At 42.4% G+C, this 72,089-nt stretch overlaps 1 protein-coding gene across 1 annotated transcript; it reads right to left on the bottom strand.

Annotated features, from left to right (window-relative positions):
* Window positions 1–24,261: 24,261 nt before the first annotated feature.
* APOB (apolipoprotein B) lies at window positions 24,262–59,842 on the bottom strand. The gene is made up of 29 exons (XM_066596772.1): window positions 59,723–59,842; window positions 57,805–57,843; window positions 56,095–56,210; window positions 55,842–55,987; window positions 54,203–54,365; window positions 53,556–53,702; window positions 53,339–53,463; window positions 52,160–52,242; window positions 51,790–52,006; window positions 50,084–50,311; window positions 48,548–48,665; window positions 47,583–47,729; window positions 47,075–47,286; window positions 45,855–46,095; window positions 44,394–44,570; window positions 44,116–44,307; window positions 42,383–42,550; window positions 41,769–41,980; window positions 40,842–41,024; window positions 40,236–40,357; window positions 39,845–40,055; window positions 38,941–39,116; window positions 38,396–38,595; window positions 37,794–37,933; window positions 36,730–37,097; window positions 27,779–35,185; window positions 27,529–27,643; window positions 27,230–27,413; window positions 24,262–26,313 (listed from the first exon to the last, which is right to left on the bottom strand). The coding sequence occupies exons 1-29, from the start codon at window positions 59,778–59,780 to the stop codon at window positions 24,523–24,525; spliced, it is 13,686 nt and encodes a 4,561-aa protein (XP_066452869.1). The 5' UTR covers window positions 59,781–59,842; the 3' UTR covers window positions 24,262–24,522.
* Between the last annotated feature and the right edge of the window lie 12,247 nt (window positions 59,843–72,089).

The following is a 72,089-nucleotide window of genomic DNA, read 5'->3' as shown; positions in this document are numbered from 1 at the left end:
AGGGGCATTCTTCAGTACCATGGACTGTTCTTTCTCAGCTTTGGAGGGTGCCAACATGTTTGAATGTGTACATTCTTTGATATTGGATATGACACTTAGTAAAACTATTAGAACCTACTTTAACTTCCATGTAGCCAAATACTTCAAATCTTAGATGTTACAGGCTGCTGGCACCATTCCTAAGACATCTTGGGTCTTTTTGACATGAAAGTATCAAGTTGCAGCAATTCTATTGCACATTCATGATGGAATTCCCAGGTGACTCTGTGGACGATTAGATAACAAAAATTAAAGGAGTATTCACCATCTCTACATTCATTTTATTTATGGCTGCTATGGGAACAACTATGGACATGAATAGAGATGGACCCATGCAAGCACTGACAGCTAACTATTGGATTCTGTTGAAGCAGCGGCCAGTGTTAAAGGAAAATGGTGTTCACAAGACCTTCACACTTATTGAGGGTCTCAAAGAAGGAACCCACAACTATTATCCTATGGTTATGGGAATAGCTCTTTAATGAAACATCTTGACCATGCATTGAGATACCGCCACAATAGGCGGAATGGAAAGGTTTGGTACCGTGTTAGCCAGTAGAGCAAAGAGTGTAATAAATCTGATGATTTGGAATGTTTCACTCATGTTTTCCCATGACAAGATAGTATTTTTTGTTTTCAAACTTTTTGATCACTTTTTGATCACTTGACAATTCAAAATGTTATCAAAAGTGTATCTACTATAGTCATATAGCATTGCATGGAGAAGTAGGGTTAGGTTTAGTTTGCTCCCCTATTCATGGGCAGAATGAAACCTGGGCCATGAGTATTATAATGGGAGGCAGGGACTGGTTCAATCTGGCTTTGTTATGCTTCTTTGAAGAATGAAAAGTGAATGTGAGTGAGCAAACACAGCAGTGTTCTGCCATAGGTTGGAGTAGGGGATTAGTGGGCCAAAGAGATAAAGTACCTGGGACACCATAAAGCCCTGTCAGGGAACAATACAAAGATATAGTAGAATGTACTTCTATTGCTACTGGTGACACGCTACTGGGTTGAGATTGTGGGGCATAAACTAGAACAGAGACATGTGGGACCCCCACAGGTAGATAAGGGGACGAAAGAACACACATTGCATTGACGGATAACAGTCTTTACTTAAACAGCAAAATGGCAGTATAATATTTTAAACTTGGCAACAAAGTTTTTAGAACTTGGCAACATGGTAATAGCCCATCAGCCAGCATGGGATCAAGTTATAGTCTCTTTTGGCACACAGCAGGTCTGTTGTGGCTTCCACAGGAGGGTTTCTTTACAACACTCTTCTGCTGCACCCACTCTTTCATTCTCCACAATGGTGACTTGCTCTGCACCCGCGGTTCACTTGACACATTGGTGCACTTGACTCAGAGGCTCGTTTTTTACAGCAGCTCACTGGATTATAGCAGCTAACTTTACTTAGCGGTTCACTTTACTTATTTGCCCATTTCACTTCTGCAGTGTACTTCACTACAGCATCCAGTTTCCCTTTGCATCGCTCCCCTACACGGCCAGGCATTACACTCACTCATGCATTCTACAGCCTGCCATTCATAGCACCGACAGGCATGTCCCTGCAGGATCAACTGTGCCTAACCATTCATCCCACAGATGCCCTGCCCCGTTATGTAAACCTTCAGAATGGCCACCAGACTGAGATCGAGACCACACACAAAATGTCCATAAGGGGGACATGACAGTGCCTGTAACCAGGTTCACCTTAGGGTGACTTTACAAAGGACAGCCATCATCTGAATAGTCAGTCAATAGAGCAAAGGTAAGTGACAATTGGCCTGTGTAAACACGGCCACCAATTGGGTGATGAGCAAAGATTCATTCATTTGTCATATAGTTGCTTTGTTTCAGTTGACTTAAAATAGTTACTGATTGTTTAATTATAATTATCATCTGGTGTAAACAGCGAATAGCTGTCTTTCAACAAGTAACCAACAACTTTGCCGGGAGGTGTGCGCCTGTTTGGTGTGCACCTCCCACAGAATGATGATTGGCTCCTGCATTTTTTTTTAAACATTTTGCCCTCATTGGTTCCTAAATGCACAAAAATACATGCAAGTGGTTCAGTGATTCTTGACTGAACAGTCCCTGCTGGTTGTTATAGTCTCTGGCTGGTTTTGGTCCAATGAGAGACTGCAACATCAAATGTTAACTAGATGACCAATCGCCTATATATATATAATTTTTTTTTTTTTCAGTAGACTCAGCAAACAATGAGAATGTATTGGGTAGGGGTGAAAATTTCAAATACATGCCCTCCAAAGAACCTCACGCCCCACAATTCGATCAGTGATCACAAAATTGAACAACAACCACTCCTCTATGTAAAAGCACACAGACAACAGTTGTTCATACACTTTTGTAACATCTATAGCTACACCCATTGGCGTAACTATAGGGGATGCAGGGGATGCGGTTGCAACCGGGCCCAGGAGCCTTAGGGGACCCATAAGGTCTCTTTTCTCCATATAGGGAGCCCATTACTATGGATAAACCATTATAGTTGGGGGCCCTGTTACAAGTTTTGCATTGGGGTCCAGGAGGTTCAAGTCACGCCTCTGGCTACACCCCACCCCCAAACCAGGAGCATAAGAGATACCCTTTTTTGACTTTTAGCTATAGAAACGATGTAAACCATTGGATGTTACACTCTAGTACAGACAGAAGTTATAGCTCTCATCCTTCCTCTTGTGAAGCATGATAAAAGATCTTCAGAATCTCTTGTAGATGTCATCCCATTTTTTAGACACCCACACAGCCAGTCTGTGGTCAAGACAAAATATACGAAAGTGCTGCTGGTGTAATATCAGACCCTCGCCCCAGAGAAGTGCTTTGTTATTGCTGAAGTGCGCAGTCACTGTATAAATACACAGAGAAATGTGGTGTTTATTAAATAGCGTTGGCAGCGGCGTTCCTCTCTAATTTCTCCAATATTAAACTGCAAGATACATATTTTGTTAATACCGTGCATTCTATCGCTCTATTAAGACTTCAGCATGAAAAGTAGAAGATCTGAAGGCCAATATATACACTGAAATGGCACAAGAAGCTCAATTTCTCATTAGAATAGAAAGATGGTCATATGCATTCCATAAACAGGGCCACAGAAGCCCATTATGACCCCAAATCCCATCCTGTGTGCCTATGTATCTGCTCCAGTTCTTGGGATCAACCAGCCGACACCACTCCTGGTGCCCACATCTCGTCTGCATACTGCTTCACTTTTGGTAGGACCTGATTTGTATAAAACACCCACCTGTCGTAGGTGTACCGGGGACTTGAGCGTCTGATTTTGTATTGAAGAGCTATATATTGTTTTCAAAGGCTTTAGTTAATAAAACCTAAACAGTTCCAGTGTTTGATCTTTCACGGTAAAAAAAAACAGAAGCCATCTAGATGGTGGCAACTCACCGGTCCCGGCAGTGTGAAGGAGACAAACGGGCAATGAAGCACTTTTAGGAGATTCAGAAATCCTCTGCAGTGTTGGGGTAATAATCAAAGTTGGCTTTTCCTGTTTATCCTTCTTCTTACTCCTCTCTTTCTATCACACAGGCAGGAACTCAGAACTTCAGCTCTCTCACCCTAACTGCTTAACTCTTCCTTGCAAGATGTGCCTCTAAACTTATCCCTTCCAGTTTTGGCCTCTTGCGAGACTACTTCAGTGCTCTGTTCATCTCGCCACCTTACCACATAAAAAATAGAATCATTTTAAAGTGTTATATTCCTCAAATGAACATCAGTAACATAAATGGCATCAATGTTACCAAATTAATCTGTTTCGGTCTCTTACATATCAGACAGCATCACAGTGGCAAAGCAGCAAGGGTAATGCAACATGAAAACTAACAGTTATATCAGGTAGATCTAAAATGGAGTCAAATAATAGCATATCACTTGAAATGTCCAGGACAACTTGCCGGGAATGTCCGCTAACCCATGACAGCACTTCAATTCAGGTATAACAGGGGAGGGTACAATGATGGAATTACTGGTAAGCAGGAGAAATCAAACCAGCTCTACAAGTGGGATGACATGTGGCCAGAGGAGAAGGACTGTTGGGATAGGGGTAAGAGGGTCAAGGGAAGTTGTCCATTGATACCAGGTGGATCAAATTCCCAACACACAGCAGGACTATAAGATCCCGGGGACATTCACATGTTCCACATCCGATGTTGTGTACTAAGGATGAGCGAGTATACTCGTTAAGGCACTACTCGTTCGAGTAATGTGCCTTAGATGAGTATCTCCCTGCTCGTCCATAAAGATTCGGGGACCGCCGCGGCTGACAGGTGAGTCGCGGCGGGGAGCAGGGGAGAGCGGGCGGGAGAGAGGGAGAGAGAGATCTCCCCTCCGTTCCTCCCCGCTCTCCCCCGCAGCTCCCTGCCCCGCGGCGGCCCCCGAATCTTTAAGGACGAGCGGGGAGATACTTGTCTAAGGCACATTACTAGAACGAGTAGTGCCTTAGCGAGTATACTCGCTCATCCTTATTGTGTACCTGATCCTGTGCAGTAAATGTTCTGTTGGGGGGCTTTATGCTGGAGAAATGGAACAAAAACTGAAAGTGACGAAGCGATCTCACCGCCACACAATTAAAGAAAGAAAGACAGAATTATCAGTGGCCGAGCAGTTTTCTAGTCACGGACACAACATAGAACACATGAAAGTCACCATATGAACAGCTCATTTCAAGTCACAACTTTTGACACTTTCAACAGAGAGTTAAATTCTTTAAGAGGATTCTGGGAAGTATGAGAAATCTATAGCACAGATAACACTGTTAGCCTGGTGACCCCCTAACAATAATTCAAAGACCATAAAACCTTCACATCTTTATCAGTGGACTATTTAAGTCTGCATTTAATTCTCTACCCATCCTGTTATATTCTTTTAAGTGCAAACTAATCACATCCATGTCTGTACCTTGTCATAAGTATGTGTGCATATGTATACATATATGCCTCTTCGGATCTATTTCATTATGCTTGAAGAAGGACCCTGAGAGGTTCAAAAGCTTGCATTACCATCATGTATTTTTGTTAGCCATTAAAAGGTTTCATATCTACAAGATAACATGGTTTCTCTTGCTGGAAACAATCACACTAGTTGGAATAAAACGTTGGGAACTAGAAGTAACTGTTGAGCACATGTGAGATTCCATAAATGCAGCTTTATTGTAGGAAGCATTAAAGGGGTTAATGTTCTCCCTTTCCCAACTCGATTTTGTGTCACTGAAGCATCCAACGCTTGACGCTGCTGGGTCTTTTGGCCCAGTGATGTCCCATAAAGTGATCATGGGCTTCTAATGTAGAAGTCCTTGCCTCTTCACGGAATGTCAGGACTTCCTATTGGCGGCAGTGACCACATGAGTAAACAGGTGGTCACTGCTGCAGATGAAGTAAACAGACCGACCACCAGGGTGGCAGGGGATCAGCACAGTGGCAGTGAGAGATGAGCATTGTTATTTTATTCAGATATAACTCACCCCCCCTACTGTCACCAATGTATTTATTAATGAGAAAACCCCTTTGAAATCTGCTGTCAGATAAACTACAGTAATCATACACAATGTTTTCATGTTTAGGACTGATATACGGAACTTAATGGACAATTTCTTCTAGTTCCTGACTTCTACTACACCGAGCTGGGGTGAGTCCGTACACCAGATGTGGTTCCTGCTTGGCAGCCAGATGGATTTTCCTGCTTCTTTTGGAGTAAAAACTGTCTGTGGTATTTCGTGCAGAAGACGAAGATCCTCCATGAGTATGATATCATTCCTATCCATTTTTTCCATTTGTCTTCAGCATACTAAATTTGTTTGGTCCAGTCAAGAGCAAATTCTAGTACTTTTGTATTGTATTAAATTCTAGTCTTAATCCTTTAAGTATGCGGACATTTTTTTGTTTTGTTTTTGTTTGATTCTTTTAATAAATCATAAGTCTGATTTTTCGGTCGATGTAGCTCTCTGAGGGACTGCTTTTGAGTTGGATTTTTTAATGGTACCATTTAATGTACGATTACCATGATACCAAACATTTTTTGTTGTTGTTGTACTACTTTAAAAAAATATCCTTGAAAAAATATATTTTCTATTGTCATCCTCTGACCGCCATAACTTTTTTCCCTTGATACAGCTGTATGAACGCTCATTTTTTACCGATTGACCCACATTTCTATTGGTTCCATTTTGGAGTACTGTAACGAAATGTTTGTGGATCCACTGTGTCTTCTTGCCAAGTGGAACCACCGGGCAGCTGACACCAAGGTGATGACAGAACAGAATGCCGGAACTCGGTACAATAACGAGAATGGGCCTTACCCTGTAGTCAGATTGATGAGGTGTCCCTATCCTGGAAATACTCCTGAAGATGGAGAGGTCCAGGCCGCTTTTCCTGACCCTGACTCCTAGATGTCCCTACCTACCTGGTGAGGATAGTAATCCAGGGTCATATGCACTGAGCCACGCCAATATGCAGGAGTGAACATAAGCTGGAAACCAGAGACAGTCCTGAGCAGAGATCACAGATACAGAGAATGGAGAGACAAACAAAACCCAACAGCAAGCACACAGGAAGCTGGGAACACACCAAGACACAGTGAAACCTGGTTTAGGAAACACAACAAACTGAATACAGACTAGAAGGCTGCACAGGCAGCTTGCATGCAGTCATACAGAAAATAACAACACCAGAGCACCCTGGGAAATGTCTGAGGGGTTTAAATAGGAGGATGATTGCAAATCACTTCTAGCTGGATGGAGAAGCCAGACACAGTAACCCTGGATGTTGGAACAAAGTAAAGCAGACTCAGTAGGCAGGACAACGCCCACATCTGCCAAATTTTTTTTTTGGAGACCAAGTGACTGAAAAGGAGCAATTCTGGCGTTGTGTATTTTTTGTGACAATGTTCACCATGCGGAATAAAGATAGCGTTATATTAATAGATTGGACTTTTATGGACACGGCGATACCATACACTTGAACTTGCAATTGCCTAATCTGCAGGCTATCTATTAGGGTGTGCTGCAGGCACATCTTAATAGGCAGAAATACATGGCAGCTCCGGAGGTCATCCTGTGGATCATATTGTGCCATGACACCCGGAAGGCACCCTGCGATCGTATTGTAGAGGGGCATTCGGGACCTTTGCACGGGCCATTTATATGTCTGTCAGAATTGACTGTGACATTTAGAGGGCTAACAGCCACAATTGGGGTAAACTGCGATTGTTGTGGCCAGGTGGCAGCTGTCAAAGATAGCCTATACTGGCCATGTGTAGAGCAGACTTATCATCTGAGCCCATGCCATATTGACTCTCATAAATAGTCAGCCCCTGAGTGAACAGAGCACAGGTCATGCAGACGTGCGAATATTCTATTCACTTCAACAACAGCTCCAAATATTAGCAAGTTCAAGCACTTCGGCAGTCTCCGGCACCATCATTGAAGTAAATGGAGCAGTGGCGCAGCTGTGTGACCTGTGCGACTGAACCCCTGCTCTCAGGATCGGTGGGGGTCCCAGTGTTCAGACCCCCACCGATCATGAAGTCACCCCCTATCCTATGGACAATTTTATAATTTGGAACAACCCCTTTAAGTCCTGGAATACTTCTTTAAGAAATCAAACTAGTCTATTAAATGTAAATTCCTTAATGGGGGTATTTAAAGCAGCCTGTCCTAGTAAGAGATTAAAATCTACATCATCCTGAAATGAGCACATCAGCTCATTGTCAGACATTCTCCGGATTCCTTCTTGCCTTAAGAAATAAAGTGCCTCCCATTAAGAAGTTCTGGTTTTCTCCAAAAAAAATGAACTTCACATTAGAAGTTTAAATAACTGGAGGTGCGTGTGTACGAATTCTCTTCATGGCTCGATAGAAAATAATTCTAGAACAACAAATAAACCCCCATTATAGTATTATCCGGAGCTAGAACCAGACTTTAGCCCTGTGGGAAAACTGGCTTTTGCTATGTTATAAATTCTTCGTCTTTGTGGGTGGTATTGGTCAGAGCAATGTGAAAAACCACAGCCATGCACATTGTAAGTGACAAGTACGGCCATTTCTCCTTACACAGCCGTGCACAAACAGGCAATTGAAAGAAAGCAATCATAACTGAGGGTTGAATCAGCCTCGTGTCATCTTGATTCAATCTGCCCATCATTAGGATGCAAATAACCAACTTTAATCTTTTTTTTTCACAATTTTTGGACTTTAGTACATTAAAAGATTTCAAATCAGTTTTTACTTCTTGAGGTTAAATGTCAAGTGCGTCCTTAGATGAATCAGAATTTAGCCCGAAACCCTTAATTCCTGTTCCATTTGTATTAGAGAATCTCTGTTTGCAATTATTACTTTACTCAAACACAAAAGTCATTGAAAAACCAATATAATATAATAGGATAGCTCATGTATATATAGGGACCAAGAATGCAATGTGGCCCCATGTAGAATGTTCTAAACTAAATTGTTCTGCTGAACAGTCTTGGATTACTAATGAATAGTTTTGGTCGTATAACCATAAAGAAAGAGCGTGACGCATTTTGGAGGCTGAATTGTAATGGTCATTAGATATGTATTTTTGGTTGTAGGATTGGATTTCACCAACTGTGCAGAGCCAGAGGTAACCTGAAGCTCTTCGGCCCAAATGCAAAATGTGTAACAGGGCTTCGCATGACCATATGCAAGTTATAGCGCTAATGTCTTCTTATGTGGTCTTCAGGACCCAAGGGGGACTACTACCTTTACATTTCCCTGTAGATACGCCTCTATATTTGCAGATTGTGCCTGCTCTGAGTATGGAGTGTAAATAGATTGAAATCTATGGACTTACTGTGTACCTCCATGTCTGAGGCCCCTTCAGAGTGCCTACAGCTCCGTAATACAGAACCATAGGGGCTTTGAGTGCCATCGCACAGGCTCCATGACAAAGCTAGTTGGTAGTGAAATATGCCTCTCTGTCACTCCTGGGCCGGCCGTGTTTCAGGGTATGTTATCATCATGGCATTGCTGACTGTATGCATTTATGATTGTCAGTACTAACGCATACTTTTATGTGCATCATATAGCCTTAGACTTGCAATAGTAGCTGTTTATACAGTTGCAAATGAGGTTGACTTGCCAAATTTACAAACTTTCAGTTGTTTGCAAAAAAAACCCAAACAAAGAAGAACAATTTTAATAGCTCAACAACTTATAATTCACCACAGAATACCACTTTTAATGACTACTGCAGTCTCAGAGTTATTCACCCCCTTCATGACAAGTGTCTTTAGTACTTAGTAGAGCACCTTTTGTAGTTATGACCTGCCACAAATGTGATGTATAGACAGACAACAGCTTCTGACAGCATTCCTAAAGAACTTTAGCCCATTCCTCATGGGCAATGGCCTCCGGTTCATTAATAGTTTTGGGTTTCTGAGATGCAACGGCTTTCAAATCTCACCAAAGATTTTCTGTTTGGTTCCAGTCAGATGACTGGGATGGCCACTTCAGAATCTTCCAGGACTTCTTCTGGAACCAAGCACGGCACATTGTTCTGTTGGAAGGTCCAATGATACCCAAGCTTCAGCGTCCTTACAGAAGGCATGACGTTTTCTCCTAGGATTTCCTGACATTAATTGGATCCATCTTGGATCCATCTTGGATCATATGCTGCAGGTTTCCAGAGGAAGCAAAGCAGCCCCAGAGCATCACCGAGCCACCGCCATTCTTCACGGTAGGCAGGGGGTTCTATTTATGCTTCGTTCTTCTTCCTCCAGAAATACTGCTGATCCATTGGCTCAAAAAGTTACAGTTTTGTTTTATCGCTCCACAGAACAGAATCACACATTTTCTGTAGCTTATTTGTAAAGTTTTGAGCATATTGGAGCCGACTTTTCTTGTGTTTTTAGGTCAATATAGGTTTATGTCTTGGAATTCAGACATGACGACCTTCAGGGTTTAGTATGCACCTTACTGTTTAACCAGAAACCTCAGTGCCTGCTGACACCAAATCTTGCTGCAGGTCTTTTTCAGTCACATAGGGGTTTTCTCTACCTGTCTCCTTAGGAATATGGTGGCAGTTGGTATTAGATTCCTCTTTCTATCATGTCCAGGTAATGTAGCTAATATTCCTTTGACTTTAAACTTGAGAACTATATGCCTCCAACTGTATGTCTAAAATCACAGAAAGGGAAATAAAAAACAAACAAAAAAAATCACTGAAATTACACATGTGAAGGACACCGATGCAACAGCCACTCACAAAACCTCATTATATTGAGGGGGGTTGTTGCTCAGTGCTTATTACTATACAAAAAAAGTAGATGCAGGGTGTCAGACCACATGGTACATGTAGTGCACCATGCAGGCTTACAACCTATTAATGACGCCATATTTGAATCCAGCGGGGGCCCTGCACCCCACAGGTGAAGCACATCAGCACTGCCACCCTGGGTTACCCCAGCATTTAAAGCCGCACTGCATGTTATTAATAAATACGAGGCATTAGTTGATATTTTGGCCAAAATACGTGAGCCTACAACCCGTGGCTCATTTATTGTGGGTCCCTATAGTAACATTAGTTAAAATCACAGAAAGGGTATTGAGGGATAAATGGTGTATATGCCTGCCCTCTTGTATCAGTAAACAACTGTATGTCTACTACTACTTTTTCATATCCTTTTCCTTGATTGTGCAAGGCAATGATCTCTTCTCATAACTTTTTGAACCACTATCGTTACTTATATATATTATATATTTCTACTCTGCAATCAAACATCATAGTCAACAAAGCCCTAGCCAGTCCTTGTACTTAATGCGTTTTAGCTCAAACACACCTGATGCAACTAATGAAGCCCTTGATTAGTTGTATCAGGTGTACTTGATAGACTACCTAATTTGCAAGTGAGGGATTTTAATCAAGAGGTTGAATAATTCTGAGACTCCAATAGTTATTAAGGGCTTCTTCAGATGGCTGGGATTTTGTCCTGTTTTGCGGCCATGAAAATCACGATGGGACGAAACGAAACGATTGATCTCAATGGTTTCATTTTTACTAGTGGGATTCTTGCACGTTAATACTATGCTCGAGAAAAGATAGGACTTGCCCTATCTTTCTCACACATCTTTTTTTTGCATTTGAGAAAAGATAAGGCAGGACCTATCTTCCTGGTTTTTTTTTTTTTTTCAAATTCGTGTGCAGTAGTGTGGAGTTTGAGTAGTCCAAAAAAAAAAAAACTGGTTTATGCGCCCATCTGTTTAAGCCCTAGAAGTGGTATTTTGTGTTAAATTTGGAGAAACCATTTTTATTGTTACATAGACTTACATTACATTAGTAAATCTAAGTTTAAAACATATTTTTTTGTCATTTTAACACAATTGGAGCTATGGGGAAAATTTCTGGTAACCAGTCAACCCCTTCAAGCCTCATTCACACTTGCAACTTGCCTCTGGTTTGACTTTTTTTTTCAGCTCCATCCTTGGAGCAACCTAAAAATTTTCCAGCTGAAATAGCGCAGCTTGCCTTACTAAGGGACACTTTTAACTCATGCCAATTCTGGAATTTTCTATACGTCCCCAGTCCAAAATCTGGCGTATGACCATGGACTTTGTGAGCTGAGAGTAGAGGGGCAATGTTGTTATACGAAGCCACCCAAGCCCTCAACCAACCATGAACCTCTTCTATTCATGATAGATGGACACCATAATAGATCTACACAACATCCCCGCTATGGACTTCATTCTAATGTGTCTTTACACCAAAGATAATGACATTTAATTGAAACTCGTACATTAGACTCCATTCATTTGGCTTTTTCAAGGCAACTTTTCTTGTGGTTGCTAGAAAGGGAGGCGACTCAATATACTTGTCCAGCTTAAAGAGATTTGCTCCGTCTTTTTTGTTTACAGAGGTCTTTTCTCACACACGTATTGTGTTGGATTTCTTAATTTGATGACCTGCTGAGTTCCTGCAGGTTCCCACTCACACTTTATGTCAACTCAAGTGAACATTCAACTCCGGGGCTTTCTTTTACAAATGGCTTTTAGCAGATGTGTGGCACACTTTATTAACTTAAGTACCCGCTAGTTAAGAATTTAATTAGTTTGAGGGAAAGGGGATATGTTCCTTCACTGTAACCAGCATAGGTGGACTCTTTGTGATGATGTGACCCATATCAAAATGGATTATTGTTGTAAGTGAGACAAGTGACCTAATGTTGGGCCAGCAATGCAGCCGTGATCTACAGCCTTTTAGAGATCTAGTGTGGGAAAACTGCACACTTCACCGAGTTCCCAACCTTGAATTCTTGACATGGAGCAATCTCTCACCTAGCAACGTTTCTCTAACAATGTCTGGATCAGTATATGAATTATCAGAGGTTACAGTTTCCCTGCTAGGTAGGTATCCAGGGAAATCTGTGATGGTAATCAGGGGAACACAACAAGAACATTTCATAAGAGGGTTTTCTTCAGTTATGTGAATCACATCTACACCGTAGTGCCACCAGCTGACGGACTACCCGAAATACATGGCAGTACATATAGGGCAGCTATATCAATAGTGTCAGGAGGTGTAAGAGGGTACTACAGTATTATGTTATTTTGTTAATGTAATGTTATAATGTTGAAGATGTAAAGTACCCCTGTGGGACACCGCAAGTTTACTACAATGTAGTTTCAGTTGCTAGAAAAGGGAACATTTGCAATGAGTGCAGAGTCGTGCTAGGTACAGGGACTTGAGTGCGGCTCAGTCATCTCAAGGGACTGGAAGTCGATTCCCCATGTTGGAGTTTTGTTGCAAGTGGTGGCTGAACTAGCTTATTAATTCTGGAGAGGTGATCCGGGGACGGAGACGGTGGCTGTACGGTTTTGTTCCTTTGGTGTTCCCCATGCAAGCTTGAAAGTCTCCAGAGCTATCCTCATATCTGCTTCGTTAATCAAAGTTGAGCAAGCAGCAAGTGGATGATGTCTTCTTTCCAGCCAGTACGAAGTCCCCAAGTTCCTGGTAAGACATGTGACCCGTCTTTTGCACAACAACATCCGATATCGGAAATGCTGCAGTTATATTTGTTAGAGGAACTCCCAGATTATCTGTCACCAAAGAGTTTGGCTGATGAGGTGGACGAGGACTACCCCTTGAACCACTTGGCTTCATAGGAAACAGTCTAGGTGTCGTTTCTGTTTTTTATTATCAGTGTCAGGTCCAGGTAACTTAAAGAGGTTGTCCTGGGCTTGTCTGAGTTCATCGCTGGGCTCACTGTCAGTGCTGACAACTCTGGAAGTAGATACTGCTGTCAACATTGCAGTGGTCCTCATTGGTATTGCATGGAATTAAATGTGCCTAAGCCTGCAGTAGCAAACTGGACCACTGCAATATGGACAGCACTATCTGCTTCCAGCACTGTCCACACCGACAGCACGCCCAGGGATCAGCTGATTAATGGGGATCCTGAGCAGCAGACTGTCCACGAGTCAACTATTGATAACCTATTTTGAGGATAGGTCATCAATATTAAAGACCCTAGAAATCCCTTTAAGCCTATTAGAAAAGATCAGTGATTTTGACTTTCTTTGCTTCATAACCTACATCATTATCATGAAATATGCAGGCCATATCATCAGTAATGGGTTCCGGCAAGTAATCAGTAAACAATTAATATCCTCTAGTACTATGTGATTTGCCCCTCTGTCAATTGTGTATGCAGTTTTCTTTACTGGGCCTCAGGGATCCTGTCATGCCTCAATCCCTTGGAGAATAATTTGGTGGACTACAACAACTCTGTACCACTCTTTTGCAAAGAACAATGTTAGTGAATCAATGCTAAACAATTAAAGTGACTCTCCGTTTTGGAACTAAATTCTTTCCCAGGGTCAGAGGGCAAAATGGGGTACATTACCTGTAGTTCATTTTGTCGGTTGTTGTTTGGTTCTGCCAGTTCCAGGTGCTGTTTTAGAGTTGCGAAGATAGCAGTTGTCATTTTCGAATTACACTAAGTACTGCTCTGTGATTGGCCAGCGCTGGCCAATCATAGAGCAGGTATAGTGCTTTTGTAGTGCTAAGAGTACCTATGCACTATAGACGATTTGTTAGTCTAATGATAGCGGTGGTCATCTTGGGTCCCCGGAAACGGAACACCGAACTGGTGAAACTGAACAATGGCCCAAACAAAAAAACTACAGTTAATGTAACCCTTCCACCCTCTGGTCCCTGGACAGATTTTTTTGTCTGGAAATCAGAGGGTTCCATTAATGATCTTAATTAATCTCTGCGCTTCTGCATCTGGTGTGCAGTAATTGTGCAGGCAAAGATATTATACAACTAGCCACCCATTCTGATTTAGGAACAACTCCGATCACAGCTGTTTGACCCCTTAGATACCACGGTCAATAGTGACTATGACACTAAAAGGAGTTTTCTGGGGTTAAAATATTGATGGCTTCTTCTTAGGAAAGGCCATCAATATTGGATCAGTGGGGGTCTGACTTACCTGCCTGTTCAAGCAGTAGATCGGTAATGGTGCCAAGAGTTGGACCCCCTCTGATCTAATCAGATGCTCAACAGGTTGTCCCAGTGATAATTGCTTCTGTGCTTTTAGACAGGAACGATCATCACTCAGTAAATGGACGCGGAGCGGGCCGAAAATCATTCTGGCCTGCGAGCCTTCATTCACAGTATTGGATTTCAGATTATAATTGATCGCTGCAGTTAACTCTTTAGATGCCGCTGTCAGATTTGCATCTAAGCAGCCAGTCAGAGGGGGGAATCCTTAAAGGGGTGGTCTCGCGAAACCAAGTGGGGTTATACACTTCCGTATGGCCATATTAATGCACTTTGTAATGTACATTGTGCATTAAATATGAGCCATACAGAAGTTATTCCACTTACCTGCTCCGTTGCTAGCGTCCTCGTCTCCATGGTTCCGTCTAAATTCACTGGCAGCTTACTTTTTTAGACGCGCTTGCGCAGTCCGGTCTTCTCCATTCAGCACGAGCCGCTTCAGTGTGCTCCCCGCTACAGCTCTTCTGCGCATGCGCAGACGAGCTGTCACTGCTCGGGAGCGCGCTGAAGCGGCCATTCTGCACCATCCTCTGTTAGAGGAAGGTGCAGAAACTGGAGCTGCCCAGCGGAGAAGCCCAGCCCAGCCCAGCAGCCCCGAGAAGCCTCCCAGGTAAGTGATTTGTCGGGGGGGGGCTGCCGCTGCGCCGGGCTGCGCCGGAGGGGCTGTCGCTGCGCCGGGGGGGGGGCTGCCGCTGCGCCGGGCTGCGCCGGGGGGGGCTGCCGCTGTGATGGGGGAGCTAGCGCTAGGCCGGGGGGGCTGTCGCTGCGATGGGGGGGCTGTCGCTAGGCCGGGGGGGGCTGCCGCTAGGCCGGGGGAACTAGCGCTGGGCTCCGGAACCTAGCGCTGGGCTCCGGGGCCTTCACCTGGGCTGAGGGTCTAGCGCTGGGGAGCCGGGGGCTAGCGCCGGTTACCTGCTGCCTGGCGGTGGGCGTCTGGTCGGCGGCTGCGGGGCGTCTGGTCGGCGGCTGCGATGCGTCCGGTTGCCATGGAGACACAGCTGGCGGCGTCTCGGGAGCGCGCACGTCGGGCTGCAGCGAGCGACGGGGAAAGAGCCGGCGGCCATCTTGAGGAAACTTTTATAAGTTGCTGAAACGCTGGAACGGTAAGTACAAACCAGCTAGAAATGTCATTTACAGGGGTAATTAGTAATGTATGTTTAATGGGGGGGACTGGGAAAAAAAAAAATTTAACTGTTTCCTCGAGACATCTCCTTTAAGCCCTCTTGCCCCTTCCCCCACAACACAACACAATCGCGGGATACCAATGGTTTCATATGGCAGCCCAGCGCCTAGTGAAGGCTTCCAGGGCTGTCATGTATTGCAGTCAATTAAGCACTGCTTGTGACAGGGCTTAATAGACTACAGCTAAAGATACAAATTACTAACGTATTGCAGTATACTGTAAGATCGATCAAACTGTTGCAAGTTCAAGTCCCCTATGGGTATAGAAAAAATAAGAGATGCATGTGCAGAAGGAGTCACACACCCAGCATTGGACATTGGCATTGTGAATTTTGGAGGTACACAGTGCAAGAACGGGGTGCCCGGTGAGTATAAAACAACACAGTCTGTACACCCCATTCCCCGACCTTCGAGCCCCATAACATAGTTTATGGGGCTCAAAGGTCATCATGACAGGTTCCCTTTAATATCTGCATAAAAATGCAAGGTCCATTTCCCATCTGCCCCAGGTGGTTCAGTGACAGTATATAGCCAGGTATCCAGCCTTTCCATCTATGTGAAGGCTTTTTAGCCCAAAAGAGGTGTCTGTAGAGGTAGATACCCATCTATTAAGGTTTCCCCACACAGGCTTCACTTGCTTTTCAGGCTGGAATATTGCTGCCTGCTACATACTCAAATCGTAAGCTGCATCAAATCACTTGTAGGATAGATGAGGTTGCTCCACAGCCTCCGCCACTTTAATAAGCTGACTGCATAGGACTCTGCTCTTTTTCTGTAGTATCACAGACGGGAAGGTTCTGGGGCCTCCTTTTATAATCTCAGTCTCTTAGCCAATCAGCAAAGAGTTTAAGTTCCTGGCAGCTCATTTAATCACAGCAGAGCTCAATTAAATCATATGACCTTGCTGAAAGGGCCTGTATATATATATATATATATATATATATATATATATATATATATATATACACATACACTTTACCATGTAGGACAGCATATCAGTTGGGTTAACCCCTTACACTATAGCTTTCAATCAGAGCTCATTGGACAGAGAAGACAGCACTTCACAGAGAAGATCCGCAAACAGAGCACTTGCAAAAGCAGTATCAAGGCCATTTTTCTTCCTGCTGGGGAGCAGAAGAGTACAAGAGGGGCCTGGGCACCTTTCTTGAGCATTACAGAATTACATATTATATCACTGATTACTTCAGAAGGGTCGGTGATCCAGGGAGTATTCCGATGCCAGATTGGAGTCGAGTTGCTGCTTAGTCATATACTTGCACATAGATAAGGTATACAAACTGATACATGCAGAGCACCATGCAGGTTTGTAACCTAATTATGATGCCCCATATGATTCAGCCCCACAGGTTGTCCTGCACCTCGAGAGTGAGCTATGCTGGCACTGCCACTCTGGGCTCCCCCAGAATTTAGAGCTAGAGTGCATACTGGAAAAAGCAATGACAAATACCAATAAATATGATATACATACATATATTTTCCCCTGTGTATGTATGTATATATATATATATATATATATACATACACGCACACATATAAATACATATTATACATACACATACATATTATATGTTTTTTTTCCCCCTTTCATTGTATATTGTGTATAATGTTACCATGAAGAATCTGTCTATTTCTTTTACCTCTTTCTTTACATTCCTTCGTCCGATTATACAATCTAATGTCGTTATTTATCGTTAATTGTTTTACATTCTCCTCCCTCTGCGCAACGTATGTTGCATCTACCCTTCTATATATTAGTTTCTCCCGCCATGACTGATGAAGGAGTTCACCCCAAAACACATATCTTTTGCTTGCTTTTAGTTCGTAAAATAAAAGAGAAGTTGGATATTTCATCCTCTTGTCTCACAACTTTTATTGGAGAGTTGCGCCAAAACACCAGCTTTATTTTCCACATCCATATTGGCTAATATCCACGGGATCATGTTACCCACGTGACCATAAGGGAGTTCTAGCACACAATGGTCTCGATTTAAAAAGTTTTTAGGTCAACAGAATTTTCACACTACTCCTAGAAAGCCAGGACTGGAAAATAGCCATTTGGAAGACATAGGATGTTACTCCGTTGTACAGTATAAGAGATTCCCACTGCTCCATTGGGAACAGGAGGCTATTCGTACAGCCTAGGAGCCTGGGACTAAGTACTGGGGGTTTGACCGATATAACCCTACAGTAGTATGAGTTTAAAAGTTTTTACTGTGCAGCCAACAAGCGAGACTGGCAATTTCTGCTTCCTTTGTCCATGTTTTTCAACTTTTTTTATTTGCATGTGCCGTTCTATAGAAAATTGACCTAATATAAAGAACTTACTTTTCCTATTAGTACTTATCACTCTACTTTGCTGATAAAATAAATTGCTGCATGCTATCTATGGGAGAAAATAGAAATACGGTGCCATTAAAGCTATGGCGCTGATTATAGCCTGAGGATTAGTGAACGCCGCTATTACAGACAGTGATAATAAAGTTTGTCAGTATTAGAACAAAAAGCAGATCAGGTTGTAAAAGTTAAAACAGTCTTTTATATGAGGAGTAGAGAGCAGTGTGCCCCTTTCATAGGAAACAGACTCGGATGAGCATGTGTGTGTTCTTGTCAACGGTACTATTTCTTAAGGGAGAAAAATGTAAGCAGGGAGAGGTAAAATCCCTGCGCATCAACCACCTACATACGCTGGCACTGCATAATGTATACTGAATGACCACTTTATTAGAGACCCCCATTTAGTAGCGCGTTGGACTTCCTTTAGATTCCACTAGGTGCAGGAATATTGGCCCCTGTGGACAGGAAGCTTCTAGTAGATGGAGGTGCTGACATGTTCTGATCAGCTGACAGGAAGGGTTCATCGATTCATGCTGCTTGTGCCAAATTTTGACCTCCCATCAGCACGGAGCAACAGAAATCTGGATTAATCGGACCAGGTGATGTTTTTCCACTGCTCAGGGATCCAATGTTTGCCCTCTTTTGCCCACTGGAGTCTCACTTCTCTTAGACAGCAATGGCGCTGCAATTGATTGTCTGCTTTTATAGCCTGTCTGTGCTAAGGAACGATGAATTGTGCATTCAGATGAATCAGTTGTTGCACGGATGTTGTATGCGCCTGCAATTTGCTTGATTGTGTACCATCTGTTCGTTAAAACGATTCTCGACATTCTCTTTTGACCCATTCTCAGTATAATCTCCACACCATTGCTTTAGAAAACCCCATAAGGGCTCCGTCAGACGGGGGTTTTTATGTCCAAATTTTTGTGCGCAGAACGCAAACGCACAAAAACTTGCGTGACCAAAGAGGGCATCACGCTGAAAAAAACGGACTTGGCTGTGTTTATGCGCACATAAAGTGCACTGCCCGCTATTCCGTGCTGCGGCTGTGACAGCTGCAGCAGGGGATTCCTTGGATGTGAAACCCCTGGATGCTGTCACATCCATGGGTTTCACTTTTGGTCAATGAAGCTGGGGGCAGCAGTGGCGGCCCCATTGACATACAGAGAAGATCGCGATCCTCTGCCACAGCTGGGACAGAGTATTTCTTCATCTTCGCGGGGGTTTAGCACTAGCTCCATTGAATTCAATGGGAGAACATCGCGCCCCTGTGCCACAGCTGTCACAGCTGTGCCAGAGGATCACTATCTTCAATGTATGTTCTCAAATGGGTTGGCGTTGCTGCCGCCAGCCCCGCTGAGCACAAGGTGAAACCCCTGGATGTGACAGCATCCAGGAGTCTCACATCCAAAAAAGATGGATGCTGCAGTTACTTGTGTTTTTAAATCCGCTGCCCTATATTTAGTGCGCAGGTAAATATTGGGCATCTGACCGCTGCCATTGACAAGCATTGGTTCTATATAGATGCGGATCGCAAACGCAAGTAACATGCGCACATAAAAATGCCCGCCTGACAGAGCCCTAAGGTTGGTAGTTTTTGAAATATTGGCCCCAGCTAGTCTAGTACCAATGACTAGTCCTTATGGATTCACACTGAAACTGATCCACGAAAAACTTGTCACTTGATTTTGTATGGCACTCCATGGTCACGGGTCTGAATTCTATATATGGAAGCTGCAATGGTGGTCGGGGTTGGTAATCTAGTGGTTATTCAGTGTATGTAAACGACATATTTAGGAACCCAACACTAACTGTCCTAATGAATATGAATGGCAATGCTACACCTAGAGATGATGTCACCAGCCAAGTGCATCACCTGTAACCAAACAATGACCTGAACATACTGCATTCAGGCAGATGCTTAACCCCTTAAGGACAAGGCCTATTTTTACCATAAGGATACAACAATTTTTGGGGGATTTTCATCTCCACTTTTCAAAAGCCATAACATTTTTTTATTTTTCCGTGGCCATATAAGGGCTTATTTTTTGCGTGGCAAACTGTAGTTTTTATTGGTACCATTTTCGGGTGCATATAATGTAGAGTAAAACTTTTATTACATTTTTTTTGAGAGTACAGAGAGAAAACATCAATTTGCCAAAAAAAAAATAAAAAATTTACACAGCGTTAATCATGCAGCATAAATGACACAATAAGTTTTTTCTGTGTCAAAATGATGGTTTCGACAATACCAAAACTATTAGTTTTTTTAGGTTTTTCCAATTGTGCACAATAATTTTTTTGAAAATTATTATTCCGTTTTACATCGTTGCATTCGAAGTCCTACATCTTTCCTATCTTCCATGGACGGAGCTCTGCGAGGGCTTGATTTTTGCGTGCCGAGCTGTGGTTTTTATTGGTATCATTTTGTGGTGCGCATTGATTTTTTTGAACACTTTTATTGCATTTTTTGGGAGGCAAAACCAACAAAATAAGGCCGGCTGCACATGGCCGTGACGGTCCGGCGCCCCCCCAGAGACCCCATACTTACCAGCGGATCCGGCGTCTTACGTCCCGCATGACGCTTCCCCGCCCACTGCCGCCGCGTCATATGACACGCCGGCCGCGTCATATGACGCGGCCGGTCGTGTCATGTGACGCACCGGCCACATCATATGACGCGGCGGCGGTAGGCGGGGAAGCGTTTTCACGCTATCTTCCGCTGTGCTACAGCGGGAGATAGCGTGAACGGACGGCTTCCATTGACTGCAATGGAAGCCGTCTGCGCGTACACCCGCGGCAAATAGAGCATGCCGAGGGTGAGGACGGGAGATTTCACGGTGCGGAATTCTGCCGTGGAATTCCGCACTGTGTGCCCTGAGCTATTAGGTTCAATAGAACCTAATAGCTGCGGGCAACGCAGCGGATTTTCGCCGCGAATTACGAGGCGGAAATCCGTTCGTGGGAAGGAGGCCTAAACGTTTTGCCTCAGTTTTTTTTTCATATTCAATTTATTGTTATGGATACAAGGTTACAAAATATGTGAGATGTTTTATATTTTTTTACAAATAGGCGGGAGTGCGCAAAGAAGTATTTTTGTTTTTTTACACTATGTAAATTATTTTTTTTTGTCCCTATAGGGAACTTGAACCATAACAGCCATTATCAGCAACTACATCGCGGAGGCCCGATGACATCACAGAGTGAGGACACTCCATCTGTGAACCCTGTACATGCCACGATATACATAGGTCGGGGGATATAGGTGGGTTAACAGCGGGGATCGCTGTTCTTATCTATCCCAGTTTTTGCAGCTGGAGAGCGACTGTCAGTAGCAGCAGTCTCTCACTGCAGGATGGCATGGGCTAACTTCTGATCCCCCTGCCATCCACATGATGTAAGTTTACATCCTAGTGTGTTAAGTATAACCCTACCAGGGTGTAAACTTACATCGTATAGCGTTACGGGGTTAAAGAGCATATCTACCTTTAACCCTTTCCAATCCACTGTCTGACATCTAAAGACATTCTAATTGAAGGCTGCGCAGCTCCGATGTCGGAAGACGTCCGGCAGGGTATTCTTACTGTAAATTACAGGCCGCTCTGTTGTCGGGGGCCTCTCCAGCATATCCCATACCGCAGCACTGGCTCTAGCCAGCAGATGGCGCCATTGTACAATGGCAGAAAGAGAAAGCCCCCTAGGAAACTCTAAATTCCAAAATTGGATTGCAAAGAGTTAAACACTATTTTACCATTATCAGAATACCTGTCAAGTGTGTAGTTTTGACTACCGCTACGTATCGAGGAACCAAGATTTAGCAAAGTTCCCAAATATATCAGCATAGTTTCACCAATGGTCACTTGTTACTGTAACTTGTGCGTGTTCTGAGTCAGTCATCTACATATTTTGTGATGAAAAAAAGGCAAAAAAAAAGGACAATTTTCACCTCATACTTTAATGTTAAAACCAGACCCCCACTAAGCCAAACGAAACTAATGAATTTTACGGCCCATTAAAAATTAATTTTTGAAATAAACTAACGTCTGTAAAATCATTTAACTTTTTTGTAATATACCGAGGCGGTGAATCTAGCGCCTTGAGTGAGCTAATAAAATATATTCACGTTTATAGTTTGTATACAGTTGTTTTCACATTGCTTAGTAACCCCCAAAACATGTTTTATTTGTGTAGAAACATAACGGCTGGATGGAGAACTGCCACATGTGCCACGGGTTCGAATGAATAATGTGACTTGTTCCTCGAGATGAAGAAATCCTTCTGCTTTCTGAAGAATTCTACGTTTCTTGACGGCTGAAGACTTAGTGACCTTTGTTGTTATTACCGACATGTAAGTGGATAATATACTGTAGTTTATAGTTTTTTTCCTCTTCAATTTCAGTTTCGTTTCCAACCACAAATTTATCTGTGAGTTTTATCATAATTTCTCACTCTGCCAAAAACGCATGAGGACAATCATAAAAACGGGGAACACAATATCCTCTTTTATATTGTTCTGATGACCTTCTTGCTGTAGAAGTTTCTATTGAGGTGGTCTCATGTATCGTAAAAAGTGACATTAGCCGGGAGTTGATCCCAGGGCAGACTGAATTGCTGTTTTTTGTTTTCTTTTGTAATTCCCATGATTTATTGGTTGTAAAATATATACTTTGATCTGAGATAGAATGGTATGTGTAAATGTGGACTTATTTCGGTCAATTTTAGGATCTAATCAGTTTTTTTTCGTGGGGTTGAGAGGGTCCGAAGCTTCATCTTGTGGTGCTGATTACTACTGTCACAATCCAGATTCTGGGATAGAATGGGTTAGCATGACCAATGAACCGCCGTTGTGTGCCAACGTACTGGTGCCTGAGGAGAGGGTGGGTTTGGCACTAGTTGACAAGTCCATTAGAGTGAACCAAAATCTTCAGAATTCTTCGTAGAGCTTCTGTTTCTCATGGCTGATTTTGTCACTTGTAATTTTTAATTGTTCAAACTTTGCCGTATTACATAGTAACACAGTAAGTAAGGCTAAAAAAGACATAGGTCCATTCAGTTCAGCCTATTATCCTGCAATGTCGATCCAGTGGAAGGCAAAAAACAAAACAATCAATGACTGTATCATGTAATAATATTATACTCAAGAAATGCCCCTCTTGTCCTATTCTAGTGAGTTCGCCAATCAGCTTCTTATGTACTGACCTGAGATTCGACTTATAGAGCAGCCAATCTGAACAACATTGGGAAAGAACAGATCAGAAAGTCCCAGCCTCTAATAAGACAGAAAGTGGATTTCATACTACCTCAGACTCCCTATACCTTATGATGTATGGCGTTATATTTTGCAGTTTTCGTTGTCCCCCTTAGGCTACAATAGAAAACACCATGCATATGCATGGTCACCTCTCTGCACTATTAGTTCACTTTTCTGGGGACCATAGTAAGGGTAGGCATGGACTTTATATGTTTGCACCATGTTTAGGGTTCACTTTTTTCTCCCATGGTCCAGTTGTGCAATGGCAGCTCAAGTCATACAGAAAAGTCCTCAATGTGTGTGTATTTCAGGAAGAAAAATTATGAGTGTAATCTATGCAGTATCTGCTCCATGACTATGGGGAACAGAATCACAAAGGTCTGCCCAGAAGATAATGACTGTACTCCAAATTTGTTCAAACTGAACTGGAACTTCACCAACACAATTAAAACTGGTATATAACTGAGCGTTGGTGGTATCTTAGTGGGTTTGGCCAAGATGGACCCCAAGGTTCCAGTTAATGCCGAACTGATCTGTTAGAAAAGTCCAACCCGAAACAGGGTATGACTGTTTCAGTTCACTCAACACTACTGCCACCAATCGGGGTTAAAAATACCTCTGTATCTATTCCAGCCTGGTGCCCCAAGAACAATGTCCAACTGATGTTATATATACCACAGCATTTGGCTTAGATGGTTGGATTTGTTTGTGGTTGAATCTTGTGAATGAACCAAATGGACGGCATTGCCTTTTACCAGTAATGAGACTTGGTGTTTGTTAGGATGAGTTCACAGTTGGAAATGTTTGAGAAACCTTGCTTTACATTATTGGCAGAATCTTTTAATTTTTTTAACTATTTATTTAAAGAAAAGTCATTGAAGGCAAATAAGATGATTCAATCTAATTTTGTATTTTGCCAAAAAAGGGAAAAATTACTTACAGTAATACCGGCTTATAACAAACAATCTTTATTAGTTAACTTTAAAGAAATAATGACAATTTCATGTTTTTTATAGTTTTGCTTTTTTTCCCCCATTTACAAGAAACAACCAAACAGTAGCTTTAAAAATATATAATGAACACTGATTGCTGTTATTCACCGGAGCAAAATCCTAATTTTTGGGGTGCTACAGTACATAATGTCCATTCAGTTTTTTTTCCTGTTTTTGACGCTTTCAATGATTTGCTGTGCAGTTAGCTTTCCATCTTCAATTTGTTTCTCAATGTATTTTTGCAGTTCTTCCCATTGTTTAGAGCCTTTTTCAATACCTTCAAGGACCAAGGAACGTGCGATTTCCATCCTCTTAGCGATGATATCCTTTCTTACTTGAGGCATTTCATCAAAGGATTTCCAATCGAAGGGATGTGGGATTTCTACTTTAAGCTCACCTTTACGCGTTGACACGTATGTTTTTACTTGTTCGCTGGCAGAATTCTGGAAATTTTGCAGCATTTGATTGAGGAACTCTATGAAGGCATTGTATTTTTCGATGAGCAGATCGATGAGATGGTTTGCTTCAACATGGAACTTCTCATAGAAACTCGACAGTTGATCATAAGCTTCATGAAGTTTTGCCTTTAAAATCTGAGAATGTTCTGCTGCAGCCTGTTTGGCATTTCTTGACCAATCACTAACTTTTTCTTCCATTTTCATGGAAAGTTCTCTCACTTGTTTCCTTCCCTTGTCTTCGGCATTGGTCAATAGAACCTTAGTTTGCATGTAATACTCACTCATATGGTCAGAAATCTCCGAGACGTTGATGCCGTATTGTGAAGGCAGTTCTTTCAGCGTTTCAATGATGTATTTGAAGAGTTGAATAACTTTCTCTTCAATTTCGTAATATTTCACAGACCATCCCACGATATTTGGGTCCAGATATTCTTCTCTCAGCGCCTTGACATAAACAAGTAACTGCCGTAATTTATCTAAAAGTTCGTCATAGATATTTTGGTAAACTTTGAATAGTTCACTAGTGCTCCTTTTGATTTCGCTGGCAAGATTGGTAAGGTACTGCACATACTGCGAATTTATGGCATCGTTATACATTTGCTGAGTTTGAAGTTGTATGTCTTGATAATTTCTGGATTTCAAGGCTTCAATAAGCTTTTCTGATTTTTGTGAAATCTCCTGGATCAATCCTTTAAGTTGCTGTAATTTTCTTTCAAAGTTTACGTTTTGGAGATCATTGAATATCCTCTTAGTGATCTGTTGTAGCTCTTTCAAAAAATCTTTAACTGCAAGGATGATTTGTCGGCTCTCAATTTTGAAGTCTGTACCAGGAATATTGAAACTGATATTGTTAACTGACTGGATGAAGTCGTCAAGAAGTTTTTGGATCTTCTGAATACATTGCTCCATAGCAGAAACGGCCCATTTCAAACCCATGGCAAATTGTTCTTCACCGGTATATTTCTGTTTCTGGCCTGGTAGCTGAAATTTTGTGCTCTTTAGGAATGTAATAGCTGCATCAATCACTTCTTTCATTGTGCTTTGATATTTTCTGATTGCAATTACAGATTTTTCATACATTTCCCCATCATTTACTAAGAATGGCATATCTGCTGGGTTTTGGTACCACTGTTGAGCTTTGGAGACAGCATCTGCATATTTTCCACTGGCACCCCTTGCTGCTGACTTAAACTGATATTCCAGGTTGTCAATATGATTGTATGCAGAATTGTAAGATGAAGACACCTTTGTCTTTACGCTTTCTCTAATCTGCAGACCAGCTTCTTTTATATCCATGCCTAAGTGCTCTTTGTGATATTTGTTGACACAATTGTAGATGGCATCAGACATCTTGGGCAATCTTTCCTTTAAACCGTTGAGTACATCCTGAGCAGCATCTTCACGCCAATTAAGTTTGTTTTGGATCTTTTCTGGGTTTTTTAGCGATATCTCATCTTTTAGGATAAGTACTTCCTTTTCTGGTGATGCCTATGGAAAATGGAGAAAATATGACAATTAGTATAGAATTTACCACTGACACTTCAACTAACTACATCTCCTAATTACAAGTACAGAATTACTTTTGCTCAACTGTTCACCTTTTGCTAAAAGTAAGTTCTTAAGACAATGTTCTAGGGTATGTGCACAATTAGTGGAATTGGTGTGGATTTTCCGGCACAGAAATTGTCACCAAAACGTGCACTAAAATCCGCACCAATGGAAAAAATGATATCTGCTACGGATCCATGTCAAATGTCAGCAGCACAAATTATGCTGTGGATTTCGATGCGGATCCACACCAAAATCCGCACATGTGAATGCATCCTTATACTATAGCCTTTTAGGCATGTTAAAGTAATAGAGGGGTCCACAATCTCAGATCAGCTTTCAACTGGTGCAACATAAAATTTCATATTCCCTGCGATTGGATATTGGTTTCACTTAACAGCATTGACCTCAAAGGCTTGCAACAGCAGGATGGTTATTCTTCATGGTATTCATATTAAGAAATATAAACAAGCTCCGGCTGGCCATCAGAGAACCAAAGAATACTTTGTTGAGTCCAGGCTAGAGGGCTATAGTGTGACCCAAAAGTCCAGCAGAAAAGTATCCCATTTTGAACTATCTTTAAAAGGGAACTATTTGCAACTAGGATCTATTTACTATGTGTTGATTTGAAAACAACCTATTACAGCTTATTGATTATACGTCCAGTGTGTGCAGTGATGCCAGCAATCTTTATGATGCAATTAAAACATATGTTGTGTACTGTTGCAGAGTTGACCCCTCCAGTCATTTCTTCTAGTAGGCCGAAAGGACTGTTGGCCAACACTGAAAGTAAACAGAATTTTCTACCAAAAATCCCACTTATAGATTATATTTAAATAAGATTTAAGATACTTACTGCAGAGCGACTGTACACTTTCAGTTTGATTGTCTTGGAATCTTTCTCAAGAAGCAGACCCAGAGTACCCGTGGATGGTGAAGAGACAGATGAGGATAGACCATTTTCATCATGTTGGCAACGAATCTGGGCATTTGAGAATGTGGGGCTGGTAATATCCATTTGGAAGCTGTGTTGTGACATCCTGACAACGAAATGTTACATAGTGAATAGTTACATTTATAGAATAATTATGTTTTAATAACAATTATTTATCCAAGATAGATAGATAGAATCAATATCAAAGATAATTTTTTTACCCAAGGGCATTAAACGAAGCTTCTTCCTTCCAGCTTGCACTTAAATCCAAATGTGCCAGACTTCCTTCCCCAATAAGATTCAGCGTTCTTTCCTTTATTGAACCTGCTAATGAAGCTGTATGGAAAAAAGAACAATCGTAAATCATGTTATTAAATATTAGCATTGTCCCAAGAGGAAAAAAAGATAATATAATTTAATATCAAAGAACAAGAAAATGTATAAAGTACATGAGCTAGTATGAAAACTCACCATCAAGATCAAACTCCAAAAACCGTAGTGTTGAACTGCTTGTGGCATCAATGATCCCTACCAAAGAGTCTGGTTTGTTTTCCAGCTTGTTTGTCCAAGTAAGGTTGTACACCGGGGAAGCAAACTGAATGGAGCCAGATACTGAACCAAAAGCTGGAATGTAAATTCCTGCAGGCATTTTCATTTTAATTGGTGGGATCACAATCTTCTGTTCTGGGATCTCAATTGTGGGCAGATCGATGTCTGCTATCTTGTTGAAGAGGCTGTTGAAATCCAAGTTGAAGACCTTTTTAGGAAGAGCGTATTTGGAGATCGTTATTTCATACTGTGGTGCAGACAGTTCAGCAAGGGGAATACTAGAGCCTTCTGCTGTCGTGTACAACAACTTGATGTCCGCTGGGGGGAATTGAATTTCTGGTGTTGTCAGTCCTGGAAAGGTTATGGTAGACCCACTTCCAATTCTTTCAGATGGAATAGGGTAGAAGAATCCATCATTACTTTTTGTGTAAATCAGAGCTGTTGATGCATCAAGGTATTGTTTTTTGTCAATGTGAGTTGTAACATCGAGTTTCAAGACGTCCCACAGACTTCTGTCATATACCGGAAGTATGATTGATTTCAGGAAAGCCACATGGCCTTGTAATGATCCTCCAGCTTCAATTCTTGCATCGGTTTGATCATTGGATAGCTTAATGTTTTGAGACAAAATGAGTGATTGCAGAATACCTTGACCATTCATGCTAAATTCTTGCTTATCCATGTTAACATTTAATGTAATGCCTTGACTTAATGATGCTGCATCAATAAATGAATTGGGCTGGCTGATCTTCATTTGAAGGTCTGCTAGTAGACTCCAAAGGGCCAGTTCGAATGTGGCTTTACCACTTTGCTGTCCTGTTGATGTAAACAGTGGAGTGACTCTTAAATAATTCTCCCCCTTATGTTCCCAAACAGCATAGATTCTACTGGTGGAAGATTCAACAGCAAGGCTTTCTGTTAAGTCCAGGACTCCTAAGCCATCTGCCTTAGAGTTGGCTACAAGTTTCATGGTAGATCTAAGACCATTTGAATTCATATAGGTGTTTGCATCATTAGTCAATGTTCCAGAAAACCTTTGGTGAGATAGAAGGGTTCCAGTTATATCTCCAATTATCTTTGACTCCATTGAAAAATAGGATGTAAGTCCTTCAAGATTTAATGTGTGATCGAGCTTACCCTTTGCCATGTTTCCAAAAATGTCATCGTTAATATCACAAGTGAGTGTGATTTTGGATGACACAGTAGCCTTCGACTTTGTGTTACCTGTCAGTTCTTGCTTTAATGTACTCTTTAACAATGGGGTATCCAATTTTGCATTTGTTATCACAGATGCTTCTACGTTTCTCTTTCCAAATGATATAGAGCTTTCGTGTTTTCCTTCAGCAAATACTGATTTCAATGCTATTGCTGTGGCCAGTTTTAGGCCTCTCTTCCTAGTAAGACCTGTTGTTGCATCTAGATTAAATTGAAGAGCTTCAATAACTGATGTGGAGGCTGCGCTTACTCTTGCAGAGACATCAGATTGATTGTATATTCCAGCACTTGTGGTGAGCGAAATAACATTTGACTTGAAGAAGAAGTCATAAGTGAGGTTTCCTAGTGCTGGGATTACTAAACCATTCTGTCCACTTGGTAGCTTTATTTTAGGAAGAGAAAGTCTGCGCAGAGAGTTGGGAATATGCAAGACTGGCATTTCCAGTGAAGGCACCACTAAATTGTAAGATGGGAAAGAGTACCCAACCACTGGCATAACAAAGCTTGGTGTATTGATTTCTTTGGGAACTAGGTAGCCAAAAGCCGGAAGTTCAGCAGAGAAGGAAGAAACTTCAATGTTCACCAATGGTATTGTATAACCAGGGATTTTAAATGTTCTTGATGCTTTACTAATTTGATTGTCCACTTTGTAGTTATCAAACTTTGTTTTGGCTTTATTGTAGGAGTCCATCAGGAGGTTCAATGCTTTATCTCTTCCACTTTCAAACTTTTTGTTAACAGTCTTCATATTTGTATTGATGGTATCAAAAATGGTATCTAGTGGTAAAGGTATCAGGTGTGTTTCTTTATTTTTCTGATACTGAAGTTTTATGTTAAGGTCAAAATTCTGACGAGTTGTTGTCATCAAATTCTTCAGGCCAGTTTTTTCCCACACTGAAAATTCACGAAGCTCTGATGTCTTCATTGAGGTGTACGGGATGTGAATTTCAGGGATGGAGACTGGGATTGTCAAGAAATCAAGGTTAGCTTCTCCATTCGTTACCAATGAAGCCTCAATATTTTCTTCATTATTACCCAATAACATTGTACTAGACACTCTGTACTGGTTGAATCTTCCATTTGTTTGCCATGACACTTGTTGAACAGTGGGGTTGAGGGTAAAGTCATAGTTGTTTAGAAACTCGATCCTGCCAGTCAGTTTAAGAGGGAAACTTACTTTTAGATTTCCATTGTTTGCAGTGGATATTTTTATTTCAAAGGCTTTAGTCAAAAAGGAAAAGTTGTTGTCTAGTGTTCCGGTAGCCCGACCTGATAGTTCTGCATTGTGAGTTGCTTCAAGTTCGACCTTCAATTCATTAACTTGAGCCTTTCCTTTCAGTGTAGCAATGCTGTTTCCAACATTAGGAGCGTCAGCCTTTGACATTAAATCAATGCTCACATAGTTTAGTAACACAGAATCATACTTGAGACTTTGATCCAGTTTCAGATATTTGTCATTTATTTTGTTGGTGCCCACAAGTTCAATGTTGCCGCCTTTCAAATTGAACTTGACATCAGCTTGGTGAGTACCTTCATCTGTAAAGGATGGGCAGGTCCATCTCCAGTTTCCTTTACCAGAAGAGATTAAGGAAATGCGTCCAATGTCCACTGTTGTGTCAACATCATTTTGCAGGTCAAGCTGACTTGAAATGCTAAACTGTGGAATATTCAATCTGTGAGAGTATTTTGTAGACACATCTGCTGTAATTCGTTTTTGTAGTTTGACAGTAACAGTATTATGCAGCATAGCTGTATTCGTCTCGCTTTTTAAGTCAGCCTTGGTGTGGATCTGTGTCTGAATTTGATTTGATGCAAAAGTAACTTCACTGAAATGATCCAGTTTTAGATGTTTGTTGGATAGTGCGACAGTTTCTTTCAGAATTAACTGTTGCATCAAGGGAGCAGAAATCCGTGCATCAGCTGCGAGGGTGAAAGCCAAAGCTTCAATCATTGAGGTTGCCTCTGTAGTAAGAGAAGCAAAAATTTCTGGTGTTTTCTCAGTGGTTGTGGAATTTTTTACCTCGGCTGAAGAAGACATTGTAAAAAATGGAGATGCTACTTTAAATGAACCAGACAGTGTGCCAAATGTTGGAACAGAAACGGAGTGAGGGATCTCTGGAAGCTGGAATTCAGGAATCTTTATGTCCGGGAACTGGAAATTTTCCAAGTTTAATTTTGGAATTTTATACACAGGTAGCTGCATATCAGGGATGTAAATTTCAGGAATGGAAAATTCAGGAAGCCCCATATCACTCATTGTTATATCTCTTAGTAGAAAGTCCGGGGATGGCAATGTATAGTCACTTGAAATCATTTGATCAATTATCCTTACAACCTTTAATTTTATTTCATTCAGATCAATGACGTACGATGGTACTTTATAGGTGTTGAAAATTGTAAACTCGGGTGTAACAAATCTTGTTGGAACTTCAATGCTTCTTAGAGTTCTGAAATTTATTTCCACCGACTGGACATGCAAATCTGTGAATGGTACAATGAAGTATGGTGTCCTGAATGTTGCTTCTCTCAGAGCTCGCAAGCTAACTTCAAAGGCAGGAATTCTGATGTATCTTATGTCAATTTCTGGCACCACAAATCCTTCCTCCACAAGAACTTTTAATTTGTCAGCCCAGACTTGGATATCCATTTCTTGTGCAAATTCAGTAATCTTGTCAGCCATGGCCATCCAATGCCCTGTTATGGAAACCACTAAGCGGTGGTGAGCTTGGCTCACCTGCTGTAGAAACCTCTGAAATTCTTCTTTTATGTTCATTGCATATATGCTATCTCTGATATCCTCCAGGTGTTGAATTGCTCTTGTCTTCCATTCAACTAATACTGTTGAGGTCATAATGTCTTCATACCACTTAACAACGGCAGCAAGCTTGGTCTCTTTTAGGTCTCGAAGATACTCAATGACCACTATCCTCACGTCATTCAAATATTGTCTTAAGGCTTCAGCTTTCTGCGGCAGCTCCAGAGCCTTCATTTTATTGTTTACTATCTCTGTCAGCTCTTTAATCTTGTTGTTGAAGTCATCGACAAACTCATCGTAATTAAAGGACCTCATCTTCTGAACCAAGGCATCTAAGTAATAGTTGATATCACTTATTAGCTTCTTAAAGTCATAGTCTCTCACTTGTTTGACTGCGGAATCAACAAATGTAAGGACCTTCTTACAATGCCGTTTGAGATCAATGTTGTTTAGCATCTCTGTCACCTTTTGGATGGTTTCTTTAACTTTCTGTTGGTTAAGAAATTCGATAAATTTTTCTATGAGCACTTCAATCTTTTTGTCAATGTCATACTTGGCCACAAAGTCTTGAAATTTGTCAATGACTGCATTGATTTTGTCGCTTACTTCAAATTCCTCTAGTTGCGTAAGGACGAGGTTTTTTATTTGGTCTATGAAAAATCTGATTTTCTCAAAAGGCAAAGAATCTTTCATCTGCTGTACATACTTGGATATTTCAATGGTCTGAAGGAAATCTTTCACTTTTTGAGCCATCTGATCAAAATTGATCTGCTGAATGGAAACTTGAATTTGGTGTAAGAATCTTTGGATGCTAGCTTTGATTTGGTATTGTTCGTCAATATTTTGGAACCAGGCAGCCATGCTTTGTTCTAAGTCATTAACATTGATTTTTTCAACTGAAGCTTTTATGTTCTGGATCATCTCAATGGTCTTTTCCCGTACTTTGTATTCATTGTCAAAGGCTTTCAGTTTCTCCACACATCTCTGAATAAACTCCTCAACAGATTTCTTAATCTTCTCAAGATCATAATTTTCTTTGATAAATATGTCTATTTCAGTCCATGACTTCTGCAAACGGGCTTGTACCCGCTGGAAATAATCTTCAACTGCAGATTGAATTTGCTCAGATGTGACCTTAAATTCCTTGGCCAGTGATAGAACTTTTTCTTTTGCCAGATTAGCTTTGCTTTCTAGATCCAAACTGTTAACATAGTCGCTCATTCTTTGACTGGCTGTATCCAATGCCCTTCTGTACCTCTGTACAACTTGGTCAACGTCGATATCTTTCAAAGACTTCTGCAGAGCTTGTAGAGCGTGCAGTAATGTGGCTCTCATTTTCTCAAAATACAAACCCATGTCCTCAATGAAAGGCAAGTTGATGATATGCATGTCTTTATTCTTGTCATACTTTATATGACCAGAAATGCTAAACTCTTGAGGTGTCTTGACACCCTCTCTTAAGTTTAGAGCGTCAATTGGATTAAACTTGCCGAAAGGCAGATGAACCTCTCTATCCAGTATAGACAGGTCTGCTAGAGTTTGCCCGGTAAGTTGAACTCCAATATTGTCAGCATTATTGAATGCACTGATATCTTGGTTGTATGCATTCTGGTTGAAGCGACTCTTAAGTTTCCATGAGCTTAGCTGTTCAGAAGGCGTAAACAACAGGTTGATGTTGTAATCAAGGAGAGTTTCATGAGTATTGTCTGTTCCTAATACGTGCTTTGTTGATCCCCTGTAATCATGAACTAAATTAAAGGAAAGAGACTCTGCTTTTAATATGAATTTGCTGTAAAGTTGTCCTGTCTGTTCACCAAAAATCATCAATCTTCCATCTCCATTGGTTTGGGAGTCAATAGTAATGGTGAATGGCTGCACAACGGAGCGAATTCTGTTAGTAAACCGCATAACTTTTGACTCACAATTTGTGTTGCTGCTAAGCGAAACGGAGAAGCCAGCGATATCCAGTGTAAATCTATGAGTATGGGCGGTTCCTTGTATTTTTGCAATAGTGTCTGTGTTAATATTTGCTGCCATATTGCCAGCTGAGAATCCGTAAGAATGCTTTATTTCATCTTTATAGTAAGCTCCTCGTAGGTTGCCATTGGCATTCACCGTGAAGCCTTGGAGCTGCACTTGTCCTGTGTTGGTAAACTCAATAGCACCATATTGCAGCTCGTTGTTCAGCACAGCCGTCATGCTGGTGAGTTGCATCCTCAAATCAAACTTGTGTTTGTGGAATTTGTCGGCGCTCAGAGAGTTTTCAAATTTGGAGGTATATTGCAGGTCATAATCGGCAAAAGTTAGGTCATTACTGATCTCCAGTTTGACTTCACCATATGAGCCCAGTAAATTGTTAGAAAACTTCAGACCTTCTCTGTTAACTTTAAAGTTCAGCACATGTTTGCTGTCCACACCGGGAAGAGTAGCGTGATATACTTTAGCCAGAGACAACTCGCTCAAGCTTCCCTTTCCATCAACAGTAATTCTGGCACCGTATTCTCGATATCTTCCATTTGCCATCATTTTCATCACTGCTCCTGCAGATCCAATCCCAGCATTCAATTCACTCTCCAGCAATAATGGACTAAAGTTGACACTGGTGGTAGCGCTAGTGGAAAGGCCATCACGATTAATCCTTAAAGTGGCCTTGTGGGCACCTCTGTTGGCCTGATTATTAAGAGTGACGTCCGCATTTAATTCAAGACCCAGGGAGTTAAGGGAGCCTGACAAAAGGGTGTAGAATCTGTGACGTTTGTAGTCAGCCTGATACTCTGAACGGATCGCAGCCATCTGCCTCGACAAAGTGAGTTCGAATTTGTTCAGCCCAACTAGGTTGTAGTAGTTTCCATTTGTATCTGACTTCAGGGTCAACTGCCTATTTCTGTAATCAGCTGACATGATGTTCACGAAAGCTCCGTCTTGTAAATCTGTGGTTGAACTCATTGTTGCTGCTTCTTTTAGGAACATTCCTGACAATTTGTTTGTTGCCTTTAAGAAAGATGAATCGAACTTATAGTTGGACTCTATCTTGGTCTGTAGGCTTTCTGTGTTGATGGTGGTCACTAATTTTAAATCACTATTTGCAAATAGGGAGGCTACATTCAGTTTATGATCAATGTCAGACTCGGTCACTAGTATCCTGTTGTTGAGTGTCATCTTGACTGAGGTAGCTCCAGAAGATTCGACTCCCAAGACGCTTCTGGCCTGGTAAGAATAGGATCCTTTATACAGTTGATTACTCTTCGTGTTATATGTTTCACTAAGCCTTATGCCGGCATCAAGAAGAGTGTGGCGTAATGATCCCTCATAGGACCGAATTATTATTTCCCTTGGGTCATAGGATCCCTTTGCAGAACCTGTAACAGTAAAAATGAATTAATTAGTAAAAAAAATAATAACAATGCATATATGTACCTAAGAAAATGGAAAAAAGGATAACACAAATAGAAGAACCCTACTCCATGACCAAGTATGGAGAGCCGCTCAGTCACAACAGCTCTGATCCTGACAGACCTTCTGCGGGCCTGTTATTACAGGATGGCCATCCATGTGATTGGTCATCCTGTAATATTACATTTCTCTTGCAGTGACAATGCAGGAGAAATGTTAAACCTGTCGTGGTTTCCCCCAGCAAAATAAAGTGTTTGCTGGGCGTGTTGAGATTGGGACTCGGAGTAATTAGCTGATGCCCTGCATACTGAAAAGGGTTGTACGTCTTGGCACAACCGTTTTAAGGCATATGCACATTATAGAAGGGTGTCCCAACTCAGGACCCTCTCTAATAAGCCAAAATAGAGAGCCACTCTTTATTGAGCGGCGCCTTTGCTGGCAGACTTGAGCTTCCATTGTATTACAAGGATGGCCATTTATCTGAAAAGCCTCAAGTAACACTATTGGTTCCCTCTCTATGGCACCCCCCTGCAGAATTAGTTTTGTGCCGAAGATACCGAAAGTAGGAGCTGATCACCCAAGGCCTGCATTCTGAGAGGGGTTGTTTAATCAGAGAATATCGGAACTCATCTCAAAGTTTTATGACTTGTATAAAACCACTTGACCAGTAGGCTTATGCTTTTCTCTTGGACAAGGAAATTCTGCTTCCACTATCATGCCCCATATGCCTCCTTAGATTGGTTTACAATGGGCAGGCAGTACTACATTAGGTAGGATTCCCATGTATGGATGTAGCAAAATTTAACTTTACTTAAGGCCCATTTAGACACAACGACTTTCGCTCAAATTTGCTCAAAAACCATCTTTTGAGCAATATTGTTGTGTGTAAATATGCCCATCTTTCACTGTTCGGCAGAACGATGGAATTCAGTTCTGCCTGAAAACCATCGTTCAGCAGAACAGCTGATAAGCAGGACCGCATGCTGTGCTCTGCAGGGGGAGAGCTGTTTACAGCTGATTGCTTTGTCTCAGCTGTTCTCATCTGTCAGCCCCAAAGCTGAACAAAGCGAAAGTAATCAGGGAACAGCAGGAGGTGTGTTCCCCGATTACAGCTCCTGACAGCTCACAGGTTGCTACTTGGGACTAAAAGGAATTAGTCCCAAGTAGTAGTTTATGCAAAATGATCGCTCAAAAACCATCTTTTGAGCGATCATCTTTGCAGTGTAAATGCACCTTTATGCCTAACTTCCTGTGCCACAGTTTGTTTGCCCTTTCAATTGCTTTACAATGGAGTTTGCTGTGTTTAGATTAGAGAACAATAGCTTTTGAATGGCTTAAGATAACTTGTTGCAGAAAGTTAGCACAGTCAAGTTAAACTTTGCTACATCTGTAATCCTTGGAAGCAAACAATATTCAAGTTTCCTTTGACATTTTCCTTTAATTCCATTGCAAATCATAGGCTGTAAATATTTAAGGATACACAAAAATGACGATGAAAACATAATCTTACCATCGATGTTGTATGAAAGGATCTCCATAATGCAGTCAGCTCTTACTTGGTAACTTAGCGCATAACTCTGGATGTCGCCGGTGGTAGTGTTCCCACCGGTGTAGGAGGCAGACCAGTTGTAGTAGTTGCTGTTTATGTTCGATGACAGATCCAACACTCCGAGCAAAGGTACTTTTAGTGGGTAATACTCGGGTATGGTGAAGGCTGGGACTTTGAACTCTCGTGCTGGGATATTTACCACTGCGAGATCTAATGGTGGAGACCTCACAGTTTTTGCCAGCACTTGATGAGATGTCTTTCCTGCATAGGGCAGTGGGATATTGATGGTAATACTTTCCTTGTTAAATGTGTATTTGATCTTTCCATCACTGCAAAATGAATAAAGTTGGAAGGTTAACTACAGTACAACCATATATATAGATGTAGCAGAGCTGAATTTGTCATTTAACTGTAACTTAAAGGGGTTGTCCCGCGACGAAACGGGTTTGGTTTTTTTTCAATAGCCCCCCCGTTCGGCGCGAGACAAACCCGATGCAGGGGTTAAAAAAGAAAACCGGATAGTGCTTACCTGAATCCCCGCGCTCCGGTGACTTCTTACTTACCTTGTGAAGATGGCCGCCGGGATCTTCACCCTCGGTGGACCGCAGGTCTTCTGTGCGGTCCATTGCCGATTCCAGCCTCCTGATTGGCTGGAATCGGCACGTGACGGGGCGGAGCTACGAGGAGCCGCTCTCCGGCACGAGCGGCCCCATTCAGAAAAGAAGAAGACCGGACTGCGCAAGCGCGTCTAATCCGGCGATTAGACGCTGAAAATTAGACGGCACCATGGAGACGGGGACGCTGGCAACGGAACAGGTAAGTGAATAACTTCTGTATGGCTCATAATTAATGCACAATGTACATTACAAAGTGCATTAATATGGCCATACAGAAGTGTATACCCCCACTTTGTTTCGCGGGACAACCCCTTTAACTCACAGGATAATGCAGTCATGTGAAAATATAAGTTGTGTATAGTCACAACCTCAGATGTGCTATACGTGCGCATTTATAGCATCAATTACCTATTTAAGAACAGGTCATCAGGGAAAGGCGGGATACCCAATTGCTGCAGGTCCATGTCTCTTAATGCATACAACTTGTTGCTGAGCACTTGTGCGTATGGACTGTCCTTTGACGCTGCCTGCAACCAATCGTTGGTTGCCTGAAAGGAAGAGATGTTTTATTTAGATACAATTGATATAGATACACATTGATATAAAACTGTTTCACCCATAAACACATACATAAAAGATGTGTCCATCCTTGCCTAGGCACTAATTTGGGCAAGGACTGCAAGAAGCCAATTCAATACAATATCGCAACATGCTAAGTAAACTCATTAAATTCTGCAATTCACATCACAATCCCTGGGTGGCCACAATAGAGATGTATAGGATAGAGATCACGTGACAGAGTACTGGAAAAGGATATTATTTTTAAAAGCTGGTTATCTCATGACACACATACAGATATAGGAACTCTTAACCCAATAATAGCTATTGAAAAAGGGAAGAATAAGTCTTGTACCACAGTTTACTTAAAACATTCCCATAGCTTTCAGCTGTAGAGCTGTCACGTAGACCAAGGTGCACATGCATTTGCTAATATATCATTAAACACTTACCACTATGGACTGAGAAGCAATATGGCGGACAGTCATATCAGTCTGAGCCACCTTATGATCTAGGACTTTGTTGGCGTAGGTCTTTAGAGATTCAGGATAGCTGGCAAAGTCGGAGAATTTGATGTCTGGCAAGCTCGAGACGATTTTCTTCACGTTGCTGTTAGAAGCCGTGCTCCAGTCCAACTCAATCTTCTCATCGTCTAGATACAATAAAATGTAAAGGCTTATTCTAAATACAGGACTGATATATAAAGACTAGAGATGAGCGAGCATGCTCGGATAAGCTAGTTACTCGAGCGAGCCTCGCTCTTCTCGAGTAACTCAGGGGGGCGGCGGGGGAGAGAGTGAAAGAGATCTCTCTCCCCTGCCCCCCCCCCCCCCCCCAAGCATGCTCATCTCTAATAAAGTAACTGGCTTATCCGAGCGTGCTCGCTCATCTCTAATACAGACTAATGTGTGGTGTCAGCAAACCCGGGCTGCGTCTGTAGCCCAGGAATCTACAGGTTCAGTAGTATATCCTATAGAAACAGGTGAAATGGACCTACCATAGACGAACACAAGGCCTTGTGATCCAGACAGGGCACAGACTGTTGCAGAAGACTTGAGCTGAAGCTTAAAGTCACTTGATAATTTCTTAAGAATGGCCTCCGTCTTGGCCTCCGTACGTAGCTTTGGAATCAACAGTTCTCCACTAAGGGCCCCTTCAGTGCTGCCATCATAGCTGTGAATGGGAAAAAAATGGATATGTCATTAGAGGATATGCTAGACTGTATAAAGAAAGAGAACTAGGAAAAAGGTGAAAACGAATATAAATTTGACCTAATTTACCACCATGATGTAAAGCATTCCCTTCTAAGTCAGGAATGGTATGGTTTATTCTTAGGGAGAGCACCTAATGAGGAGACTTATAAAGCCATGCATGCTCCTCTGGGAAATTTATGCAAATAGGAAGATAAAACAATGCCTCTACAGCGCCACCTATTGGAAGGCTGCTTTCCTGCAAGTCAATGCCAGACTTATTAATCAGCCTTGTAACAATGACTGGGAATGTAAGCCAAAGCCAGAATCTTCTCCAGAAGGAAAAGAATCAACCATGCACAAGTGACTGGAAGGCAAGTAGGAGGGCACAGCCAGACTACGGTGAATCCTATTTTGTATTTTAGGGTCCGTTACATGGAGCGATTTGCTACGGTAGACAAATGTCTATCAACATTTGTTACACAAGTCAACTGCACACTGCAGTACATCATCCTTGTAACCACGCATAGCAGTATGTAGCAGAGCTGAGCTTATAAACGCATTGAGATAACACATATTTAAGGCTTCGCATGGGACTACAGGTAAAACAAATGAGTTCTCTTACCTCTTGAGTGATTATAAATTCAGCTCTGTTATTAAATTTGTGTATATAATATATACTGTACAGTGTGCCGTATGCATATAATTTACCTAAGTCTTCCAGTGAAAGTGACTTCAGAGACCTGCTGGTTGTTGAGTTCAGCAATGAGAACGAAAGATCTCTGGAAATCGCTGGATTCATCCCGGACTCTTATGCTGCCACCAAAATTGATGTTGGCATTTGGGATTTCCACGTTACTTGTCAAAATAATCTTGTTGCGGTTGTATTTGATGGTCAGCCTCGCCTCTGATGACTTTACGCCTGTAGAACAACATTCATCAAGATTTTCCAAAAACATCAGATCTCTTGTCTATTGGCTGTGTCTGGAATTGCAGCTCAATCCTCTTCACTTGAATGGGGATTAGTTGTAACACCAGACACAGCCTATAGCCAAGAGAGGCACTGTTCTAAAAAAAAAATCATCTATAGAAATGTCATTACCTTCTGCTTGGACGGAGACTTGAACAGTGTCCACATAGTCTTTTTCCTCCCTGATCAGGCTGTAACCTGCAGTTAGGGAATATTCTTGCACCTCTCCTGTTGGCTGAATCTCCAGTTCATACCTTGCATAGAAACAAACAAAAAAGTTATTTTTTTTCTCTTTTCATACTGTTATGGTGACTGACAGCTTTTCTTAACAATAAAATTCTGGTTACATGCAGGTGCCACCAGGGGGAGCTCCTTATTCAGATTTATACAGCCCCTGTTGGTTTGAACCCGAACTGTATAAATCCATTTTCAGAGAGCTCCACCTAGTGGAGTTAGGCGTTTCATCACATAACTACATGTCCGTGTGAAAGGAAGCAGGAGATTTGGAACTATGTGTAAGAGAAACAGAGTTCCAGTTGCTATGAAGATATGATATAAAATGAATCAGCGCAGAATGTTATATTTTCTTTCCACTCTTCCAGAATATGATAATTAAATTGTGCGTTTTACTGGGGTCAGAGACCCATGTGCTTGTTCCTTCAGTGCTGATGAGTATGGTGATAAAACATAAACTGTACTTGTGCGACTTTAGGTGTAAGACGTAAAAATATACATTACCTGGTCTCTCCGGTGAGTGGGAAGTATGGAGCTGCATCTATAGAACTGGCATTAGAATAGCCAATGTTTGTGCAGTAGTTCAGTCCCGTGAAAAGAGGACTGCAAGTTGTCCGCTCCTCTCGGTTCTCAACGATGGAAGGCATGACCTCAGTCTTTGATGCAAAGACCAAATTGACTTTGTTGCTAAGTAAAGAAGAGCAAATTGTTATTTACTGCTCTATCTATCTATCTCATATCTATCTATCTATCTATCTATCTATCTATCATCTATCTATCTCATATCTATCTATCTCCTATCTATCTATCTATCTCATATCTATCTATCTCCTATCTATCTATCTATCTATCTATCTCCTATCTATCTATCTATCTCATATCTATCTATCTTTCTATCTATCTCATATCTATCTATCTATCTATCTATCTATCTATCTATCTATCTCATATCTATCTATCTATCTATCTATCTCATATCTATCTCATATCTATCTATCTATCTATCTCATATCTATCTATCTATCTCCTATCTATCTATCTATCTCCTATCTATCTATCTATCTATCTATCTATCTATCTATCTCATATCTATCTATCTTTCTATCTATCTCACATCTATCTATCTATCTATCTCATATCTATCTATCTATCTCATATCTATCTATCTCATATCTATCTATCTATCTATCTATCTATCTATCTATCTATCTATCTATCTCATATCTATCTATCTATCTCATATCTATCTATCTATCCATCTCATATCTATCTATCTATCTATCTATCTATCTATCTATCTATCTATCTATCTATCTATCTATCTATCTATCTATCCATCCATCTATCTCATATCTATCTATCTATCTATCTATCTATCTATCTATCTATCTATCTATCTATTTATCTCATATGTATCTATCTATCTCTTACTTGATGCTGAAGAGTTTTGTTGGTGTGGTGGGTGCCGGAATCGAGAACTTGAACTGTCCATCTTTTACAGAGAACCGTGCCTGGACCCCGGATTCATGGTAGATGTTCGTGTTCATTTGGACGGCGTGCTTGGAAAACTCAGGCATCTGAATTCCTAGTTGAGTAACAAACTCGACTGCAACTGCCGGTTTCAGAGAAAATTCAGCCTTTACCTGCTAAGAAAATACATGTACGATAATATAAATCTATATGGTAACATGTAATGTAGTCAAAATGTAACAGTCTGCAGGATGAAGATGAGAAGCATCCAGCATCAATCAATTCTCCAGAGCAGAGAAAAGATATTAAGAGTATCTTTTGCCATGGAGGACCCAAGTTATCCATGTAGCATATGATCAGCCATTAATTTAAATGGGCACTGTGTAATGCTTCATTTCGCCAGTGGAGGCATTGCATGAAAACTGAACACTAGTTTTAGATTCCTTACAGATTAGAGCCGATTGCTGGAGGTCCTGAGAGCAGATCACCTTGCGATCTGCTTATTATTGTAAGACCCTTCCAACGAAAGGAGAATGCCCAAAGCAGACAACCTAATAAAACAAGTCAGTCCTTACATTTCTGTTTCCGAATCTCATTCCAGCCTTTGTACCCGGAGCGACTATTCCGGACAATGATACTTGGAGCTGAAGACCTGAACCAGTTGGGAGAGAGAACTGATTGTCCATGAAGATGTAATGGATGAAGAGGTCAGTGTCAGCTCCACCGGAGAAAAGCTGTGCAATCTGAAATAATACATAAAATATTCAGTTATCACTGTTGGGCGAGCACCCTGTATATTAGCATCGTTATTGTATCTACCAGTCCACACAGAAACACATGGGTATCTGTCATTGAAATGTTGTAGTCATAAAACATGATGCATGATGCATATCCTGCCCTTGAATAGTCTACAAAGCACAGTGATAGATATGACTATGGTTTTATATCTGCCATCTGCTGCTCATAATGTGGTACTACAGGCATCTTTCTCAAATAACTGCAGGTATAGTTTCCTAACTGCTGCCCTTGAGATGACATCTGCGTCCTGCACTACCATTAGAGGTATAGTTTTATGCATATAGTTACCCATTTACGACCATTTTACACTTTACTCACAGAATAAAAAAAAAAATAAAGAAACTTTGTCAATGCATTACATAGCGCACAACTGCACTTTCTATAAACTTTTGACATAGCATAGGGTCATGTCAAAGGTTTTGATTAGTGGGGGGCCCGATGGCTGAGACCGTCACTGATTGCTAGAATGAAGCAATCGAGCCACTGCTCTCTAACTGAAGATGGGCTCGTAGACTTTGTATTGAGGCTGAGTTCAGCTAGCGAGCAGTGACAGCGCTCGGATGAGTGCACTCCCAGCTTCGTTCTGACGATTACAGGGTCTCAGCACCTGTACTCACACTGATCAAAGTTTTTGACTCGTCCCTAAGAGATGTCAAAAGTTATTTGAATGTACAGTTCCATTTTAAATTGTATTAGTCCTGAATTACAGGCTTATTACAGTTTAAAGCTGCATTTACAATTAAGCTGGCTTCAGAGCTGAATTCTTCTTGCACAATTATAATTGTAAATATCTACACTAAAATATGAGTACTGCCAAAATCATGTATTTTTTTCTGTCCAAAGCTGGTCATCTCATGCCACACATCTTGGGGTATGTTGAGCCAAGAGGAAAGGTACTGAATAGAGATGAGCGAGCGTACTCGGAAAAGCACTACTTGCTCGAGTAATTTGCTTTATCCGAGTATCGCTGTGCTCGTCCCTGAAGATTCGGGTGCCGCTGCGGCGGACAGGTGAGTCGCAGCGGGGAGCAGGGGAGAGTGGGCGGGAGAGAGGGAGAGAAATATCTCCCCTCTGTTCCTCCCCGCTCTCCCCTGCAGCTCCCCGCTCCGTGCTGGCACCCGAATCTTCAGACCCGAGCACAGCGATACTCGGATAAAGCCAATTACTCGAGCGAGTAGTGCTTTTCCGAGTACGCTCGCTCATCTCTAGTACTGAAGTAACACCGCTAATGCATCTTGTGTTAGCGGGTTACCACGGTAATGAATCACTGCTCAGTGCGACTCGGCGTGCCCACGCTATTTGCTTAGTATGGGTGCCTTTCAAACTGAATGGTGGCTTACAGGTTCTTGGCAGTATGCCTTGCAGATGTAGCCCGCCATCCTTTAAGGATGGCAATGCTACACCTATAAGGAAGCACATATCTGAACAACCTCTACTATCCCTAATGCAGAGCTATAAGAATCACATAGCTTTACAGATGATCCCACTTTTGCTATCACTTCGCTCTTACCTTTGCAGGGAGATCCTGTGCAGATTGTAAGCTCCTCAGCATCATATTTCCCAGAGTCTTGAAGTCGCTCAACTGAAGGTAACCCAGTTCTGTACCGAGGATCTCCAGGTATGCTTTAGCCTCTGGAGCATTACTAGATCTCACTTCCCTTATCAGTTTCTCCATGTTGTATAGAAAAGCCTTCTTCAGATCCTGCTGTAAACGATGACATAGAGTATAAGGCTCCATGCTGGAAGTTATAGATTCTGTAGCTTTCTATGACTCAAACATCACATTACCTGGTTCTGCTTGTCCTGTTTGGAAACGCCAAACCACTTGTACAAGACTTCGGAGACCTTGTCGGGGACTTTTCCATCCACCCAATACAAGGCCTTTGTGGCACAGTCTGGGAAAAAGCCTTCCTTACCAAATAGGGCATCGAGCGTTGGTTCAAAGCCTTTACCTTCAATGCCAATCTGTGGAAGGCAACCAAATCTGTGTTACAAATCATTGCTCTATTTACCCAGATAGCAGATACTGTAAATATGACCATATATTTGACCCATTGCCATCTACCACATTAAAAGGGTACTCCCAACTCATGAGTGATGACTTGGGATCCCCGCTGATCATAAGACTAAAGTAATGGCAATTGCTTGGATGAGCATCGCTGTGACTTCAGAGCATACCAGACACAGTGCAGTACATTGTATAGCAACTGCTCAGTCCCCATATAGTATAGCTGCTCAGTCCCCATATAGTATAGCTGCTCAGTCCCCATATAGTATAGTTGCTCAGTCCCCATATAGTATAGCTGCTCAGTCCCCATATAGTATAGCTGCTCAGTCCCCATATAGTATAGCTGCTCAGTCCCCATATAATATAGCTGCTCAGTCCCCATATAGTATAGCAACTGCTCAGTCCCCATATAGTATAGCTGCTCAGTCCCCATATAGTATAACTGCTCAGTCCCCATATAGTATAGCTGCTCAGTCCCCATATAGTATAGCTGCTCAGTCCCCATATAGTATAGCTGCTCAGTCCCCATATAGTATAGCTGCTCAGTCCCCATATAATATAGCTGCTCAGTCCCCATATAGTATAGCAACTGCTCAGTCCCCATATAGTATAGCTGCTCAGTCCCCATATAGTATAACTGCTCAGTCCCCATATAGTATAACTGCTCAGTCCCCATATAGTATAGCTGCTCAGTCCCCATATAGTATAACTGCTCAGTCCCCATATAGTATAGCTGCTCAGTCCCCATATAGTATAGCTGCTCAGTCCCCATATAGTATAGCTGCTCAGTCCCCATATAGTATAGCTGCTCAGTCCCATTCACTTGAATGGCTGCAGACTCTTCAATCAGCTGACTAGTGGGGGATTCCAAGCAGCAGACCTGGCTGATATACTATAGATGATCTATCCTGAGGATGGGTCATGATCAATAGATACCTTTAGATATTCCATTATGCAACTTAAGCAAAGTCTATACCAGGGCCCCCCATCCATCAACTTTTATTTATAATACTGCTGTTATGTTGCTTCGTGGCAATACGACTATACCCTTGTGTTCAGCACTGCTACATTTTACCTACAGTTTTATGTAAAATCTTCATAAGTTATGTCAAATGACAAACTCATCTCAGCTACATCTACCTCTGTGGATGCAAAATCTTTTGAGTAAAAGGCCTAATACCAAAAGGTTGTGTCCTCTACAAAATCCAGCCCTGCTATTGATGTGCCGCGATCCTCCTTACCTCAAACATATCCACAGACTCTCCAAACACATTCAGGGTTGTCGCCAACATGGCTTCTCTGGGCATGTAGCCAGTGAAATCATACATGATGTTTCCTTCCACTTTAGCCTCTACATTATCTGCTAGCCCTGGATAGTCCACGGTTTGAGAGATTTGGTAATTCTTAGACATTGTTGTGAATTTGCTGACAATTAAGGGAACTCCACTGGACTTGAGGGCTTCTTCTAGTTTGTCTCTCAACCTGTGAATCAAAGTGACAGGTGAATCAAAGTGACTACAGAACACAAGTCCAATCTATCAAAATCACTCATTATTTTTCCCGCATGGTGAACGTCATCAGCAAAAAATAATACGCAATGCCAGGATTGCACTTTTTCATCACCCCATCTCCAAGAAAAATTTGATAAAAAGCGATCAGAAAGTCATATAAACTCCAAAATGGTACTCATAGCCACTGCAGCACACCCCGCAAAAAACGAGCCCTCACAAAACTACATCACACTGAATATGCCATAAAAACAAGACTCCTTCAAAGATGGCACAATCGCATTTTTTTCCCCATCTCATTGTACTTAGGGCTCCTTCCCACGGACGGATCTCCGCTGCGCTGCCCGCAGCTATTAGGTTCTATTGAACCTAATAGCCCAATGCTTGCGATGCGGAATTCCACCGTGGAATTCCGCACCGTAAAATCCCCCGTCCTCACCCGCGGCATGCTCTATTTGCCGCGTGTGTATGCGCGGACGGTTTCCATTGCAGTCAATGGAAGCTGTCCGTCACGCTATCTTCCGCTGTAGCACAGCGGAAGATAGCGTGAAACCGCTTCCCCACCTACCGCCGGCGCGTCATGTGACGCTGTGGGCGCATCACACGCTCTATTGCGCATGCGCGCCGAAGCGTCTTGCGGGACGTAGGACACTGGATCCGGAGGTAAGTATTGGGGTCTCTGTCGGGGCGCCGTGACGGGCTCCGCCGTGGAATTCCGCAGCGGAGCCCGTCACGGCCGTATGAAGCCGGCCTTAGAAATATTATAAAGTTTTTTAGTTACGATTTTTGAAAGTGAGGAGAAAAAAAACAAAAATGTAGAAGAAAAAGGGCCGCACCCTTATGGGGTTGATCAACACAGAAAGTTGTACCCAAAAAAGCCCCCATTGAAATAATTAATGAAATAATGAACATTACACCGCAATGACATGTTTCACTTGATCTCCTGTACTTACTCTTGCGTTGCGGATGCCTCGGAGCTCTGAATGTTAACAATGTGAGAGGCAACAAAGTTCTTCACTTGTTCGTTGTCTGTTTTATGGAGGGTACGAAGGATCTTGCGAAGGTCAGACGGTGAAGGGTTTTTCATCAGGATGAGGTAGGCTGCCAGCCTCTTCTGGACTGGAGAGTTTCCATCTTGAAAAACTTGGGTAAGTGCACTTCGAGCCTGTGTTAAAAATGATAACAATGTATTACACAGTAGAGGGCGATACTGAGACAACAGGGACATAGGAGGTGCAGAGTTAACAGTTGCACCAAGGCCCTGGCACATGCACCCCATACGAAGACACTAGTATTATAAATACTGGCAAGAAGGGCCATGTTGCAGATTTTGCATTGGGGTTCAAGAAGCTTTATGTTAGATCTCTGGATGCTACCAAGATCTTGTGATTTTCACTGTAAATCCTGAGGGTCACCGTACCAGTTGTGAGTCAGTTGAGTGTATTGGTGGAATTAACTTACATCATCTGTGATGGCCATTTTGCGCACAGCCTGAACAGCGGCCTTCTGCACTTCAAATGATGGCGCCTGGCTCCTGACACATTTCAGGACGGATGCCTTGAGCTGCGGATTGGCTTCTTCTAAGACATTCCCCATAATTCCAATGGCCTAAAGGGCAAAACAAAAAAAGAAAATTCAATATGAGATAGGGCTCTCCAAAAATAGAGTGGGTATTATAATGATGATTTCACCAATTTATGGCTCGTCTGCATTTAAAGGGGAACTAACTTTTCAAACAACTTCTGCTCATCTATTAGCTTGTGTTAGTCTCGTCATTGTTGTGATATACTTCTATTCAAAGTTTTGTTGCTTTACCACTGTAAATCACGTTTGAAGTGGCTGCCACTAGGGGTCTCCCTTCCAGCTTCTCTGTAATCCACTCTCTGTTGTTAGGTACAGAGCTTCCTTAGTAACTAGGACACAGGGACATTTCCATAGCAAAGAAGAGTAGGGGCTATCTTTGCAGGCAGCTACCCTGTACTTATATGCACAGGCTGACAGATCTAGAGACACCGTGATAAGGATCACATTCTCTGCCTCTCCTGCTGTTACAGCATGTGGGTGTGTGCACACATTACACACACTATAGTGGGTCTTCTTATCATTTGGCCAAAATGTCTCTAAATACCGGATGATCCTGGGAATGCAGAGGGGTAGGCATTCAGATACTGCCTCCCTACTGATTGGACTAGAGACAGTGCAATGCAGCATGGAAAGTAAGCGCTAGGAAGTCAGTACAGGGAACTACTGGCAATATGCTAAACTTGCTACATGCCATCTCCCTGATAATGGATTGCAAACAGCAGAGCAACAGAAAAATTGCGAAGACCACCTGAAAATCAGAACTTACAGAACATGAAAAAGGGTCAAAATAGCAGCAAATGAGAATCTGGCATATTTTAGCAAAATCAGGTACGCTCTAATACCTTGAGAGTCAGGAAGGTCTTATCTTGGTCTCCAGCACATTCATTGTCAATGAGGGATGACATGAAATCAGCCACATCCCTTAACTCGGGAGTGATAGTCTTACTGTCTTCATAGAAGCTGTTAATATAAGAAGCAGGAAGCATTAAATACCAATTCCCAGTGCACATTACCTTATATATTGATCATTATGTAAATCTCACTTGGTTCAAGGTTAACGCTCAATGATATCAAAAAGTTTACTACAACTACAGACAAAAGTGAAACAGTGGACATCATTTGTGGATTCATTACAGATATTGATCTTTGGGTTTTTTTAGTTCATTTTATTTTATTTGTTTTATTACTGTGATGTGCAGTATCATTTGTCCCCACCAGGTGTCACTGTTGGAATACATCTCAGAACTTGATAACTTCTACAACTTTCCAATCTACTGTTGACTTTCCATTCCTAACAGTCTGAACTTCGATCTGAAACATTTTATCTGCACTGATACATCCTTGCAAACTATCAAGAGATTTAGGCTGCTTTCACATCTGCAGTGGGGGTTCTGTTTTCCTGCTCCATACGAAGAGCAAGAAAGGGTAATCCCCTGACCGTACCGGTCCGCCTAATGAAGGAACCAAACAGCAGTGAACGGCTAAACGGACCCCATTGACTATAATGGGGTCTGTTCACTTTCCACTCAACTGCCCGGTATGCAACACTTTTTCTTCTGTTATTTTGTGCCGGATCCGCGGTGGAAGGTTCCAACGCAGATGTGAAAGCAGCTTTATGCTGCTGACATTGGATTCTCCAAAAAATATGCAATTGTAGCAAACCCTCAGCTGTAAGACTTATTAGGTTCATGCTGGTTTTATTAGGCGATTCTGAAACAAAATTCAGCTCGTCACCAACAATCTAGACAGAAAATCTTCATGATGACTTAATGGCTTGTAGTTGCTGAAACAAAGGGGTTACAACTATTTAAAGGGCTTGTACTACAATTGACTTTTATCACCTATCCATAAGAAAGATGTTAAAAATTAGATCCCCTCCCACTGGAGAGGTGGTCACACATGGGGCGGTGGCGCTCTGTTCATTTCAATTGGGCTGAAGGGAATAGCTGAGCACCCCACCAATAATAGTTTCATCACCTGTCCTACACATAGGAAATACATCTGTAATGTTTTACAACCTCTTTAAGTATAAACCCCCTGGTAAACAGCTGGTTTTGTTGGGGATTGATGTGGCTAGCTGTTCATTGTCCCATCTGATGAAAGGCCAACCATGAAATATATGAATGGCTGAAGTCTCCCAGAGAAGGAGCCGCAGCTAGAAAGTAGCTTACAGTAAAGGTTTCCAAGCAGGTAACCCCCTTTATGAATTCTATATGCCTTACTAGTAGTGCAGGGGTTGTGCTAATGGGACAACAGCAATAACAGTATATATATGGCAGGTATTATTAAGCAGTTCAACAATATACAATAAATATGAATTCTATTTGATTTTTGTAGAATGTGTCTCGATTTTCTGTATCACTCCATGGCGAACTCACTTGTTGACAGCGTGACCCAAGGCATAAAATGAAGCTCTACTTGGTCTATACTGGGCCATGTTCAGAAGCTCTCGTATGCGCTTGGTGCATGGTGCTGGCATAAGTCCAAGTGTATATGTGACAGTATCGCTCAGTATAGGTGATACATCCCCGATGCGTAGCACCTGAAGAATTGCTCCAAAGCATTCAGGAGTCCCACATTGGGCCAAGGCTTGCAATGTGATGGGGCTGTAAATAAAGCCAAACAAAATATATATTGTTATTATATAATAAATCTAGGCAGTAATTAAACGCTGCAAAAAATTTACTGTAATGATGATAAAAGTTTGCAAAAGATTTAAAGTTATTTACGAAGTTTCACCGTCATTCAATAGAATGCAGTGTAATGGTGACACCTAGTGGTCATCACTAGAATTTCATTACTGTTAAACAAAGACCTGTTACAATTAGGATACTCTAGAATGTGGACTACGTAGTGCAATTACTGCAGCTCAGAGAAATATGTATTCTATCCAACATTACTTTTCTCAGTGTCTTCTCTCCAAGCAGAAGGAATCAGGAATTCCTTTGTAAGCAGCATTCCTTGGGGTGTGCTGTATGGAATAAGCGGTCTGTGTAAATAGCTGTACCCTTTTACTGTATGCTCTCAGGTGGGCAGTAAAGAAAGGTACCAGATGTAGCAAACTTTAACTTGACTTTTTCTAAATCTTTTGTTGTATTATGTGCCAGTTTAAAGTTTGTTGCAACTGTGCTTTTAAAGCATTCAGGGTCAGGTTAAAGGGATTGTACCAGGATTACAAGTTATCCTCTACACTACAATTTGCTAATTGGTGAGGGTCCCACCACAGAGACCCCGCCAATCTTGAGAATGGAAGTCCTATGTCCTTCCTCTCCTTCTCACTGCAGGCCTAATGCGCCCCCTATAGTGAGGAGCAGGATGAGTGGAGTGCTGGTCTGAAGAGATACCCAAGTGGCAAGCGCTTGGGTATTTCCATCAGCGCTATTTTAATGAATGGAGATCTGACCATACAAGCTTAGCCAGTGCTACATTCATTCTGATGTCACTCCAGTGGGAGTAGCGACCCCTGCAGTTACAAGCACAGGGAGACATGAGACCTCTATTCTCAAGATAGGTGGGGGTATCAGATGTGAGACCCCCATCGATCAGCAAGTTATTCCCTGTCCTGTGAATAAAAAATAACTTGTAATCTTGCTACAACCCGTTTAATATTTGCTACATCTGAACATACTAGTGTGCATGTAAAGGTTGCCATATTTTCTGCTGCACTTCTTCTGTCATAGATTGATCCCTGCACCCCAATTCATATTTAAGTTCCTATGACATCACACGCTCACCCTTTTTGTTAGAAGTATCCTGCTAAAATAAGCTGATCACAAAAAATGCAGCTCCTGGGACCCCTAGCAATCAGTTATAATCTGTAGGGAAACCTGGCAGCAAAGTGATCAATTTCCCTACAGTGCCCCCACAGGTGAAATGAAGCATTACACATTTCTCATTGAAATCAAAGGGCTGCATAGATGTGCTGGGTTCCACAGAAAGAGATGGACACTCTCTGTAGTCACTCTCTGTAGTCACCTTCTGCTAAGCTAATTATTTATAGTTGTGAATCCACTCTATTACATCAAAATTTGTGATTGTTTATTTAAAAAGAGAGTTTCTAAAGTAACTAGTTCCTGTAAAATACCTTGATAGCTGGATCAGTCTTGGCACGAGAGGTCCCAAGGTCTCGTTCTTCAGGGTCCGCAGTGCAGTAACGAGCTTGTGGAATCTGTTTGCTCTCTGCTGGTTCTGATTTGTTGATGATATCTTCTGCAGCTCCATAAGGTTTTCCAAGACAGCTTCTTCACTGGAAGAAGGAGACTCTGCAGCCTCCAGGACAAGGCCTTTTGTGAACTGTGAATCTAAGGAGAATACAGGGACATGTATCAAACATATGTCACTCATACCAGTATACCATCACAAGATACCTCCAGACAGTGATTAGGTGGTTCCCCATCTGCTGGATGGTTTAGGAATTACAATGTTAGCAATAGCACATGGAACCAGATTCACACCTGCAAATTCTCTACTGTTGATCTTTGAGAACTCTTCCAACTTTAAGGTCTGGGTCACTTTTGCCATCATGCCATACTGATTCCTAGAATAAAAGAACAACGTTATAAGAATGACTAATGTCCCCTGAAAGATGAAAGCTGGAATTGTATTTGTTGCCATGTACCCCGAATGGACTAATTGCCCATGAGGTGTTTCAATATATTATATTTCTTCATTTCGGCTTTTATATTACTCTTTTATAGTCCCTACTTATTTCAGATTCAATAAATTAGGCCTACTTATACATCAGATATATAGATCAGTCTTTGTTCCTCTATCAGTAGCATACATACAGGTCATGGGGACCCTCGTTGAAGAGATTACAATCCAATCTTTCTACCAGTTCTGGTTATTGCTATCACACACATAATAAAGAGGACTTGATGCTTGGTTTCCTTCCAACTTCCCATGATCTCAAGAATTAATTTCCAAAATCCATTTTATAGGCTCTATGGACATGTGATTCCAGCAGCATGGGCTCTTACTATCCATAGGGGAAGCAGCTAACATGAGTTAGAGTCCCTCTATCCTGAGGCCCTATGGCAGCACTGGTTGTTCAAGAAGTGTTTCAATATATCATGATATTTCTTTATTTAGGCTTTATGTTACTTTTTTGTTACTAGTTATTTCAGATTCAATAAATTAGGCTTGCTTATACAGTAATTCAGATAGATAGATCACTCCTTGTTTCTCAGTCAGTAGTCTAAATACAGGTGATGGGCACTCTCATTGCAGAAATTAAAAGGGAACCCCCTTCTAGTGCGGGTTATTGCTGCCACACCCATAACCACTTGGGTCAGGAGAACTTGATGCTTGGTTTCCTCCCAAATTGTTTCCATGATCCCTACATTAATTGTCAAAAGTCTCTTTTATAAGGTTTGTGGACAGGTGATTCCTGCAGCATGGGCTCTTACTATCCATAAGGGAAGCAGTCAACATGTTAGACTCCATCTATCCAGGGGCCCTATGCCAGTTACATGGGCTTCATCTATGGGATGTGCCTTACACTAGGTGGAGGGTAAACGGGCAACTTCACAGAGCCAAAGGTGACCATGTACCATGTAGCACTATGATATTGTATAGGCAGAGACATTGTGGGTTAACTTTTGCAAAACATGAGGTACAATTATTGCACTTACTTGTGAGAGAAGGGGAGGAAGAGATGAGTCTCCACACAGGATGCCTCTGTAACATGTTTTCTCTTTGTTTCCAGAGTGTACTGACAAGACTGGCTGCTGCTGACCAGTGTGGACAACGGGGTATTCTGGGAGAAGAATATATCAAATCATATAAAACAGTGACTATCTGCCAGAGTCAGGCATAGGTTGTTTTATCTCACATGAGGGGTGTACATACCAATCCTTTAAAGAGAGCGATAGGGCTGACGTAGTCTCTGAATGGTGTGAACTGGTCACATGTCTTCAGGTTTGTACTGACGGTAACATCAGCGCCTCCTTTCTTTCCTACACTGATCTCACTTTTACATTTTCCATATACAGTATCCTATAAATGAAAGCAAAGAAAAGTAGAAAAAAATAAGAAAATGTAAATAGATGAAGGAAAAAAAATCAGTATGCAAGTAATTGGGACTGAGCTGCAATACCAGAAACAGACTCTGGGGGGAGAACTGTTACTGGATAAAGGGAAGACTTTTTTTGGAATCTCGGACAACATCTTTAAAATTAACAGTGCTGCCCGGGACGACCGTCAGGAGAATATCGTTTACAGCAACCTATATGTTGCCTGCTAGCAGGTCTGGAAGGCCAAAGACAAGTCCTTTAATAGTGTGTATCCTACATAAACTGAAAGGTGATCAGAAGCCACCAAATATGTATATGAGCGCCACTACATTTAAAAGTAATGGTCTCCAACTTGTGGCTCTCGGCTGTTGCAAAACTACAAGTCCCTAAATGCCCTGATAGAGTCCGGCTGTCATGGCCTGCAGGGAGTCATAGTTTTGCAGCAGCTGGAGAGGCACAGAGTTAGATCTGTTATTCTAAGACCATACTAGGTGTTCTTACCATGCTACTGGTTTCTTGTGTCTCATCTGGAACAAGAAGAGCTGAAATGATGCCTCTCTTAATATTCAGTATATTGACAGGCTCATCTTCTTTAGGATACAATATGACCTGCTTCCCATCCTGAACACTGAAGTTGACTTCATACCTAGAAGAGGACATTTGCAAACATAAATATACAGTATGTAGCAATGGTATTGTTTCAAGAACAGGAAGATCTGGTCTTGGTACTGGGCATTGTAGCATATCCCAATGGCCCCTTGACAGGACATGGTGAAAGTTGTAGTTCTTGAATTATGAAGCCTGGCAGATGAAAAACATGATGCTATTTGGCCATAGACATATAGATCTGATTTGTCTATCTAAAGTACATATAGTTACCCTTGTTAACCCTTTCCAATCCAATTTGTATCCTGGTTTTCCTAGGGGGCTTACTCTTTTTCTGCCGTTATACAATGGCGCTATATGCTGGCTAAAGCCAGTACTGCATGAAGTGACACATTGGATAGGCTCCGACAGTAGGGAGGCTGGCAATATACAGTAAGAGAGCCCCGATGGATGTCTTCCAAAATCCGAGCTGTACAGCCTTAAATCATAATGTCTTCAGAGGTCAGACAGTGGATTGGAAAGGGTTAAAGGAGTTTTACCACATCTTAAAATATATACATCTTGTTAAATGCGTGACCTACAAGCATGTCCCATGGTTGCTTCCTTTACTTTATGGAATATACATTTACTCGCCACTTGCAGTACCATTTTTAACCACTGTTGGCCAGGACTGTTTTCTATAGAAATCAGTGCAACAGCATTCCCATATCTATTAAAGGGGATTTTCAAAGAATTAAACTTATCCCCTATCCACAGGATAGAGAATAAATGCATGACTGATGGGGTCCGTCCACTGTTACCCTCACTGATCATGTATGAAGAGCAGCGATCTAGTATGTGCACTGCTGCACCATTCTTCTCTATGGGACTGTTGAATAGAAGCTCGACTGCCGCTCAGTTCATATAGGGAAACACAGGATCCTCATTCTCATGATCGATGGAGGCTGAGTGATCAGACCTCTACCAATCAGAGGCTTCTGTGGATAAGGAATAAGTTACAATCTTGGGCTGAAAGTTTATTCAGCAAAATATTACTTTATAATTCACAATCATTGTAAAGGGGTTTTCCAAGATTACACTAATGATGACTAGAATAAGTCACCATAGTTGATTGGTGGGCGGCTGCCGGTCGAAATCAGCTGATTGAAGGGGCTGCAGCGTCCATCTCAGACCTGTGATGTCACGTTCATCAGTGATATGGCCTGAGAACAGCTCACTCCCATTCAAGTGAATGAGACTGGGCTGCAATACCAGGCATGGACGCTATACAATGCATGGAGCACTGCCTGGCATGGACTGAAGTGAGCTTACTTCAGCACCATAGTCGCATTAAACAGCTGATCACAAGGGATTCTGAACGGATTCTACTTATCAACTATTGATGGATTATCCAGAGGTTAGGTCATCAATAGTTTACTCCTGAAAAACACCTTTATCCAGTCTGGATAGCCTTATTATATTCTTAGTTTTTAAAAAATGGCAGCGGTGGTCCTTTAGAAATATCCTTCTCACTTACTTGGACATAGCACCGGAGAAGTCTTCAGAGTTCTTTGCCTTCTTGAAGAGAGCTTTGCCCTCGGAGCTTACGCCATACACCTCCCGCAGGGTGCACTGCTTTATCCTCAGGATGTAGTTGCATGGCTGTGGCACTTCAAGTTCGACCTTTTATAAAATAAGATGTTGGAATATTTAGTAAAGCAAAAAAGGTATAAGAATGTACAGCAGTAGCCATGTCCGGATCTGTGCGCGCTCCAGTCTTCTCTTCTTACCTTGCAGTTAAACTTGGACCCACTCTGTGAATCGGCTGTACCAGTCACCCCAGTAGATGTAGTGGCGTCATAATTATATGTATATTTCCTGAGATGTCTGAATTTGATTGAATCTTCTGAAATAAACATAATGGAAAATGTGGCGGATAAATGTGGAGGTCCAGTCTATATGTGCGGTAACATCTTTATATCAAACAATACCCACTTCCACATGTACTTTGTGAAGTTTATCATTCTATCCACAGGAGAGGGTATAATTTGGTGATTGGTGGGGGTCTCACCGCTGAGACCCCCACTGATCTTGAGAACGGGAGTATCATGTCACCCATCCTTGTCACTGTGGGCTTACTGCATCCCTCACAGTGGGGAGGGAGGGGGAGGGGGAGAGAGAGAGAGAAAGAAAGAGAGAGAGAGAGAGAGAGAGAGAGAAAGAGAGAGAGAGAAAGAGAGAGAGAGAAAGAGAGAGAAAGAAAGAGAGAAAGAAAGAGAGAAAGAAAGAGAGAGAAAGAAAGAGAGAGAAAGAGAGAGAGAGAGAAAGAGAGAGAGAGAGAAAGAGAGAGAGAGAAAGAAAGAGAGAGAAAGAAAGAGAGAAAGAGAGAGAAAGAAAGAGAGAGAGAAAGAGAGAGAGAAAGAGAGAGAAAGAGAGAGGAAAGAAAGAAAGAAAGAAAGAAAGAGGGAAAGAGAGAAAGAAAGAAAGAAAGAAAGAGAAAAAAAAAGTGTGAGAGACACAGAGACTCTTGGTGATCGGTGGGGGTCTCACCGCTGAGACCCCCACTGATCTTGAGAACGGGAGTATCATGTCACCCATCCTTGTCACTGTGGGCTTACTGCATCCCCCACAGTGAGGAGGAGACTGAATGGAGAAAGAAAAGAAAAGGAAAGAAAGAAAAAAAGAGAGAGAGAGAGAGAGAGAGAGACTCTCTTTATAGACACACTATTCTGGCTAATAGATAAGAGTTGCAACCTCTTAACTTAGCCTTCTCTAAGTGATTATCTGGTGATTTTTTATTTTTTTTTTTGCTTTTGGAGAAAAGACTTTATTTCAGTCTACTAATATAAACTAGCATAAATTTGCACTTTAAAAAAAAAAAAAATCAACTATCAATTATTTTTATATATGTGACCAGCCATGGCATAAAAGAATATAAAAATGTATAGAAACCCAAGTTATTTCAAAGATGCAAAATATCTTCTTGATCGCTCTTGTCTAACTACTATATATAAGCCATGATTGGGAATTGACCTGCAAGTGAATCTGTAATATATCCAGTGCACACTAGAGGGCACTCTTCCCTCACATTACAACGCTGTAACAGTGGGCGTTTTCCAGTGAACAGCACTTTTATTTCACACTTTGTCCGATACAGAACAACATGTCTCTTTTCCAGGGAGCGGGAATGGCCTCCAGCCTCCAATACAAAGGTTAAGCACACAGTACACATTTCATGATCGGGGGAAAGATTAGGTGTAATAAATAATTATCCACACTGATAGGGCGGCTATGAAGTCACCGCGCTGTTTACCAGGAGGACTAGGACTTGTGGACCAGAGTCTATTCCACAAGCGGATGGAAACACTGTTGCAAGACTGGAAATTACCCTTCTGACTCCGGTGATAAAGTTTTTCTTGGGAGTCAACAACTTCCTACCCAGTACTTTAGCTCTAAGTGATTGTACCGTAGTGCATGCAATAAAGAAAGCGTGGCCTTACTTGGACAGCTGGGATTTTGGCTTTCTGTCCCATCTTCTTCTGCAAATGTAATAAAAATGATTTTAGAGGATAGAATAGTAACAATAATTCTCTAATATCCAAAGCATCCAAATAGTCTTCTATGTAACTAGAAGCTGCTGGACCCGATGCATCATCCGTAACAAGTCCCCCGACTAGAATGCTTCATTTATAATGCTGTCCGTGTTTGCACCGGACTGCGCTCAGACCCATTCCAGTCAATGGGGCTGTGAGGAGACGCGGCTTCATACATAGACCAACGGTAAAGGAAAAAACAGCATGTCCTATTTGGGTATGATTTCTCGGACGCCCATCGTCGGCTGAAGTCAATGGGTATGCAAAAAAAGAAAAAACAGGGCGCACAAGGATGACATCCGCGTGTACTCCGGTTTTCACTGATCATTGCTAAGCAAAGCTACAAAGAAAAATTAGGCCGCCTTCCGTTTTTATTTTTTGCACACGAGAAAAAAAAAAGGGTGACATATGGAAGTGCAAAATAGACAGATGTGACACATGGATGCCACATGGCCGTACTCGCCAAGTACAATAAGTCTGGTTTTCAGAGACCCAAATCAGACGTCTTCTGAGTCCTCAGGGCTGTCCACACCGCATTTTTAATATAAGTTCAGTGTAGATGTTTAATGTACACAGAACAAACATATGCAATTTTATAGAGTACCTGCGCGCTCACACTGGAGCGCTCGTGCCGCCGGCTGTTTTGGGCTCCTCCTGGCAGCTGAAGATGACCCATACAGCGTTACATAAGCACTATATGGTTCGTCTTCAGCTGCCGCAAGGGGACGAAAATGGCAGATGGAGCATGAGCGTTACAGCGTGAAAGTGCAGGTACTCTTTAAGCATACGTCAAACATATTATGTAAGGCTGAAAAACTATACATATCCATCCAGTGAAGCTTATTATCCTGCACCGTTGATCCAGAGGAAGGCAAGAAAAAAAACCCAATGAGGTAGAACCCAATTTTCCTCATTTTGGGGGAAAAAATTCCTTCCGACTCCAAATCTGGCAATCAGAATAATCCCTGGAACAACCTTCTGGAGTAATCTAGTGGCTATAACATGCCATACCAATTATAATGTATGTGTTACACATTTAGCCATAGGTTCGTCTCTGACTTTACATTAAAAATATATGTTCTTACTGTGCAGTCTTTTAAATACACTTGGTAACTGAACATTTTTCCAAAGAAGAAGCGCACACACATATATATATATATATATAACATATGGAGATTATATAGAATAGATATGATATAGATAGATATAGAATAGATAGATAGAACATATAGCATAGACAGATAGATATGCACTAGATAGATAAATAGATAGATATAATATAGATAGATATGATAGATAGACAGAAGATATAGAATAGACATATAGATATGATATAAATAGATATAGAATAGATAGATAGAAGATATAGCATAGATAGATATGCACTAGATAAATAGATATGATATAGATAGATACTACATATATATATATATATATATATATATATATATATATATATATATATATATATATATATATATATACACACATACGGTACATATATATTTATCTATCTAGCTCATATCTACCCATTTCTGTACCTATTTCTCTCAGTCTGCTGTCTTGGCATTTGTAAGCATTACAACAACACACCCGATAGTACAACAGTATATAAACCTGCTGTTTGGCGCCGTGTTTATAGCTGTTATTTCATACTACATTGTATTTCTATATAATACTTAATACGATGTAGTATTTCAGAAGGCAGCACTAGTCAACCATCCATATTATAGCATTTCCAATGTAAGGCCCTATTAATCTATAGATAAATGCTATATAAATTTGCCAATAGAATTGCCCAAAATGAAGCGGATCCATTACTTACGAGCTAAGATGCAACTGCTGGCGAACAGCACAAGGAGCAAGAGCGTCCTAGAGCCCATGATGAGCTATTACAGCTCGCAGGAGCTCCTTATCTCCCTTGTATGCCAATCTTGGCTTTTCTTCTTGCGCCCCAGGGAGAGAATGATCCTTTTGCCTTGGACGTGAATTTATATAGGCAGGAAAACCAGCTGAGTTATTGTGTTTGGGAGTTCAGAGCAAATTGCAACAGGTCCAAAGGGTAAAGTTTTGCCTGGGAGATTAGTGTGATGACCTGGGCCTACAGCTGGGAAAACAGCAGCGGTCATGACGGCAGTACCAGAGGCTATAATTACATGCATTACATCGAAATAGAACTTTATATACACTGATAAGTCATTCAATTAAAACCACTGACAGGTGAAGTGAGCAGTATTATCTCCTTACAATGGCACCTATCCTTGGGTGGAATATAATAAGCAGCAAGTGATCAGTCAGTTCTTGAAGTTGATGTGTTGGAAGCAGGAAAAACGGTGCGTAAGGATCTTCGACAAAGGCATAATTGTGACGACTAGACGGCGGGGTCAGAGCATCTCCAAAAAGGCAGACTCGGGGGGTGTTCCCGATATGTAGTGGTTAGTACCTTCCAATTTGCTCCAAGGAAGGCCAACCGGTGACAGGTCATGGGCACTGATGTGCATAGGGAACAAAGACAAACTAATTTGAGTGATAATCAATACGTGTAAACGTGCGGCCATCGTCCACATAAGACTAACGTGTAAACGTGCGGCCATCGTCCACATAAGAATAGTCGTAAGTTCATTCACTTGTCGGTGTAAATGACATTCGTTCAGTCTTTCAGACGACTTGAGGGGAGGGGTGATTGTTTGCCCAGCTAAACACAATGTCTCATGCGGCAGAAGACAATGGTTTTTCTTCGCACTAATTAAAAACCTTCTGCTACAGATTCTTCACATAAACACACATCCACCTGAGCAAACAACAGCTTACACAGCTAAAAGCCCATTTAGACACAACGATTATCGCTCAAAAGATGTCGCTCAAGCGACTTTTGAGCGATAATCGTTGTGTTGTTTGCAGCCCAAGATGATCGCTCAAGATGAGCGATCACCTTGCGCTGCCAGCGGATGATGCAGAACACCAGCAGGGTGTCCCCACTTGTCTTCTGCATCCAGCTGTTCTCCGCTCCGAGTGCCCGGCTGTTATACAGCTAAGCACTCGGAGCAGAGAATGCAGAAGACAAGCAGGGCGTCCCCACTTGTCTTCTGCATCCAGCTGTTCCCCGCTCCGAGCGCCCGGCTGTTGTACAGCCGAGTGCTCTAAGCGGAGGATGCAGAAGACAAGCGGGGTGTCCCTGCTGGCCTTCTGCATCCAGCTGTTTTCTGCATGGAGCGCCCGGGTGTTATACAGCCTAGCGCTCCGCACGGGGTATGGAGAACACAGCTGGACCGCTCTGTTCTTCGTACCCAGCTGTCATCAGAGAGCGGGATACTGCTCAAACAATAGTATCAGCTGTATCCCGCTGTGAATCCCTGATAAGGCTCATCGTTGTCTTTCAGGACACTGAAAGACAACGAAGAGCGACGGCTTAACGAAAACTGCAGGACGTCAGTGCAGTTGCACACAGCGATTATCTTTTGAGCGAAAATTTGAGCGATAATCATTGTGTCTAATGGGCCTTAATAAGGGAAACGGTGAGGATCTCAAACAATTATCTGTACTTGAAAATGCTCAGCATTTGAAGGCAAAAAAGTTGTTAAATCATTCGTTCGTTCAAATGACAATTCCTTACATGTAAATCGGCCTTAGCCCATTTAGTCTGTTCTCGCAGAAGAGCTACTGCAGTATACATTTATACAATGCTTACTGCTGGCTAGAATAGAAAGTTGTCAAATCACACAGAGCATTGCAGCTTGCTGTTCATGGGGTTGTTTTTGGTACCACTTGTTCATAGTGCCCATGGTGACCGCAGTCCACTGCTGATAGCGTCCGCAATGGGAACAAGAGCATCAGAAGTGGACCATGGAGCAATGGAAGAAGGTGCCTGGTCGAATTAATCATGTTTTACTGTACATCATGTGGACAGCCAGTTGCACATGGGTCACTTACCTGGGGAAGAGATGGCTCCGGGATGCACTATGGGAAGAAGACAAGGCAGCGGAGGCAGCATGATGCTCTGGGCAATGATCTGTGGGAAACCTCGTGTCCTGACAATTATGTAGACTAGATCAACCCAATGTCCGCTATGCAAACATAAAATGTTTGGAAGAATGGTTGTCCATGTTGTAAGAACGGTCGAGCCGAGGATTCGGCTTGAACTGTTCACCGTCCACGGCTTGGTCTTCCATGTTTGGGGGACATGGCAACAGTCAAACTGGTAAGCACTTGATCTGAACGTGGCTTAGCAATACTTGGCTCTCCCTAGCGTCGCTGTTGGCTGAAGCACAGCAGAGCGACTAGACTTAAAGGAGATGTCCCGCGCCGAAACGGGTTTTTTTTTTTTTAACCCCCCCCCCCCCCCCCCCCGTTCGGCGCGAGACAACCCCGATGCAGGGGTTAAAAAACCCACCCGCACAGCGCTTACCTGAATCCCGGCGGTCCGGCGTCTTCATACTCACCTGCTGAAGATGGCCGCCGGGATCCTCTGTCTTCATGGACCGCAGGGCTTCTGTGCGGTCCATTGCCGATTCCAGCCTCCTGATTGGCTGGAATCGGCACGTGACGGGGCGGAGCTACACGGAGCTACACGGAGCCCCATAGAGAAGAGGAGAAGACCCGGACTGCGCAAGCGCGGCTAATTTGGCCATCGGAGGCCGAAAATTAGTCGGCACCATGGAGACGAGGACGCTAGCAACGGAGCAGGTAAGTATAAAACTTTTTATAACTTCTGTATGGCTCATAATTAATGCACAATGTATATTACAAAGTGCATTAATATGGCCATACAGAAGTGTATAGACCCACTTGCTGCCTCGGGACATCTCCTTTAACTAGAGATGAGCGAGCACCCAAATGCTCGGGTCCGCATTATTCGAGTCGAACTTTTCGTAAAATTCGAGAGCTCTACTCAAGTAACGAACCCCATTGACTACAATGGGAGACTCGAGCATTTTTTTGTATGTGGGACGCCGGGTCCTGAGTTTTCTGGGGCGGGGTCGATAACGATTTGATGCTCGTTCGAGTAACGAGCACCATCGAGTACGCTAATACTCGAACGAGCATCAAGCTCGGCAGAGTATGTTCGCTTAACTCTAGACTTAATCCTTTGCAATCCAATTTGTATCCTGGTTTTCCTAGGGGGCTTACTCTTTTTCTGCTATTATACAACGGCGCTATCTGCTGGCTAAAGCCAGTACTGCATGAAGTGACATGTTGGATAGGCTCTGACAGCAGAGAGGCTGGCAATATACAGTAAGAGAACCCCGACGGACGTCTTCCAACATCAGAGCTATACAGCCTTAAATCATAATGTCTTCAGACAGTGGATTGGAAAGGGTTAACATAGGAACTTTGACAGGTCGCTCAATGTAACAAATTCAAACTTGATGATTTTACAGCGGTGGTGAGGATGTCACAAATCTAACACATCTTTATATTAGATGTGACACGTACCACCTACCTAACCATTGTATAGACTACCCTTCGTGGCAGCGACATTCTCAAATAGCAATGCCCTCTTTTAGTAAGATAATGCACTTGGCCACAGTGCAAAAAATTTCCAGGAATGGTCTGACGAGAGATCGAGGTGATGACTTGTCCTCCAGATCTCAGTCCAATAGAGCATCAGTAGGATGTGCAAGAAACACAAGTCCGATCCATGTTGCCCGCACCTCACAGATTACAGGATGTATAGGATCTGCTGCCAACGTTTAGGTGGCAAACACCAAATGACATCTTCAGAGGACTTGTGGAGTCCATGCCTTGGTGTTCAGATCCGGTTTGGCAGTCCAAGAGGGACCTACACATTATTAGGGAGGTAGTTTTAATCACTTAAGGACGAGGCCCTTTTTTCACCAATTTTTGATTTCTTCTCCTTACTTTCAAAAAATCAGAACTCTTTTACTTCTCCATCGATGTAGCTCTCTAAGGCCTTTTTTTTTTTTTGGACAGTTTGAATTTTTCATTAGTACTATTTAATATATAATGTACAGAAAAACATTTAAAACTTTCTAAGTGGAGTAAAATGGAAACACAATTGCATTATCTGGGAGGGGAGGTCTTGTTTTTGCTGCGTACACATTGCAGCAAAAAGTGATAACTTTATGCTGTGGGTCAGTACAAGTATGATAATACTAAGTTTATTTATATTTTTTGCTATAACTTTTTTTTATCTTTCCAAGACGATCTGTGGTTTCTATTGGTACCATTTTGGAGTACATCATCCAGTTCTTAACAGGCAGAAATACATGGCAGCTCTAGGGGCCTTCAGAAGGCTGCCACCTACCATGACACCCAGATGACAACTCACAATCTCATCCACATTGGCTAGCCTCCATATAAGTATCCCTTGCTTCCGCAGTGTGGTTCCTGCCTAAATGTCTGTTTCTACCCTGGCTTCTGCAGTATGGTTGCTGGTGACCGCAGCAAAAATGTGTTAATATCCTTTATTCCTTGTACAAGTTCTAGCACCTTTTTCTAGTCTAGTTTCTTCTTTTCAATGTGCCCTTGTTCCTGTGGTTATGACTAGCCCAGTTTTGTTTCCTAGCCTCTGTTTTTTGCCTGCTCATTCCCTGTTTTTATCTTCCTAGCCTTGGTTTATTATTTAGCTTACTTGTTTAGCTTGTTGTCTTGGTCCTAGTGCCTTTTATTCTCCGTGGTAGTATTTCAGATAAGGGGTGCCAGTAGGGATAACTGAGGGCTAATTAAAAGGAAATGGTGTTTAGTGTTAGGGTCTCTGTCAGGAAGAGGATAGGTAAGGATGAAAGGCTATCTAGCTTAGGGATAAGATTTCTCTTCTTGTTATCTTTGTTCCATACCATTAGTTCCAGTCTCCACTGTCAATTCTATGGTTATTATCTTCATCCTCATCATCCAGTTACCATTAACGTCTTCCCCGATCATGTAGTTTTGTATTTGTGTTTTTTATTGTGTTGCCATGTGCTTCATATCTGTTATTCTTGTCACATCCTGTTGTTACACTATTTGGCTCTAGTGTAAGTCCTGAGGGTATCTGAGTATTGGGAGACATGGTTAGTACCCAGGAAAGGTGACTGCTAATAGGTGAAGTCAAATCCTGCTGTTCAGTATACAGTTTGCGCCATTACAAAAATACTGAATACAGTTAATCTCTTCTGTTAAAAACAAAAGTAACATAGTAACAATGAGTAAGGCTGAAAAAAAGACATGCCCGTGCAGTTCAGTCTTTTATCCAGGAATACTGATTTAGAGGAAGGCAAAAAAAAAAACCCTCACTGAGGTAGAAGCTAGTTTTCCTCATTTTGACTCCAATCTGGCAATCACATTAAATCACTGGACCAACAACCCTCCTGAAGCAATCAGTGACGAAAACATGTAATATCGCTCTCAAGAAAGGTGTCCGGCCCCTCTTTAACTCTTTCAGCGAGTTCTCCATCACCACATCCTCAGGCAGAGAGTTCCATAGTCTTACTGCTCTTACAGTAAAGAATCCCTTTCTATGTCGCTGTAAAAGCCTTTTTTCCTCTAGATGTAGAGGTTGCTGCAATGGTCAGTTTACTTTTGGATTTATTTTTATGTAGCATGTGGATGAGAGTTCTTTAGGCTGGCTGTCTACAGGCGAGGTGTCATTGCGAGATCCGCGGCGATAAATCGCACACGGAGCTTGCATGATACGCTTTTCATAGGATAACTATGAAAAGCGCAGCCTACTGCACACGAGTAGAGAATCACAGCGATTTTCCGCTTGCCTGATTAAAAGCGCGGCATGCTGCGATTCTCCGCCATCAGCCTATCATTAATATAGGCTCATTGCGGAGACCTTTTAGTGCCCCGTTACTTTATTTGCTCGACTTTGTACCCGCTCAAGCTCTGATATGTCCTAATTGAGCACTGGTGCCCAAAACTGTCCACTATATTCCTTGTTTGGTCTAACCAGTGACTTGTAAAGAGAAAGAAAAATGTTCTCATCATGCGCCCCTAGACCTCTTCTGATGCACTCCATTATCCTATTTGCCCTGGCAGCAACTGCCTGACACTGGTTGCTCCAGTTAAGTGTACAGTTAACTGAAATCCCCAAGTCCTTTTCCATGTCAGTGTAAGGCCTCTCTAACATGGCCGTAGGTGTTTTCACATGCTCCCACCGGTGCCGTAAAAACGCGTGAAGGGGCACACAAATCTAACGCATATACGCCAAGGCCCCAATGCTGTTGCCACCCCTTCCCTCTGGCTGTTTGCAATGGGAGTGGGCGGGGTGGAGCCAAGCACCCGCCCCTTGGCCACTGCCAGCTCCACCCAATCACGCCCCCTCCCATTGCAAACGGCCAGAGGGGAGGAGAGAAGAGGGAGGGAGTTTAGCAGTCACAATCCCTTCTCCGGCCGCTGTCATTGGCTTCTATAGGAGCCCATGCAGCAGCCGATGTATTCCAGCCGGAAGGATAGTTACAGAACTATCTTTTTGGCCCGGAGTGAAAGCTTGCGTAGCAATATTGGCTGGCCGCTTTTACGCCACGGGAATACCACCATATGATCTGATGCATTGGAATCCAATACATCAGATCGTAGTGTATATCGACCAACCGTGAAAACGGCGGCCTATATACGCTCGTGTTAAAGAGCCCTTACCCAGTGGTTTCCCATTTAGTGTGTAATGGTGACATGTATTTCCTCTGCCCATGTGCATTAACTTATCATTTGCCACTTTTCTGTCCAAGCCCCCAACATATCCAGATCCTCTTACAACCACTTTGTGTCCTCTCTTCTGTTAATTGCTTTACATAGTTTTGTGTCATCTGCTAATATTGATATTTTACTGTGTAATCCCTTTATCAGGTCATTAATATACATTAATTAAAAGAAAGAGGGCCCAATACTGCCCCCTGTGGTACCCCACTAGTATCAGTGACCCCTCCAATACTGCCTCTGGTAGTCCCCGCTAGTAACAGTGACCCCTCCAATACTGCCCCCTGTGGTACCTCACTAGTAACTGTGACCCCTCCAATACTGCCCCCTGTGGTACCCCACTAGTAACAGTGACCCCTCCAATACTGCCCCCTGTGGTACCCCACTAGTAACAGTGACCCCTCCAATACTGCCCCCTGTGGTACCCCATTAGTAACAGTGACCCCTCCAATACTGCCCCTGTGGTACCCCACTAGTAACAGTGACCCCTCCAATACTGCCCCCTGTGGTACTCCATTAGTAACAGTGACCCCTCCAATACTGCCCCCTGTGGTACCCCACTAGTAACAGTGACCCCTCCAATACTGCCTCTTGTGGTCCCCGCTAGTAACGGTGACCCAATCAGAGTATGTACCATTAATAACCACCCTCTACTTTCTACCACTTTTGCTACTCAAAATGTTATAGAAATATAATGCAACACCATTTTTAAGAGACTGATTATTTTGCAAGGACTGTAAACATTAGCCTAGATCACAGGGCTAAACTCAGCAACCTTGTCAAAGAGGTCGTCTCAGGACAGGATGTGATGACATTTATCCCAGGCAACTTCTATGATAAGTTCCATTCCTCTATTGCTGAGTCTTCTGGTCACATATCTCAAAATGTCTTTACAAGCCTTCTAAAGCGGTTTTCACACTTGTGCTGGGGATTCCACTTTCCTGCTTCCCTATTCTCTCACAACGCACAAATCCGACACGAAAATCTCAGCCATGTGAAACCGGCCTAAGGCTGCCTTCACACTGGCGATAAAATCGTGCGATGCAAGAGTGATTGAAAACGCAGGATTATGAAACCAGTTATCCCCGCGGTTTCCTTCATGTTTGCGATGTTTTCACTCATGCAATGTTGAGAGGAAAAAAGCGTGGCATGCCCAATCTTTCTGCATTTTGCGTCTTTTTATCTCCCATGTTTCCCTTTGGCGCCTCCTTTATATTGCATCGCAAAGCTCGAGCTTCATGCAATGCGATGCGTTTTTAACATTAGAAAGTCCTTTTGACGTTCTTACTAGAAAATCAAGGCAAAAATTACGTAAGAAAATCGCAATTAGCAGCAATGTTTTTGCAACAAAAAACAGCGCTGATGCTCAAAAATCACAGGAAAAGAGTTGCAGCGATATTGTGATCGCCAGTGTGGAAGAGCTCTAACAGTAACTAGAGATGAGCGAACGTACTCGGTAAGGGCGATTTTGCAATCGAGCACCGCGATTTTCGAGTACTTCACTACTCGGGTGAAAAGTACTCGGGTGCGCTGTGGGTGAGCGGGGGGTTGCAGCGGGGAGTGGGGGGGAGAGGGAGAGAGAGAGGGCTCCCCCCTGTTCCCCGCTGCTACCTCCCACTCCCCTCTGCAACCCCCCGCCCCACAGCGCACCCGAGTACTTTTCACCCGAGTAGTGAAGTACTCGAAAATCGCGGTGCTCGATTACGAAATCGCCCTTACCGAGTACGTTCGCTCATCTCTAACAGTAACAATTGCATCGCAGCCTGACACAAAAAAACATAAGTATTCGGCTTTAACCCCCTTAGTCACAAAACTATTTCGCGCCTTAATCAGCAATTCATTTTTACGTTTTTTTAATTGTTGCATTCCTGGATCCAGAACTTTTATTTTCCTTTCAACGTTGCCATATGAGGACTTCTTCTTTGTGGGACAAGTTGTATTTTCTTTCATTTTTTTAGTGAAATTGGGAGGAAAAAAAGAAATTCTGTTATTTGTTTTTGAATTTCATTTTTACGGCATTTAGTGTGCAAAATGAATAATGTGATAACATCACTCTCTGGGTCAGCACGATTTGGGGTTTATACAGTTTACGTTTTCTATTTTTTTACACAAAAAAAGACTTTTTTCTTAAAGCTTTGCTTTTGTGTCAGCAAGAACCAGAACATTTTTATTTTTCCATCGACAGAGCTCTATACGGACTTGTTTTTGGGGAATGAACTGTAGTCTTCATTTATCCAATTTTTGGGAACATGAAACATTTTGATTGCTTTTTATTCCATTTTTTTCTAGAGGCAAGACTAACAAAATCTGGCATTTTATTAACGGTATTTAGCGTGTAGTGTAAATAATATGTGAAATTAATTCTGCAGGCCGGTACCATTATGTCAATACCAAATTTATATGTTGTTGTTTTTTTTGCAACTTTTTCAGATTTAAAAAAAATGTTTTTTTTGCTTATCGTTGTATTTAAAGATCCCTAATAGAGATGAGCGAGCGTACTCGGAAAAGCACTACTCGCTCGAGTAATGTGCTTTATCCGAGTATCGCTCTGCTCGTCCCTGAAGATTCGGGTGCCGCTGCGGCTGACAGGTGAGTCGCAGCGGGGAGCAGGGGAGAGCGGGCGGGAGAGAGGGAGAGAAAGATCTTACCTCCGTTCCTCCCCGCTCTCCCCTGCAGCTCCCCGCTCCATGCCGGCACCCGAATCTTCAGGGACGAGCACAGCAATACTTGGATAAAGCAAATTACTCGAGCGAGTAGTGCTTATCCGAGTACGCTCGCTCATCTCTAATCCCTAACATTTTTCTTTTTTGTTAACAGCGCTGTGAAAGGGTTTTTTTTGTGGGACGAGTTGTACTTTTTCATGGTGCCATTTGTTTTATCCATGCAATTGTTTAAACACTTTCTATTCCCTTTTTTTGTAAAGCAAAATAGGCAAAATTAGCTATTTTTGTCATGTTTATTGTATTTTAACTTTTTTCTCTGGGTCATTACGAACGCAACAATACCACACTTGTGATTTTTTTAAAAATTTTTTAGGTTCAAATAAATTTTATTGAATACAACTTAGTCATGTTAATTTGCTTATATCTTGCTTAGCAAACAGAAAAAAGGGCAACTTTAGCAACTTAGACAGTGGTACATATGGGGAATAGAAAGGAGATGGAGAGGGGAAAGACTGAGCATGTGTGATGCTGAATCATGAAGATTGTTCGGGGGCTGCCTGGTGGCCCCCCTCTTGATGGTTCATTCCCGGTCGGGCTCTCCCCTTGATGGTGTCTAGGATTCGGGCTTAGTTAGTCAGCCCGGGCCTAAGCTAGATACTCGATAGACCTGTTCCTTTCTTCCAATTATATCAACTTAACTTAACTTTACTTATTCTAAGACGTACACGGGAGAGGGCGGGGGGGGGGGGGGGTGAGGGTAAAAAAGGGGTGGGGGGTGGGAAAGGAGGAGGGATGGAGACGCTGTGCTTATAGGCGGGCGAGGCTGTAACAATTGTTGTCTCAGTGCTCGTCAGGGTAACGGCCGATCAACCATCTATTGATCCTTGTTCTATCCAGTGTTTAAGGGTGTCTGATCCCCTAAAAGCGACCCACGACTGCCATGTCTTATAGTATGTTTCCCACTGTTTTGGCTCGTCTGCTCCCAGCTCATCAAATCTCATGAGAGTGTGGAGCTCCTCCACCCACATACCTCTTGTCAGGGTAGTTGTAGAGCGCCAGAGTCTTGGAATGAGTCTTCTCACTGCGATTATAAAGTGTTTTAGTAAGTTTGACTTAGCAATTCTCGTAGCACCTGGGAACAGGGAGAGCAGGGCAAGTTTAGGGTTCATAGTCACATCTGAGCGACTGATATGATTATACAAGGTTGTCACTTCCTTCCAGAGGACGGCCACTGGGTGACACTCCCACCAGATGTGTATCATTGTTCCCCTGCTCGTACTGCATCGCCAGCATGCCGGGGAGGACTGGGGAAAAATTCTCTGTAATTGGTCTGGGGTCCTGTACCACCTTGAGACTATCTTGTAATTAAGGTCCTGTACTTTGCCTGCTGTGGAGATCTTGTGTGTAAGGGCCCAAATTTTGCTCCAGTCCTCCTCGGTGAGATTGTCACCCAGTTCCCTTTCCCATGCCTCTTTGTATTTCGGGGTCTCGTCCTCCGTCTCCCGACTCAGCAACATTTGTAGATCCTAGATATCATGTGTCTCTGGTTTTGTTCTGACATGCAGAGTTGCTCGAACTCCGTGAGAGGTGCCGTCAGATTCGCCTTCGACGTCAGCGAGCCCACAAAGCCCCTCAGCTGAAGGTATTGAAGCCAGGATCCTGGCCGCGGGGTGTTCTGGCCCACAATCTCGGTCATGGGTTTCAGCCCCGTCTGTGTTACTACGTCTCTCAGCCTTGGGGTTGGGTCAGTAGGAAGGGATAGTAGTCCCTTTTGTCTTGTGGCTATTTCGAATAGCGGGTTTGCTAAGAGTGGTGTTAGATGGCCAGGTACCGTGAATAATCCTAGTCTGGACGCGAAGCTCGCCCATGTGGTGAATAATTGGAGACTGAAGGGGGGGATATTGGGGATAGACTTGACCCATTTAGGAGGAATCCAGGGGGCTCCATATATCCCGTCCACTTCACCTGAATGCTCTATATCTACCCAGAGCCTGGAACCCCGTCCTTTGATGAGGTCTAGGGCACAATTTGCTATGTTGGCCTTATGATATAGAGAAAAGTCAGGCAGGCCCAGGCCTCCCTTTGCTTTGTCCCTAGTCAACAGTGAGTGTCGCAATCGTGGTTTTTGGCCCCTCCAAACGAAGTTTGTGATTAGTGATCTGATTTTTAGGAAAAAGGATCTCGGTAGTCCTATTGGGATGGTTTGGCAAAGATATAGGAATTTGGGCAATATGTCCATTTTGATCGCGTTGATTCGTCGATACCATGATATGTATAAGGGATTCCATTTACCTAGGGCTCTTTCCAGGTTCTCGACAAAGGGAATCAAGTTTAGTTTATAGGCCTGAGAGGGGTCTGCTGAAATGTTGGTTCCTAAGTATTTTATATGTGGGTTGGCCCAGCGGAAGGGGAGTACTGACTCCAGGTGGGAGACCTCGGCCTGCGGGAGTGAGACGTTCAGGGCTTCAGATTTTTGAGCGTTGATTTTGTAATTGTTTATTCTCCCGAATTTTTTGAATTCTTTAAGGAGCACAGGCATGCCTACTCGGGGACTGGATAAATAAAGCAGCAGGTCATCTGCGAATAGTGCCATTTTGTGCTCTGCGGAGTTTATCTTGAAACCTTTTATCGAGTCGTTGCTTCTAATCGCATTAGCTAATGCCTCCATAGTTAAAATGTATAGGAAGGGGGAGAGGGGGCACCCCTGTCTTGTTCCATTGCTCACTTTGAAGGGGTCAGATAAGGACCCATTCACTCTAATTCTAGCTGTGGGGTCTTGATACAACTCCATGACCCACTGGAGCATTTGAGGGCCCATTCCGATTTTTTTAAGTGTGGCAGAGAGGAAGGTCCAACTCACCCTGTCGAATGCCTTCTCGGCGTCAATTGCCA

This window comes from Eleutherodactylus coqui, chromosome 1, assembly GCF_035609145.1.
Source record: "Eleutherodactylus coqui strain aEleCoq1 chromosome 1, aEleCoq1.hap1, whole genome shotgun sequence".
In the NCBI taxonomy this organism is placed as follows: Eukaryota; Metazoa; Chordata; class Amphibia; order Anura; family Eleutherodactylidae; genus Eleutherodactylus; species Eleutherodactylus coqui.
This window is presented reverse-complemented; position numbering and strand designations above follow the sequence as displayed.

Bases quoted from the DNA above. Each gene is read 5' to 3' on its own strand.
- APOB (XM_066596772.1), bottom strand. From the start codon at position 59,780: ATGGGCTCTAGGACGCTCTTGCTCCTTGTGCTGTTCGCCAGCAGTTGC. The intron at 56,211-57,804 runs GTAAGGCCACGC...TGTTTATTTCAG, and splicing joins CCAAAATCCCAGCTGTCCAA to AAGATTCAATCAAATTCAGA. The intron at 44,308-44,393 runs GTAATGTGATGT...CGTTTACAGCAG, and splicing joins AACAGGACAAGCAGAACCAG to GATCTGAAGAAGGCTTTTCT.